A 72089-nucleotide genomic window follows, 5' to 3' on the forward strand; every position below is an offset into this window, starting at 1 on the left:
CACGAGCGTGTTTTTGTGCATTCATATGCACACACAAAAACATGCTTCTATTTGCAACAATGCATTCCCTATGGTGTGTGCACATGTCCTTGTTTTACAGGTGTGTGCCTGCAAAGATAGGACATGCGTGCACCATTGGGAATGCACGCATTGTTCTCAATGAAGGCAGCTCCATTGAAACCAATGCTCTGCCGGCACCCCTGCGTTCAGAGTCGGGGTCAGCAGCAGATGTCACACGTCAGCTGCGGTAGAGGATTCTGTTGCCGGCAATTGATTTCAGGGAAGGGCTGTAAATATAAGCAAAAGTGATTTAACCACTTCCCGCCCTATGACATAAGGGTACGTCATGGCGGGCTGGTGCTTCCCGCAAAATGACGTACCCTTACGTCATCAGGATAGCGCGAGATCATGGCTGATCTTGCGCTATCCCGCAGCGGGAGCCGGCTGTCAGTGATAGCCGGCCTCCCGTTGCAACAGCGGGGGGGCATCTAAGTAGATCGCGGCAGGGAAAGAGTTCACAGAGGGAGCTCCCTCTGCGTCTTCAGCCTGCTCTCGTGATGTTATCGCGAGAGCCCGGCCTGCCGCCATGGCAACAGGACGCCAGATACTGGCGTCCTGTAGTGCCAATGCCTATGATCACTGTATAAGCGATAAGGCATGGCAGGGCAATAGCCCTGCCATGCCTTATCACAGCGATCATAGGTACAGTGCTGCAAGTCCCTCAGAGGGACTCACATTGTGTAAAAAAAAATAAAAAAAAAGAAAGAAAAATGTAAAAAATAGAAAAACGTTTAAAAAAAAACAACTTTTGTGCTTTTTCTAATATTGGCATAAAAAAGGTTAAAAAAAATTCAAATGGCACATATTTTGTATTGACGCGTCCGTAACGACGTGTACAAAAAATTGAACACACTTATTTTGTACGGCAAAAAGCATTAAAAAACGCTATAAAACAGAGGCAAAATGCTAATTTTTAGCATTTTGCCTCCCAAAAAATGCAATAAAAGTGATCAAAAAAGCCGTATATTCCCCAAAATGGTACCAATAAAAACTACCGCTCGTCTCGCAAAAAATAAGCCCACATAGAGCTCCGTACATAGGAAAATTTAAAAGTTACAGGACTTTGAATGCAGCGATAGAGGAAAAAAAAAAAGATTTCCAAAAAAAGGGTTTTTATTGCAAAAAAGTGTAAAAACCTAAAAAAAAAATTAGAATTTTGGTATCCTAACCGTACCAACCCGCAGCAGAAAAAAAGTATTGTCATTTATGCTGCATGATTAACGCTGTAGAAAAAAAAAATCTATGGCAGAATTAATGCGTTTTCTCTCCCTGTTATCATAAAAAAAAAATAATTAAAGTTTTACGATATAGTCTATGTACCCAAAAGTGGCACCGATAAAAACTACAGCTCTCCATGCAAAAAACAAGCCCTTATACGGCTGCGTCGATGGGAAAATAAAAAAGTTATGGCTTTTGAAAAATGGAGATGAAAATTCGCCAAAAATCGTTGCGTCCTTAAGCCCAAAATAGGCCATGTCATTAAGGGGTTAAAAAACAAAAAATATACTCACCTCCCTTCAGCTGCGGGGGCACAGCCACATCTTCTCCTGCTGTCCCCTGCACTGTGGTGCTGGTCTATCCCCGCCTGCTGAAAGAGCTGTATGTAATTGGCTGAGGTGCTCAGAAAATCACAGCCAGCTCTTGCCCGTCATTCATTCGGGGAATTATATTTAAAGCCCTTCCCTGAAATCAATTGCCGGCAGCAGAATCCTCTACCACAGCTGACATGTGTGACAGCTGCGGTAGGGAATTGAAGAATTCCTCTGCTGCATCTGCCACAGATGTGGCAGATCTAGCAGCAAGGAATTCTTTTAACCAGTAGGGATGAAGGAAACATCTGCTGCATGCGGCAGATGTGTTCTTCATCCCCGCGGGGGAAACAGCAGCGGCGGACAGGTAAGTAATATTTATTTATTTTTTACACATTTTTTTTTTTTTTTTTGCCAGTGAGAAGCTTATAAAGCTCTTCCCTGAAAAACCATTCAGTGGTGCCGGCAGACCATTGTCTTCAATGGAGCCGCCGGCAGCAGCAGCTCCATTGGAGAGAATGCCTGCATTTTTTTACACTTATATGTTTTTTTTTAGGGAAGGGATTATATGTAAAGCCCTTCCCTGAAAAAAGAATGCAGGGGTACCGGCAGAGCATTGTTTTCAATGGAGCCGCCGGCAGCAGCTGCGGCTCCATTGACAACAAGCACGCAGCTGTGTTCACGCGTGTTTTTGCTCATACTTGGGTGCACACAAAAACATGCTCGTGTGAACCCACCCTCAGGAAGGAATTTTTTCCTCCATAGGAGCTAATTGGCTCGCTGTTTTTTTTTCTCTTCCTCCTCCGGACCAAAAAGCGGGAGGTTAAAACAGGCTGAACTAGATGGACATTATCTTCATTCAGCCTAACATACTATGTTACTAGAGATGAGCGAATATACTCGTTTCGAGTAATTACTCGATCGAGCACCGCGATTTTCGAGTACTTCCGTACTCTGGTGAAAAGATTCGGGGGGAGGCGTGGCAGAGCGGGGGGTAGCAGCGGGGAACAGCGGGGGAGCCCTCTCTCTCTCCCTCTCCCCCCCACTCCCCGCTGCAACCCCCCGAATCTTTTCGCCCGAGTACGGAAGTACTCAAAAATCGCGGCGCTCGGGTGAAAAAGGGGCGTGGCCGAGTAGGTTCGCTCATCTCTGTTACTATATAATATTTGCGTACACAATGTGTGTGTATGTATAGATATATATATATATATATATACACACACACGCATATTTTTATTTATATATATATATGCATATTTTTATATATTTGATTCATTCAGTTGCTTTTGACCCCTCGTGACCTCATGGACTAGCCCACGCCAGAGCTTCCTGTCGGCCGTTGCCACCCCCAACTCCACCGAGGTCCAGTCCGTCGCCTGGAGAATATCATCCTTTCATCTTGACCTTGGTTGGCCCCTCTTCTTTTTGCCTCCCACTTTTCCCAACATCAGCATCTTCTCCAAGGTATCCTGTCTTTTCATTATATGGCCAAAGTACTTCAGTTTTGCCTTTAATATCATTCCCTGCAATGAGCAGTCTGGCTTTATTTCCTGGACTGGTTTGATCTTCATCCAAGGGTTCTAAGTGATGGGATAGCTAGACCGCTATTTCTTATATTTATGGACACTATTGAGACCTGGGTTGTACCGCAGGATTGGGGCATTGCCAATGTGGTTCTAATATACAAAAAGGGGTCTAAAAGAGAGCCTGGTAACTAGAGGCCAGTAAGTCTCACTTCAATAATTGGAAAAATATTCAAGGGGTTTCTGAGAGACGCCATCCTAGAATAGCTCAAGAAAAACAACAGTATAACCCCTCACCAGCACGGGTTCATGAGGGGTCGTTCATGTCAGACCAATTTCATCAGCTTCTATGATGAAGTAAGTTCTAGGTTCGACCAGGGAGAGTCTATTGATCTCGTATATCTAGATTTCTCTAAAGCATTTGACACTGTGCCGCATAATAAATTGATATATAAAATGAGGCAGCTTGGTCTGGGCAAAAACGTGTGCATTTGGGTAAAGAACTGCCTCAGAGACAGAAAGCAGAGGGTAGTAATAAATGGTTCGTACTCTGATTGGGCCACCGTTGCTAGCAGGGTGCCACAGGGCTCAGTATTAGGCCCCATTCTGTTCAATATATTTATCAATAACCTGATAGAGGGGCTGCATAGTAAAATATCAATATTTGCAGATGATACAAAATTATACAAGACAATTAATACAACAGAATACTGTGTACAGTTCTGGTCACCGGTGCTCAGAAAAGACGGTGCAGTGTTTGAGAGGGTTCAAAGAAGGGCAACTAAATTAATAAATGGAATGGGAGGACTAGAATACCCCATCATTGAATGGCTGTAATTGGCTAACGCAGCGCCAACTTTCATTGGCTGACGCCGTCTGAGTTAGCCAATCACAGCCATTCAATGATGTAATTGAATGGCTGCGATTGGCTAATGCCGCCTGAGTTAACCAATCAGAACATTAGCTTTCTGGAGGCGGGGATTTCAAGCCCCGCATCCAGAAAGCAATGCTCTGTCGGCGAGGAGGAGGGAGCGACAGCCTGCAGCAGAGCCGCAGGAGGTATTGTTTTTTTTTCTACAGCTTATACCCGGTGTATAAGACGACCCCCGACTTTGGAGAAGATTCTCCGGGGTTAAAAGGTCGTCTTATACACCGGTATTTATAATCATAGAATGGTAGAGTTGGAAGGGACCTCCAGGGTCACCTGGTACAAACCCCTGCTCAGTGCAGGATTCATTAAGTCATCCTAGACAGATATTTGTTTGAACATTTTAATTGAAGAACTCACCATCTCGGTAGTAACCTGTTGCACTCATTGATCACCCTCACTGTCAAAGTTTTTTCTAATGTCTAATTTGTGTCTCCTCCCTTTCAGTTTCATCCCATTGCTTGTGGTCTTTCCTCGTGGAAATAAGAATAGGGCTGATCCCTCTGCACTATGACAGCCCTTCAAATATTTGTAGACAGCTATTAAGTCTCCTCTCAGCCTTCTTTTTTGCAAGCTTTGCAGACCGCTCACTATCTTGTCTACACACACACACACATAAATATGGTGCATTCCACGGACAGGACAAGCACACGCAAATTTTTTTAAAATATTTTTGTCTGAAACTTTAAAAATAGCTATAGGTAGTTAAACTATGCACTGAGACAAATGTATCGATGTCATACCTGCCTCCTAACTCTCTATCAACTCTTAGTAAATGACATGTGACTTTTAGTAACAGACAGGACATGCAAATGAATAGCAAATGCTTGGTTTTTCCAAAATTTCTGTTCTCCTAGTTAATATATAATCAAGACTCTTTCGCATTATTTTCAGTATACTCTTAAAAGATTTCCTGTTTTGTACGTGTTCTGATCTGTTAGTTATAAACACTCCTAATTTATTTTTTCATAAGGTAACAGACAGGACGCGTTTGAATGTAAACTTACTAAAAATAAGAATAATCATTTTTTTTTGAGAGAGGGAGAGAGAGACACTTGGCACCCGGTGTCCCACATACAAAAATGCTCGAGTCTCCCATTGTAGTCCATGAGGTTCGTTACTTGAGTAGAGCTCTCGAATTTTACGAAAAACTCGACTCGAATAACGTGGACTCGAGCATTTGGGTGCTCGCTCATCTCTACTTATAAGACAGATTAAGAACCTTTGTTGTAAATTATAATAACCATTAACTAACAGAACGATTAATTACACTTTCTTGTTAACAGACCGGACATCTAGTTGGTGGGCTATTGATTCTACTATAAATTACATTTAATAACAAATATAATAAGTTACATTACCTCACTGGCTTATTTTTGATCACATGTATTAGTTAAAAACATCTATTCACTTCTATACTGAAATGCAGACTGAATAAATGTTTCTCTTTAATCTGTCAAAACTTGTAGAAACACATGGAAACTTCCATGGTCAAGTTTCAGTGCAGTATTAGATATGATTTTGTTAGAAGAAATGTTTGAGAATAGTAAAATATAAGGCCTCATATTCACGAGTAAAACAACATTTAAAATCCGGAGCGGATCACCCACACATAGGGATGCATTGGACACCTGCAGGTAAATACCTGCGGATGTCATTTTCCGCTGAGGCGTGGACTGCGTGTGCGGGAAAACACCTGCAGCATGCTCCATTTTAGTGCGGGACTCCCGTAGGCTTCTATTGAAGCTTATGGAAGCCGTCCGGATCCGCGGCACACAAGCAGCTGAATTCCTGCTCTGCGGTGTGGAAGCGCGGGAGAGCAGGAGTTTTAAAAAAAAAATTAGAGTGCACGGCGCATGCGCGCGGCACGCTGCCGGCGTGCCGAGCACATCCGCTGGGCCGAAGTAAGAAGATCCGGACGCGACGGAGGGCAGATCCGTAGCGTCCGGACAGGTAATTCTTCTTTTTAGGCCTCATATTCACGGAAAAGGAGGGACCCGCTGCGGGATTCTGCATAAAAAATCAGTGGCGGGCCTGATTTTCCCCGTGGACATGAGGCCTAAGAGTCATAAAAACATGAATCATCAAAAAATATTAACATATATATATTTTTTCCTCTTCAAATGGAATGAGATATATATATATATATATATAAAAACACACACATATACATACACTTATAGTACCAGTGTTTCTCTGCTATATGCACGTCACACACAGCTCTGCTACATGTGCCGTCACACACACCACAAACAGCTCTGCAAAATGTGCATCACACACACCACACACAGCTCTGCTACTTGTGCGTGTCACACATACCACACAACTCTGCTATATGCATGTCACACACACCACACAGCTCTGCTATATGCATGTCACACACCACACACAGCTCTGCTACATGCGCTTGTGACACACACAGATCTCTGCTACTTGTGCATCTCACACACACACACACACACACACACACACACACACACACACACACACACACACACCTCTGTTACATTATATGCATATCTCAGACACAGCTCTACTACATTTTATGTATGTCACACACAGCTCTGCTACATTACATGTGCATTACACACCACACACAGCTCTGCTACGTTACATGTGCGTCACACACACAGCACAAAGCTCTGCTACATTACATACGCGTCACACACACAGCACATAGCTCTGCTACATTACATGCGTGTCACATACACAGCACATAGCTCTGCAAATGTCATACACACACACACAGCTTTGCTATATGCAAATGTCAAACACACACACAGCTAGCACTGCTACATGCGCGTGTCACACACAACTCTGCTAGATGCACATGTCACACACAGAGCTCTGCTACATGCGTGTGTCACGCACACAGCTCTGCCAGATGCAGGTATCACACACACCACACACAGCTGTACTATATACATTCTTCATCGGCCTCTGCTTGTTTAGGATCACTGTCATGCGATCAGGGGCGGAGCTAAGAGATGTGAATGATTACATGGCGGTGACATCATCACAGGTCGTGTCAGCACACGGCTGCTGTCCGGCTCTGCAGAGTTTTAATAAAGTGAAGCACCTGTGATGACGTCAGCATCATGTGATCAGGGGCGGAACTCAGAGCCCAGGTGATTGATCACATCACCACGGGGCACTCACCTGCTGTCAGGCTCTGCATGTTTTATGCTTTAGGACCTGCAATGACGTCAATGCATGTGATCAGGGGGGAGATAAGATGCACTCACTCATGGACAAGTGGTCATTAGCACTTTGACATATATACATATGCAGTAAAAGAAAAAAAGTAATAAACCAAGTGAAGCTCATGACAAAAGAGGCCTATAGCAATCCAGTTGTGTCAATCACACCACTGCAGACGGAGGTGAAGGTGGGTGTCAAAGACAAAACCCTCTTTGTTCAATTGCCTAGAACGAGCTATTGTTTTGCTGCAAAACTCGGCACACAGTTACGGCCTTTTGAAAACTCCCAGTGCTGCTATTGCAGATTGAAGCCATCCCTATAGTGTGGCTTGACATTATGGTATTACATTTTACTCTAGGAGTGATCGAAGGAACTAAAAATTTGTAAAAAAAATAAAAATATTAATTAAAAAAAGGTTATTAAAATAAAAAAAAAACTTTTCCATATTTTTTGATAGAACCCCCCACCCCCCCCCGAGTATATTTGGTATCGCTGCGTCTATAAAAATCTGACATATCAAAGTAATGCATTATTTATCTTACACAGTGAATATCCTCAGAAAAAAAACCATCATAAATGCCCTTTTTAGTCACCCAGTCTACAAGAAAAGAATGGAATAAAAAGTGATCAAAAAATCATATGTACCCCAAAATGGTACCAATACAAACTGCAGGGTGTCCCTCCAAGAAGGAACCCTCACACAACTGAAGTCGACAGAAAAATAAAAAAGAGTAATGGCTGGCAGAAGCAAATAAAATAACTTTGGTAAAAAATAATTTTAAGTAGTACGGCAAAAAAAAAAAAAACTATATAAATTTTGTATCTTTGCAAGCGTACTGACCAATAGAATAAAGTTGTCATTTTTGCTGCAGTGTTTACGCCGTGGAAACAAGAATCCCCCAAGATGTCAGAAATGTGTTTTTTTCCCCATTTCACTCCACTTAGAATTTTTTAGTACATTATACGGTACATTAAAGGAGATGTCTCGAGGCAGGAGTGGATTTTTTTTTATTGCCCAGTCCCCCTAATTAAGCACACATTACTAAGCCCCCCTGTAAATGAGTTTTCTAGCTGGTTTGTACTTAACGTTCCAGCGTTTCAGCAACTTATAAAAAGTTTCCCCAAGATGGCCGCCGGCTCTTTTCCCATCGCTTGCTGTAGCCCGACGTGCGCGCTCCCGAGACGCTACCAGCTGTGTCTCCCTGACAACCAGACGCCCCGCAGCCGCCGACCGGACCCCTGGAGTGAACACAGCCGACCAGTCACGCACCGCCAGGCAGCAGGTAACCGGCGCAGCCCCCCCCCCCCCCATCGCAGCGACAGCCCCCCCATCACAGCGGCAGCCCCCCCCCCCATCGCAGCGGCAGCCCCCCCCCCATCGCAGCGGCAGCCCCCCCCCCATCGCAGCGGCAGCCCCCCCCCCATCGCAGCGGCAGCCCCCCCCATCGCAGCGGCAGCCCCCCCGGCCCATCACTTACCAGGACGGCGGGACAGCTGGGCGGCTTCTCGGGACAGCTGGGCGGCTCTGCACCTTCCTCTAACAGAGGATGGTACAGAATGGCTGCTCCAGCGCGCTCCCGAGCAGTGACAGCTCGTCTGCGCATGCGCAGAAGAGCTGTAGCGGGGAGCACACTGAAGCGGCTCGTGCTGAAAGGAGAAGACCGGACTGCGCAAGCGCGTCTAAAAAAGCAAGCTGCCAGCGAATTTAGACGGAACCATGGAGACGGGGACGCTAGCAACGGAGCAGGTAAGTGAATAACTTCTGTATGGCTCATATTTAATGCACAATGTATATTACAAAGTGCATTAATATGGCCATACAGAAGTGCTTAACACCACTTGCTGCCGCGGGACAACCCCTTTAAGTAGTACCATTGAAAAATACATCTCGTCCGGCAAAAAGCACACCGTCAGACAGCGACATTGATAGATAAAGGCCACATGCACACTGGCGGGCCGGATTCCACATGCGGAATCCGGCCCTCTCAACAGTGGCGTCCGTGCGTACCTGACCTTCTGTATCTTCATCCGTATTGCAGGTTGTCCGCACGGCTCGCCGTTGGACCTGCACGGTACAGACACAATGACACAGAATCCACGACCTATCCGCAATGTCAATGGTGGAAGGGCCGTGGATCGGACGGCTTCCGTTGACTTCAATGGAAGCCGTCCGCACGGAATCCATGCAAAAATTGAGCAGGTTTCGATTTTTCATCCGCAAACCGAAAAGGCGATAAGATACTGCCGTCGCTAGGCGATGACACGGATCCTGAAACCTTTCCGCAATGATGATTGCGGGAGGGCCGCAGGTCGGATGGCTTCCACTGACACCAATGGAAGCCGTCCGCACGGAATCCGCTCAGAAATAGGACAAGCTGCCATTTTCCCTCCGCCAGCGTAAAATCACAATTGCTTTTCGCTCGTGGACACGAAAAAAAAAAGCAGTTTTGCGTAGCAGGTCGATGGGTGGTAGTTGCTGCGGAATCTATACGCCGCCGGTATGCATTGGGCCTTACTACATGGAAGCCCTGCTATGCTGACAGGAAGAAATAAACAAGTTTTGGCTTTTGAAAAGCAGAAATGATCAAAAACAAAAAATAACTAGTTTGGTAATCAGAAGCACAACCGTCCGCTGACTGCGTCAGGGCAGGAGCAGCGCTATGGCGGTCCGTGAGGTTACCTCAGCACTGCGCGCTTATCACACTCCATCAAGGCGACCTGACCGCAAACTACAGCCAGCTTATCTCTTCCTGCCGTGCTCGGCATCACAGCCCCTTCCTACTTCACACTCCTCCCTCACCCACAGCCTTCTCCGATGGTAGCACCTGCGGGAAGGACCCGACTGAGGTAACGGACAAGACGAGGGGTCGCTGTGGGCGGGAAAACCAGAGCGGGGCGAGGGAGAACTACGTGACTGAGCGCCGCTCGTGAGGAGAACTGCTGCTCCGGAGCTCTAGATGAGGTCGCGGGGTTATGTCTCCTATGCAGGAGGCTAGGAGGGATGGAAACTGGTGGCCATGGGGAGTGCTGAGGACAAGTGAGGTGGACCTGTTATAATGGGGACTATCGATATGTTTACGTGAGCGTCTGTGAGAAAGTCGCACAAGTTGTACATGTGAAGTTCTGAGGGACCTTTCAGACGCGAATTACGCCGCCAAATCCGCAGCTGTGGAATTCCGCGCCAGAATCCGCAGGTCCCACTGTGCGTTGTGGTGAAGAATGTACCGCAGCGCATTGTGCGGCCTATTCCGCCTTCTGTGCCGCAGAGTGTTCAGGCTGCAGAAATGCAGTCCTAAGCTCTTGCTCACGACCTGAAGGTTGCGGGTTCAATCCCCGCATTGTCCGGCTCAAGGTGGACCCAGTCTGCCATTGTTCCATGGTCGGTAAAATGAGCACTGCCGAATAAGTTGGAGTTCTACAAATAACACCGCTTGCGTTCGTTTTTACAGAATGGACGTTGCATGTTTGCTCACGCGGATTGTACTGTACAATCATGTTTGCTCACGCGGATGCTCCTGTCCATTGGAATGGCCAATCGTTCCGTCAGTTCAAAATGCGCAGGAAAATAGAGCATGCTGCATATTTTTTGCTCAACAGAATTGCGCACACCAAATACATGTGAACGAACCCATTGATAATCAGTGGGCTCTATTTGCTGTGTATTGCGGCAAAAAATTTTCACGTGCAAATACGTTTGTGTGAATTCGGCCTAAGAGCAAAAACACGTGAGCGCATGCGCTAATACGCTTGCCACTACGGAGCGTATTAGCACATGGACCAGTTTTTGTACTACTCAAGCTTCGCCTGAGTTTGGGGGAAAAAACATAACGAGAAGATAAGATCCTGTCCTGTAGTAAAAATGAAACCATTGAAATCGATGGTAACGTTTCGTCCCGTTATTGGGCCGTGATTTTCACGGGCACTTAGCGGGACTGAAATGCCCAGCTGCCTTAAGGAGATGTCTCGAGGAAGCAGTGAATTTTTTTTTGCCCAGTCCCCCTTATTAAGCACACATTACTAAGCCCCCCTGTAAATGACTTTTCTAGCTGGTTTGTACTTACCGTTCCAGCGTTTCAGCAACTTATAAAAATTTTCCCAAGATGGCCGCCGGCTCTTTTCCCATCGTTTGCTGTAGCCCGACGTGCGCGCTCCCGAGACGCTACCAGCTGTGTCTCCATGACAACCAGACGCCCCGCAGCCGCCGACCAGACCCCGGGATTGAACACGGCCGACCAGTCACCCACCGCCAGGCAGCAGGTAACCGGCGCAGCCCCCCCCATCGCAGCGACAGCCCCCCCGGCGCAGCGGCAGCCCCCCCCCGGCGCAGCGGCAGCCCCCCCGGCCCATCACTTACCTGGGCGGCAGGACGGCGAGACAGCTGGGCGGCTTCTTGGGACAGCTCGGCGGCGCTGCACCTTCCTCTAACAGAGGATGGTACAGAATGGCCGCTCCAGCGCGCTCCCGAGCAGTGACAGCTCGTCTGCGCATGCGCAGAAGAGCTGTAGCGGGGAGCACACTGAAGCGGCTCGTGCTGAAAGGAGAAGAACGGACTGCGCAAGCGCGTCTAAAAAAGCAAGCTGTCAGCGAATTTAGACGGAACCATGGAGACGAGGACGCTAGCAACGGAGCAGGTAAGTGGAATAACTTCTGTATGGCTCATATTTAATGCACAATGTATATTACAAAGTGCATTAATATGGCCATATAGAAGTGCTTAACCCCACTTGGTTTCGCGAGACAACCCCTTTAAGGACTAGACAATGTTGTATGATTTTAGGCACTTGGTAGTTTTAGACATTTTTGTGGTTCCTGTAGCGGACTCTGGCTCCTACCCCGGCCGGCAACCCCACGTATCTGCTTTTGCTGTACTGCAGATGACTATGGACGCTCGCAGGCTGTCATGCTGAGTACAGTTTTTTGTTTTTTATTTTTAGGTTTTTTTTCTGCACCGTCGCTAAGTGATGACGCGGGCCGGACAGCTTCCATTGACTTCAATGGAAGCCATTCACAACAAAATAGAGCATGCTGAACTAGATGGACATTGTCTTCATTCGGCCTTACATACTATGTTACTAGGCTGCAATTTTATTTAGTTTTTCCTCCACTCGTGAAAATTGCAATTTGTTTCCGCGTGTGTGAAGGAAAAAGCGAATTTACATATCTTTCAAAGCATACTATTTGCTGCGGATCCTCCGTGCAGATGCCCGCCGCAAATTCCGTAGTGACAATCCGGTCGTGTTAAGCCCGCCTTATGGCCCTACTTTTTGTTTTTATGGCCTGCCACCTGATTGAAGCCCAGGACCAAGCACTGTACAGCGCTTAGTCCTTAAAGAGTTAACAGGTATGACTAAGCTGTGTTCCCACAGTTCGGAGGCTGCGTGCAAAGCCTCTGTGGTTAATTTCGTCAGAGGTGACGAAAGAGTTCAATGTGGGTCACATTTTCCCTGACCTACGTCACACTGATCTGTGTGAATTAGAGATGAGCGAATGTGCTTGGCCACGCCCCTTTTTCGCCCGAATACCGCGAATTCCGAGTACTTCCGTACTCTGGCGAAAAAATTCGAGGGGCGCCGTGGCGGCACAGGGGGTAGGAGTGGGGGGGAGAGGGAGAGAGAGAGGGCTCCCCCCTGTTCCCCGCTGCTCCCCCCCGCACCGCCACGCCTCTCCCCGCCCCCCGAATCTTTTCACCCGAGTACTGAAGTACTCGAAAATGGCGGTACTCGGGTGCGTAAGTACTCGAAACGAGTACGTTCGCTCATCTCTAGTGTGAATACAGACTAAGGGCTCCTACGCACTTGCGTTTTTTTAACACTCCGTTAACGTTGTGGTTTTTTTTTAACGCGAATGTCAATGGGACTTTCTAATGTTAAAAAACGCATCGCGCAAAAATCGCAAAGCACGAACTTGCGATACGTTTTTAACATTAAAAAAGTCCCATTGAGATTCGCGTTAAAAGAATGCAAGTGGGTAGGAGCCCTAAATGTGCCTCTTTTTGAGCTGGGGAAAAAAAATGTGCATTACAGTGACCCTCCATGTTTCAGGACAAAATCCTGTTCCGGGATCGGAGGGTGGAGGGGTTACATTGCTATAGTCAATTTTTGTCCGTTGTTTTTTGGTTCACGGGTTCCTGGTGCTGTTTTCAGGTGGTGAAGACTACCTAATAGTATATTGGTAATGTTAGGACCATCAATGCAGTCTACATGCTCGGTGATTGGCCAATGCTGCATGATCAGCGCTATCCAATTACAGAACAGTGCATTGTGTAATTAGTAAACACTGGTGGCTGAAAACTGGATCAGCACTGGCGGAACGTAACAGCCGACAATCAACTGAAAGTAATATACCCTCTCCACCATCCGGTCTGCGGATAGAATTTTGTCCCAAAGCTAGAGCGTTGCTTTAATAAACTGCACTGTTTACTTACTATACTGCTCTGAAAACTACCCGGATTCTAACTGTATATTAGACCACAAATTACATATCTATTTTATCATTTGGTGCAGCTTGGACCTTAAGATATCTGTACTTAGATGATCTTTGTGCTAATATTTAAATTAAAAAACTCATATTATATAGATATATATGTGAACAATGGATTCGTTATACTATGTACTGTAAGTATCTCTTTGGGTGCTTACACACATGGTGGGAAACTCAGCCATGGACAAATTTACACAAAAATCCGCTGTCTTAGGCCCAATGTCCACAGGCAGATTTTAATTATAAAATCTGCGTTTGTGATTCGCAGATCTAGAAGCCCATAGGGATGCATTAGCATCTGCAGGGCAATTAAATGCATGCGGATGTAATTTTTTTTTTCTTTTCCCCAGATCGCACGCTCCACTTTTCTGCAGATTCCGCAGGGACGGCTTCCATTAAAGTCAATGGAAGCCGCCATATCCCCGTCACAGCCACAGGTGTCATTGTGGCTGAGCCACAGGTGTCATTGTGGCTGTGCCGCAGATCCGCAGGAGAGTCAATAAAAAAAGTTAGCACGGCGCATGCGTGCAGCATGCCGCTGGTATGCAGAGCGCATCCACCGGGCAGAAGAAAGAAGATCCCTCCGCGACACACTTGGAAAACCGTGCGTGCCCGTGGACATGAGGCCTTAAATGTGGAATTTGCTGCAGATTTGCAAAGGGCGAAATATGCATCAGAAGTCACATGTAAGTCATTGGGATTTTAGTGTGGATTTGTCTGTACTGGAATTCCCCTTACTCCTATGACAGCACCTTTAAGAGACCACCTCCCATCGGACAGGAAACGGGGACCTCCGAGGTCGCTTTAAAGGCAGGAACACCCTCTTCATCCTCAGTTTCCTGTTCATGGGACAGGTAGTGTTCTTTTGGATGTTCCCAGAAAACAGCTTCTCACATCACTAACAGGTTCCGCAGGGCCTTCCTTCCCATATAAAAGAATTAGGCCCCCTGTCCATGGGCGAGGCGGAATATCACTAGCGATATTCCACCGCTGGGGAGCAGATGAGAGAACTGACAGTTCTCTGCGGTGAGTCTATCTGACAGGAGAATTGCGGTATGCCGCAAATCGCTATGATTCTCCGCTCGTGGACAGGGAGCTGCGATTTCCATAGCAACGCACATCGTCTATGGACAGGAGCCCTTAGTGAAGCCTTTGCATGGAGCCGCTGAGAAGTCTGTTTTATTTTTTTCCCTCCTTTCCTGTATTGCATACTGCCCTTCTGCCTTACTTCCAGGAAGCAGTTGGTTCTTGTATGCAGGGCTTTGTTGATTCGCGGCAGATGGGAGGCTGCCCCGAGCTGCCAAGGGAGTCTTGTTGTTGCAAAGATACCTGATATAATTTGGTGCTGGCACTGTCCTAGAGCTGCGGTATTCTCTGCAGCTACCTATTCTCCCTCTCTTTCACGAAGGCTGTGGCTTCAATGTTCCGGTCTGGAAGTTCCAGTCATGTGACCTTCTTGACTTCAGGTCCGCCTGGGTAACGTGGCTTCCGGGGGTGGAGCATAATAAGGACACAATGTCGGTTGCATGGTGGAGCCATCCTTACCTGGCGTTATTGGTGCAGGCACTGATAGAAGGGGGGGATTAGGGATATAAGGAGCACCTCTTTTCAGAGAAGGTACAAGCACTATGCAGAACAATGGGGATGGTCATCAGCGCTCTGAAAACCTTGCTCCAGTTCAAGAAATAAGCATCGTAATCCGGTGGGGTATGAGAGAATGTCCCCCAAGAAAATTTCCTTGCCTATAATTCCCTACGTTTGTTGAAATCTCTCATTTTATTATCTTATTGTTTTATGTTCTATTATCTAGGGATATTCTGAAGAAAGCTTTGAACAAATCTAAGAATAGAGAATGTGCTTTGTGTAAAAGGAAACTCCCTTCTGTTCATACTAAAGCCCTGTGTTAGCTGTGTTTGGCTAAAATTGTAGCTGATGAATGTCCTTCTTTGGTTAAGAATGTTGCGGAGATTGTAAAGGCGGAATAGTCATAGTTCTATGAAGGTTTTTAAAAGATGTCTTCCTACTACAGTAGAACCTCAACTAACGTCACTAATCCGTCCGGAAGCAATGGACTTTAGTAGAAATCAATGTTAGTTGAGGACATTATTTCCATAGGAATTATTGTAAATCCAATTAATTGGTTCTAGATGTTCCAAAAACACACCAAACCCCATTTAATAGAGAATAACTCTGGTCTTTAATACCAAAAACAATAACAATGCTGAATGAATATAAAACACAACTGTAAAGAATAAATTAAAGGGGTTGTCTCGCAGCAAGCATCAAAATTTAACATTGCCCCATTCCCCCCCCCCCCCCCCCCCCTGGCATAAAATAGCAAATTAAAGCGGTGCTACTCACGGATCCGACGAAATAAGGCGTTTAAAAAATCTCCCTAAGATGGCCGCCGGTCCTTTCCCAGGGATGCACTGCGGTTTTCTCCCATGGTGCACCGCGGGTCTTCTCCCATGGTGCACCATGAGCTCTGTGCGTTCCATTGCCGATTCCAGCCTCCTGATTGGCTAGAATCGGCACACGTGACGGGGCGGAGCTACGATGACGCGATGACCAGCTCTCCGGCACGAGCGGCCCCATTCACCAGGCAAAAGACCGCACATCGCAAGCGCGTCTAAAAAAGCAAGAAGCCAGCGAAATTAGACGGCACCATGGAGACGTGGACGCCAGCAACGGAGCAGGTAAGTGAATAACTTCTGTATGGCTCATATTTAATGCACGATGTACATTACAAAGTGCATTAATATGGCCATACAGAAGTGCTTAACCCCACTTGCTTTCGCGAGACAACCCCTTTAACATTGCAGAGACATCATTATAGCAGCATGTATCGCTGTGTTATCTGTGGTTTGACATAGGACTGCAGGGACATCATTATAGCAGTACGTATTACTGTGTTATCTCTGCTTTGACATAGGACTGCAGGGACATCATTATAGCAGTACATATTTATAACATTCTTAACCAAAGAAGGACTACAATTGGGGATTCAGGAGGCAGGCAGCGTTCAGCCGGCACTTTGGGGATTCAGTTGCTGTACTGGGTCAGGAGGCAGGCAGACACAGTAACGTTCAGCCAGCACTATGGAGAGGGGAGGGGGAGGAGTAGGCGCGCGCTGATGCAGGAGAAGCAGGAAGTGACCGGCATCAGCTGCGCGCCACCTCACTGAGTGGCGCCCGGGGTCATGGAGCGGTCGGCACCCTTATCTGAGGAATGCAACTTTATTTGAGGGCCCGCCACTGCCCTGACACATCGACTTAAGTTGAAAACAGCTTTACTTAAGAGTAATGCTACTCAAGGGTTTACTGTATTTATGGGATTAAATTTCCTCACCTTAAATCTCTCCATATAAATACTTTGGATTCTAGTGCATCAGAGGTATTTGCGAAAGGAGAAATCTTTATCCTATGATTCCTCTTCTGAAGATGAACTAGCTGCTTAACAATTCTTTTAATCAGAGAATACAGGTCTCCTGCAGTGGTAGATCTACAGTGAACATAGAGAAAGTTAGAAAGTCCTGTTCTGTTCAAAATCAAATATTTGACCTTTTAAAGTGTTTCCTTTTCCGGAAGATTTAAAAAATTCCTAACCGGTAGAAACAACCTGATAGAAGTTTCTATGTTACCAAGGCTGTTAAAAGAAAATTGACCTTTAATGAGGTGGTTACAGATTGGGGCTCCAAAAATTGATGCATCTATTGCAAAGATTTCAAAGAAATCAGCTCTTTCATTTGAAGATCCAGGATGTTTGAAAGATCCTTTAGCGAGAAGGGAGGAAGTTTGCCTTAAAAAAGAACTGAGAGGCATTTACAACCTCTTCTAAGCCCTGTATTGCAGCCACCTCAGTAGCGCGATCCTTTAAAATATCGTTAGATTAGCTGGAGTCTCAAATTATAAATAAAACCCCATGAAAACCAATTTTGGAATCTTTACCTACCATGTCCAAAGCAATTGACTTTATTTCAGATGCATTGAGATTTGGAGTTTATAGGTCATCAATAGTTGATTGGCTGAGGTCCGCCGTTTGGGACTGATCAGCTTAGCTGGCGCATGCTGTCCGCTCAGCAAATACATAGAGGTCAGAGCAGAAGCAGCGGAAGTCTCCGGGCCGATCTTTGTGTAACTGCAGGCGGAACTCTCATTGAAATCCATTTAGTAAAGCTTTATTTTCTCATAAACAAAAAAGTCTTAGTTCCCATTCTAGGAGTAGAGAAAAACATTTTTAATCCATTCTCTTTTTAGTTAAAAAAAAAAAAAAGAACCTTTCAGACAATAATAAACTTAAAAGACCTAAACCGTTATCTAGTATATCAGAAATTCTGAATTGAAGCTATTTTGATGACGGTTAGTTATCTGTTCAAAAAGTGTGTAATGGCATCGAAAGACATCAAGGAAGCCTATTATTTTATTCCGATATATGGTAGTGATAACAGAACAATCAATATTGCATCTTCAGTTTCAGGCCTTACCATTTGGAATATCTCAGGCCTGAGACTTTTTACAAAGTTGGTAGCAGAGATGATGGCTCATGTAAGAGAGCAGGATATAGTCATCCCATACGTGGACGATTTTCTCCTTAAATGGAAATTCTGAAGGTTCAGATTTAGAGGGTTGTATCAATAATGTCCAATTTAGGTTGGAACATAAATTGGGAAAAATCTTCCCTAGTACCAAACTCGAGATGGTTTCTGGGAATCCTCCTGGATACCAAGTTCTAGTTATGTCTTCTAGCTCTGGAGAAAGATCAATTCATAAGTCAAAAATGTGTAAGTCTTGTGGATTTTGGGAAAATTTCCTGCACACGGGCCGTGTGTGTCCTGGTTTGACTAACTTCATGCATTTCTGTGGTAAGTTGGGCACAATTGCATACCAGACAACTCCGGCCTGAAATTTTGGATCTTTGGAACTGGACGGGTCTCCTTCCTTCTTGAACCAGCTTGTCATCTCCAAATCAGTAAAAACCTATCTTTGCTGGTGGTCAATGCGTGTAAATCTATAAAAAGGGGTGCATTGGCTAAAGGAGAGTTCTCCTATCATTACTGCAGATGCAATCCCATGGGGGTGAAGTGCCCATCTAGAGGGTTATCTACTTCAGGATCAGTGGGATCCATCATGGCAAAAAAAAATCCCAGAATACAAGGGAAATAAGTCATCCTGTCCCAATCAATTCACATGATTGCAGGGAAGCATGTAAAGACTTTTTTGGACAATGCAACTGTGGTTGCGTATGTAAACCCAGTCCCAAAAATTGATGAGCATAGCTTTGCAACTTTTAGGATTAACGGAGATCAACACTCTTTCTTTGACACCAGTAACCCCTTCAGTTGCCACAGAGACCATCGTCTTGTCAGAAGCCGTTCGATGATTCCCCCATGGCAGGGAGAGCTGGTGCTCGGCTTTCAGAGGATAGCCGGGCACCAGCTCTTACAGCTGAGAACAGAGAAAACCTCCGATCTCTGCTGGTTTAGCCCTTTACATCCTACGGTCTATGTGACCGCAGCATGTAAGGGGCTGACAGAGGGAGGGGGCTTCCTCTGTCAGATGATAGCCAGGCACCAGCTCTTAAAGCAGAGAATGGAGAAAACCTCTGATCTCTGTTGTTTAACCCTTTACATGCCACGGTCTATGCGACCTAAGCATGTAAAGGGCTGTCACCATCGGATCCCCGCAATGTGATCAGAGGTCCTGATGGGTCTCTGTGGCACCCGGAGGCTTGAATATAGCCTCTGGGGCTGCCAGCTTAGGTTATGACTCTCAAACTCTATCTGAGTGTCATAGCCTGTCTAATACCCTGCTGTGCCTCACCATAGCAGGGTATTAAAATAATAATTTTAAAAAAGTACTATTCAAGTCCCCTAAAGGTACAACATTTTTTAAAAAGTTAAAAAAGTTAAAAAACATATAGTATGAAAAAATAAACGCCCAAACCCCACCTTTCTCCCTTTACTTTGTAAAAAATTAAAAACAAAATTACACATGTGGTATCCCTGTGTTCGTAATGACCCAGAGAAGGAAGTTAGTACATTATTTAACCCCTTAATGACGTGGCCCCCCCCCCTTTTTTTTTCTTTTGCCCCTCTTTGTCTTTCCCTTCCCCCTTTTAAAAAATCGTAACACCTTTATTCATTCATCGGCATCGCTGCATGAGGGCTTGTTTTTTGCGGGACGAGTTGTATTTTTCAATGGTTCTATCTAAAGTACCATATAATGTACTGAAAAACTTTTTTAAAAGTCGAGTAAAATGAAAAAAACGACATTCCACCATCTTTCAGTGCGTTTTGTTTTTACGGCGCACAGACTGCAACAAAAATGACATAGCTGTACTCTATGGGTCAGTATGATTACTATGATACTAAACTTGTACAGTGTTTTTGTTTTTTTTTTGTCTTTTGCTGTAGTACTTTTATTTTTTTCAGACATTTTAATTTTTTACAATTATTTTCTCCATCTTTTGCACACAATAACTTTTTTTTATTTTTCCGTCAACGTAAATATGCGAGGGCTCGTTTTTTGCGGGATGTCCTGTAGTTTACATTAGTACCAATTCAGAATACATACGACTTTTCGATCGCCTTTTATTGTATTTTTTTCTGAGAGACAGGGTGACAGAAAAAGTGAATTTCTGGCGTTCTTCTTTTTTTTTTTTTCTTTTCAGACGACGTTCACCGTGTAAATAATGCGCTACTTTTTTTTTTTTTATTGTAATAATTTTTTTATTGAGATTCTTAATACATTACAAAAATTAGCGTAGATACAAAAACAGCAGTACAGTACAATATGTCATTTACGTTGCGAACATCTTAGCAATAGGGTAAGTAATAAAGAAAGGTTTAACGCAACTCCGATTAATCATGCTGGATTTTTCCATGGAAGATTATAATAAAAGACAAATTATCTTATTCATACATAAGAACCGTATAAGGAAAATTTGAGGTGAACATTCTGTACTGAAATGTATACTCAAATTTATATCTTTAAGGTGTGAACAATAAACCTTAAACAGTAAACAATAAGCAATAAACATGGCATCTATGAGTAAATTGTATTGTCAATTATCGTATTTAGATCTCCACAACTCCCATTGTGCGTCAAACTGTTTAGTCGTATTGTTGCGGAATGCTAGCCATTTTTCACTAGCATATTGTTCTGCCAAACGGTGTTTGAACTCCTCAATTTCTGGGGGTACCAGATTCCTCCAGTATTTTGCGATTATGGTTTTGGCTGTCATTAGGGAATGCGCCAACAGGGGTCTTATCTGTCTAGGGAAGTCTTCGGAACCCACCAATAGCAGAGCTAGAGATGCTCTTCGAGGTATAGTGTAAGCGAGTGTGTGTTCCAAGAAGATGAAAATTTTATCCCAATACGGTTTTAGTTTGGGGCAAGACCAAAATATATGGGCAAGCGTTCCCTTTTGACCGCACTCCCTCCAACACAGTCCATCGCCTATCTTCGATCTGTTGTAGATTAATGAAGGCGTATAGTACCATCTTAATGTTAATTTGGTTTGGGTCTCTAATATACCCAGACCTTTTGTAGATTTGGAGGCCAACGACAGTGCTCTAGACCATGAGTTTTCTGGTATGATGGCCCTCAATTCTTTTTCCCAGCTCAACATAAATGATTTTTTCTTCAAAGATGTATTGTTAGTCATAATGTCGTAAAACAATTTTGTTTCAGACTTTCTTTTTAAGCCCGATAGGTTAATTATATTTATTAGTGTCGCCGGGAGCGCGATCAAATGTAAAGATGTGTCCTTCAGGAAGGAGCTTATTTTTAAGTGGTTGAAAAGTTCGCCCATTGGGAGGTCGTGTTTAAGCTGTAATTCATTGAAACTTTTGATTTTATCCGCGACCGCCAGATCTCCGATTCTTTTAACCCCTCTGGCTATCCAAGGCCTTAAGTCCATGTCTGGGAGGTAAAGGTTCAGTATTTCTATGGGCAGAGGAGGTCTGGACATGATAACCTCCGACCCAATCTTGTTCGAAAGTTCACCCCACATGTCGATTGAGGTGCGCAAAGTCGCGGGTGATGCAGTGACTTGTGGCTTCAATTTTTTTGGGTATAAATGTTTTTCAACTGAGATGGCATATATCAAAGCCTGACCTGAGATGTTTTTTAGAAAACCTCTCTCCATGGTGGGCCAGCCCAAGTCGCCACTAGTAGGCAGCAACTGTCTAGATTGGTTTAAAACCGTAGCTTTATGATATGCGGTTATGTTGGGTATATCCGCGCCTCCATTTCTTCTGTGCAAAGACAGAACCGATAAAGCTATGCGGGGCTTCTTCCCACTCCATATGAACGCGTTCAGTTGTCTTTGGAGTTTGTTTAAGGTAGTGTTGGATATAGAAATAGGAAGAACTCTGAAGTAGTATAATATTAGGGGTAGGATTTTCATCTTATAAGCCATGATCTTTCCAAACCATGTCAAGTTTAATTTAGCAAGGTGATCTATCTCTTTTTGAGTAGTGATTAAAAGTTTGGGATAGTTCTCACTTTCTATGTTCTTAAGCAGTGGTGTTAAAGCTATTCCCAAATATGGGATACTTTCTTCTCTCCACACAAATGGGAACTCCGCTTGGATCTCCTTTCTCAGATCCCTCGGCAGGTTCAGGCCTAGTATGAGAGACTTCTCGACATTTAACTTGTACATGGAGACCCTGCTGAAGTGCTCCAGTATCGCACAGGCAGACCGCAATGATCCCAGGGGATGGGTCAATGACAAAATTACATCATCAGCGAACAGTCCCAATTTGTACTGCCTGTGGTTCACCGGGACACCCCTCACATTTGGGTCAACTCGAATCAGCTCCGCCAGAGGCTCTATAGCCATTACATATAAAAGTGGGGAAAGCGGACACCCCTGCCTTGTACCATTTGTAATTGACAACGGATCAGATAGCACACCATCCACCAGGACTCTTGCTGTTGGGGAAGAGTATAAAGCCCGGACAGCCCCCGTAATTTTTTCTCCAAAACCAAATTTTTCTAACGTTTTAAAAATGTACCCCCAATGAACCCTATCAAACGCCTTTTCGGCATCTAATGTTAGCAAGATAGTTGGGGTCTGTGTTTTCTCTATCAAGTGTAATAGATTTAGAATTTTTCGGGTGCTGTCCGAGGCCTGTCTACCTTTTACAAAACCCATCTGATCAGAGTGGATTATATATGGGAGAACGTGGAGTATGCGTTGTGCAAGAGTTTTAGCATAAATCTTAATGTCAGTATTTAACAAGGAAATGGGTCTAAAGTTTTTTGGTGAGTTCGGTTCTCTTCCGGGTTTTGGTAGAACTACAATTGTAGCCTGTAACATTTCTTGGGGAAAAGTGCCCTCCTTCATGGCCTCTATGAACATATCGGTCATATATTTTGTTAACGGCTTTGAGAAGTTTTTAAAGTATTCTGCAGAATACCCGTCTGGGCCAGGTGCTTTATTATTTTTCAGAGAGTTTAATACCTTGGAGACTTCAGCAATGGTGATTGGTTCGTCCATCATCTCCGCCTGTTTTTGGCTTAGGGATGGTAGGTTCACCATTTTGAGAAAGTTTTGAATTGAGGTGTTGTTAGGCTGGGTCGTTTGGGCGTCCTCTTTCAAATTGTATAGGCTGCTATAGTACGACGAGAATGCATTTGCTATGTGCGTTGGGTGTGTCAATTTAGTTTTATTGTTTTGGTGACTCCAAATATAAGGAATATTAGCTTTTATCGTTTTTTTCTTTAATAAGTTGGCCATCCATCGCGAGGGTCTGTTTATTGATGTGTATACATTAGCTCTTTGAGCATTTACTTCCTTTTCAAAGTCGCCCAGCAGGTGTTTACGGAGGTCTAGTCTAATTTTATGCATATCATCGTGCGTTTTTTTTGAGGGATTAGTTTGGAGTTCACTCTCTTTAAGGTGAAGGTTTGCAAGCAGCTCATCTATTTTTTTTGATTTTTCTTTTTTATAGTTGGACCCCAATTTTATCAGAATGCCTCTTATGAACGCTTTATGGGCATTCCATAGGATAATCGGGTCTGTCTGTGGGGTGTCATTGAATTCGAAATATTCCGATATAGCTTCCTGAATTTCTTTTTTGTACTTTGGGATGGTCATCAGGTAAACATTATTCCCCAAGTTTTGTTGGGTTTGTTGGGACAGTCTATATTAAGATGTATGGCTAGTGGGGCGTGATCTGTCCATACAGCGGTACCAATTTCTACTTTTGTAATTAGTGAAAGTAGAGGTTTTTCCACCAAGCATAGGTCTATTCTGGAGAAGGTCCTATGTCTTGGCGAGTAGTACGAGTATTCTCTCGCCGAAGCATTAAAGCATCTGAAAGAATCGTACAACGCGTTTTTGTATATCCAGGTATTCAGTGTGGCAGTTCTTTTAATTGCGGGGTTAGTAGTGTCCATGTCCTTATCTGGGATTAAGTTAAAGTCTCCTATCGTTAGTATTGGGCCTTGCGCAATTTTGTTTATTTTTTTCATGAGTTTGTTGAGGAAACTAATCTGTTTCGTGTTGGGTACATATGTGTTAACCAAGGTTACTTTTCGGTTTTTAAGGGTTCCTGTTAAAATTATAAAGCGACCCCTTGGGTCACAAATTTGTTTTTCTATAGTGAACGATGTGCCCTCTTTAAATGCTAACATCACTCCCGCATGTTTTTTCTTGGCACACGCAAAGATAACCTGCGGGTAGGACCTATGTGACATTCTACTACAATCCCTGTCTAACAGGTGCGTCTCCTGTATACATACAATTTCTACGTTATGCGTAGTTGCTTCCTTCCAGACGCTTCTTCTCTTGAAGGGCGAGTTCAGGCCGTTGACATTTAACGATAATAATTTCACAGTCATGATGTTGAAGACTTGAGAGATTGTTGTGGGTGTGGGAGATCCAGAAGATTGTAGATGCCTATAAGAACAAAACAAAAGAACAAAACAGAGTCCTCCAGGTTTGAAGATCTGCTGAGCAGCCACGGACGTTGGCTGAATGCTGCAAATCGGAAGACCCAAAACAATAACAGAACAAACTGGTTATGGCAAGATTGAACTTGCATATTTCGTGGGGGATAAAGTCCAGCTTCAATAGGCAGGCACTACAATGAATAGTAATCTGTAATTACCGGCGGATCCTTGGGAACGCTTCATTTCAGAACGTGGGAATCTTGTTTGTCAACTTGTTGATATGCTTTAGGGTCCCGTTTGGGCAGTGGGTTTGGTGGTGCTTGGAGGGGTATTCCCCATGATGTTAAGGTGTCTGCAGCGGCTTTGGGGTTGAGGAAAATGTAGTATTTACCTTCTTTATTTGTAATTATTTTGGTTGGAAAACCCCACTTATAAGGTATTTTTGCTTTTCTCATAGCTGAGGTTATTTCTGCGTATTTTCTTCTTTCATCTAGAGTAGCCTGTGATAGATCTATGAACAGCCGCAGATCAGAGTACGGATGTGGAAATGGTTGGAGTTTTCTTGCTGCGTTCATAAGCTCCTCCTTTGTTTTGAAATAATGGATACGAGCTATCGCATCCCTGGGGACATTCTCATCCAGGAATTTCGGACGCGGCAATCTGTGGGCCCTGTCAATTTTTAGATTGTGCTCTGGCGTATTGGGGAGGAGAGCTTGCATGAAATGCATAATATAGTTTGTTAACTCTGCATTGGAAATTTTTTCTGGTATTCCTCTTATCTTTACGTTATTGCGCCTATTGCGATCTTCTACATCTGTCAATTTGAGCTGAAGCTTGTTAACTTTGTCTTCCAAATCGTTGTGCGCATCAATTAAGGAGTTGTGTGAAACGACAATCTCCTCCATCTTTTTGTCACTTTTTTCTATTTTGTTGTTGATAGCTTGAACTGAGGAATTGACTTTTGTTGTCAACATGAGTATGTCTGTTTGTATAGTGTCCCTGAGAGCCATTATTGCCTCTTTGATATAGATCTCAGAGGCTGGTTTGTTGGTTGCCACAAGGCTAGTTAACCCTCCTTCTGCTACACTTTCATTGGTGATGATCAGATCCTCCACTACCTCCGTTACAGCAGACTTTCTCTGCTTTTGTTTGGCAGAGCTACTGGTTGGTGGTCTGGTACTGGGAAGCGGCATGGCCAGCGCCATTTTAGGTGAGGACATATTTTCATTATTTTCTCCCCCCCGGACTGACCCTGCAGCATCTGAGGAGTTAATGCTGTGCTGGGAACTGTCGCTTGCATTATCAGATAAATCAGCAGACATCCTCTGCTTCTGCTTAGCAGGGCTGCTAGTAGGAGATCTAGTGTTGGGGAGCGGCATGGCCGGCGCCATTTTAGGTGGGGACCTCTTTTCATTATTTTTCCCCCCCTGAACTGACCTTACAGCATCCGAGGTGCTGGTGTTATGCTGGGAGCTGGCGCTTGCATTAGCAGAAGATTTCAGCTGTCGCCCGGCTGCTACATCCTCCGCTGGGGCTCCGCTGCTCTCTTTCAGCTCCGGCTCCGATATCACAGGGAGCGATGCTGCCTCGGCGGCCATTTCAGGAGCGGAGCCGCGCGCTACAAAAAAAGACTCCAGTCTCACCGGAGCTTGCTTGGAGTCTCTCCTTCTGGGCATCTCCGGTGTCTTGGGTCCTTCCTGCTGCTCTGGGAGTATAATAAATCCTCCGGTAAGTGCTTGAAGTCGGTGGAAATGCCTTAGCCGGACGGAGCCTAGGGTTTTGCTGCCGTTCCGGTGCCTTGTTAAGCCACGCCCCAATAATGCGCTACTTTGATAAGACTATTACGGACATGGCGATACCAAATATGTATTTTTCTTTTATGATTCAGATTTTTTTATTATAGATATGGCAAAAGGGGGTGATTTAAACTTCTATTACTTTTTTTTTAACAATTAATAAAACTTTATTGATCTAATTTTTACATTTTTTAAGCCCCCCTGGGTGAGCACAACTAGCGATGCTTTGATTGCTCCTGCAGTATGACGTAGTGCTGTACGATTCCAGTTATTGCCCGCGGGTGTCAGCTGTAATGAACAGCTGATGCCTGTGCTGTATGAAGAGAGCTCCCGCCGCGATCTCTCTTTATACATACCCCCCGACGCTGCAGGACGTAAATGTGTGTCCTGGAGCAGGAAGGGGTTAATCTGCAGGGTGCACAGCATGGAAAAAAAAACTTTTAAACAGGCTAAATTAGTTATATTTTTTTTTTGCCATATCTTAAAAAAACAGAATAGAAAGTGATCAAAATGCTGCACGGATCAACAAATGGTACTAATAAAAAGTGCAACTCATCCCGCAAAATAAAAAACCTTACACAGCTCCGTTGAAAAAATTAAAATGTTAGGGATCTTTGAATGCATCGATTAAAAAAAACCCTTTTTTATTTAACTGTAAAAAAGTAGCGAAAAAGAAAAAAAACGTTTACAATTTGGTATTGGCATAATCATACCGGCCTGTAGAATTACTTTAATATATTATTTATACTGCTCAGAGAATGCAGTGAAAAATAAAAATAAAAAACATGCCAGAATTACAGATTTTGTTACTCTTGCGACTAGAAAAAAATGGAATAAATAGTGATCAAAATTTTACATGTTCCTAAAAATTAGATAAATGAAGACTAGAGTTCATCCTGCAAAAACCAAGGCCTTCTAGAGCTCTGGTAATGGAAAAATAAAATCAATACGGCTCTTGGAATGTGGCAACACAAAAGCAAACCTTTAGGGTTCCTTCCCACGGACGGATTTTCGCCGCGTTGCCCGCAGCTATTAGGTTCTATTGAACCTAATAGCTCAATGCTCACAATGCGGAATTCCATCGCGGAATTCTGCACCGTGAAATCACCTGACCTCACCCGCGGCATGCTCTGTTTGCCGCGGGTGTACGCGCGGCCGGCTTCCATTGCAGTCAATGGAAGCCATCCGTCACTCTATCTTCCGCTGTAGCACAGCGGAAGATAGCGTGAAACCGCTTCCCCGCCAGCCGCGTCATATGTTGCGGGCGGCGCGTCATGTGACGCTGTGGGCGTGTCATATGTCGCGGGCGGCGCGTCATGTGACGCTGTGGGCGTGTCATATAATGCGGCCGGCACTTCACATGGCGCTGCGGCGCGTGATGCGCTTTATTGCGCATGCGCACCGAAGCGTCGTGCGGGACGGAAGACGCCAGACCCGGAGGTAAGTATTGGGGTCCCTGGGGGGCGCCGTGACGGGCTCCGCCGCGGAATTCCTCGGCGGAGCCCATCACGGCCGTGGGAAGCCGGCCTTAAGAAAAAAAAATGTTTTAAACATACAAAAAAAGCAAAACATAAAAAAACTGTATAAACTCGGTATCGCCGGAATCGTATTGACTCAAAAATGATGCCATCAAAAATACAACTTGCCCCGCAAAAAACAAGCCCTCATATGGCTGTGTCAATGGAAAGATTAAAACGTTATGACAGGGTGGTAAGAAACCCGCCACTGAAGGGGTTAGAGGGGTTGTCCTGTGATAGCAAGTGGGGGTATACACTTCTGTATGGCCACATTAATGCACTTTGTAATATACATCGTGCATTAAATATTGACCATACAGAAGTCATACACTTACCCCTCCGGTGCTGGCGTCCCCGTCTCCATGGTGCCGACTAAAGCTGCCTTCTCCCTGGATTAGACGCGCTTGCGCTGTCTGCCCTCTTCTGTCCGGCTCCGGCGTGCATGCGCAGAAGACCTCTGCAGCGCGAGGGAGAAGGCAGCTTTAGTCGGCACCATGGAGACGGGGACGCCAGCACCGGAGGGGTAAGTGTATGACTTCTGTATGGTCAATATTTAATGCACGATGTATATTACAAAGTGCATTAATATGGCCATACAGAAGTGCTTAACACCACTTGCTATCACGGGACAACCCCTTTAATTTGAATAGCCAAGCAGATTTTCTCAGTCGCCATAGATTTCCTTTTTGGAGAGGCCTAGATATTTTCAAGTCCAGATAAAGAATATAAATATATTCAATATTTATAAAAATGTTTAAAAAAAATTATATAAGTAACAGAAAAAAAAAAAGGTTTGGAATATTCTCACATGGACTGCAAACTGAGGATGAGGAGGGTGCACCTGCCTTTTAAAGTGATCTGGGAGGTCCCTATTTCCTGTCCGGATGGGAGACGATCACTCACAGGTGCTGTCATGGGCTCATGGAAAACCGATTACTGGTAAGTAATCTCAGTGTTTCCTGCCATGTGTGAAATCACCTTTTCATCATCCAAAACTTTAGGATGTATGCCAACCCTCATCCACAGAATCTAAAATGAAATAGCCGATAGAAGGGACATGCTACAGTGCGCTACGTTTGAAACGTCCGGATATTCATAAAAAGATTTCCTGCCACAGTAAGGAAATTTGTAAGCTTGAAAATACACATTTCTTAGTGAATGAGCATATCCTGTTGTGCTGAGATATGGTTAATGGAGTAAAGGTCCTTTTACATGAACAGATGATTGACAGAACAAACGTTCGTTCCTGATCTTTGCCCTATGTAATGAGATGCCCAGCGATCAATGGCAAGTGTGCAAACAATTGTTTGTCCTTGATCGCATCTTTTGTGTAGGCATAAAAATGACCATTTGTCAGTAGCCTGTCCCTTACCTAAACAATGGACGACAATAATGCAAGCTGTATGGGGGCGAACAGTTGATATAACGGTTATTCCCCATGCAGTTTGCATACTCATGATGATCGCCCTATGTGTCGATTGACACAGGATATTGTCAAACAGAGTTTTTTTATGCACAGATAATCTGTCTGTGTCAAAGGCCCCTAAGGTAAAGGCCCTGAATGACTAAGGCCTCCTGCACATGGGCGTATTTGCAGTGAGGAATCCAAGGCGGGCGTCCGCTCCGGACTCTGTAGCAAATGCTGCCCATAGCGTTCAATGGCAAAACGCCATTTTATCTCTACAAGCAGAAATTGATTTTCTGCTCTCAGAGAAGAAATCTCAACATTCTGCGATTTTGTGCGGGTTGCGCACGGCCAGCTTCCATTGAAGTCAATGGAAGCCGTCCATCCCGCGGCACTTGCTCAGTGAATACTGCAGAAGTATCACGGGATTTAACTCCTTCAAATGGTGCAGATTTTCCACTGCGAACACACCATCTATTTGTTTGCTGTGAGGGTGTGTGGCAACCAGGCAATAGTGCTTTTTATCTATCAAAAACTAATATTTTGTACAGAAATGACTTAGAATTATTCTCACTTTATCAGATCTACAAACTTGTCTTTATTTCACTAATTCTGTTTACTTTTTCCACATACAGTACTGTATGATAAATGGAGCTTATTTCTAATAAGTGTTCTGAGTCCGTTTTGTGCGTGACATACAACATAATGGCAATGTTTGGGGGTACGTTCACACATGGCATGAGTGGTGCAGATTTTCCACTGCACAAAATCTGTGTCATTTCCATATCAAAAACCACATTAAAATTCATACTATTGGTGTAGATCCACAGCAGACTTTACCTCTTCGGCCGTGGATCCGCAAAGATTTTCTCAGTCGACATAGACTTCATGGAGAGGCCTAGATATTTTCAAATGTAGATAAAAAATATAAATATATTTAACATATTTATAAAAATGTAAAGACAAATTATATGGTGTGTTTTGTGACGCGGATATCGGTGTGGATTTTCCGCTGCAGAAAAAGTACCCATTTAGTCCAGACCAGTTTAAGACTTTCTTCTCACACACTGACAGCAAATTCTAATTGATTCCCAGTGAAGTTCTTTGTATACATTATGATACATTTTAGGCCACTTTCACTCAAACGAGAAAATTGTGTGAGATTTTTGCGTTGCAAGATGCACAAATCTTGCATAAATATGAACCCCATTGTTTCGAATCGAGTCAAGAAGTGATATGAGGCAGTTTTAAAAAAAATAACCGCCTCGCGTCTGCGGGTACATTTCTCGTTCATGAGCGAGATATCTGGCCAAGTTTCACAGCACGATATTGTACTCGGCCGTGTGTAGCTAGCATTAAGCACATTTAATAACACAAAGAATCCTCAGAATGTTCCCTCCACCTAAGTACACTGTGCTGTAGCCACTCCCTATAGTTGTCAGCAATGTCCTATCTACTATACCGCAAAAGGGAAAACCTCTCTAGTTATATATTGGCCCTAGATCTGGCCTTTGTTCTCAGAAGTTGCTGGCCTTATAATCAGTAGTTTCTACCCTAAGTGATAATTAATCACAGTTCATCTGTTGAGAATGTATGATTGCGAAATACTGATTCACAGTTTCCTGGGAGTACATACTGACCTCACAGTCAACATGAATTTTATACAGAATTTAGAATCTATAAATCAGGATAGTTTATTAACAAAAGTAAAAATAATTGCTTGAGTCTTGATGCATACATTTCTGCCTTTGAAAATGAAAGGTATGTAGACCTGCTGACAATCTGTTAATACAGGGGGAGCATCATGACTGGTTGCATCTAGTGAATTAGGGGACCCTCATTAGCCCCACCTCCAAATAATTTAGCTATGTCTTCATTCCTTATGAGCAATATTTTTATGATATACTAGCTTACCCGTCGCGCGTTGCTGCGAAGACAGACAGACATACATACATTTGTTTTTATATATCTAGATAACAACCAATCACAGCGCAGCTTTTTTATTTTATCTCAGTGGTATAATATATAACAACCAATCGCAGCGCAGCTTACATGTTACCTCAGCTTTATAATATATAACACCCAATCACAGCGCAGCTTTCATGTTACCTCAGCAGTATAAAATATAACAACCAATCACAGTGCAGCTTTCATGTTACCTCAGCAGTAAGAGAAATAACAACCAATCACAGCGCAACTTTTATTCTGCCTCAGCAATATAAAAAATAGCAACCAATCACAGCTCAGCATTCATTTTACCTCAGCGGTATAATATATAGCAACCAATCACAGCACAGCTTTCATGTTGCCTCAGCAGTATAAGAAATAGCAACCAATCACAGCACAGCTTTTATTTTACCTCAGCATTCTCAATATGCAGCAATTGTCTTGCGAAACGTTCGGCGGATGCATCATTTTGTAGTTGAACACTCATCTCGTTGGTCGTAATGCCTTTTGTTTTTGTGCTTGAGATGGAAATCAAATGATCTTTGTCTGGGGGGCATAACTGTCCACGATGGATAGTTGTACTATGCCATTAATCTTTCCAGGAGTGTACTCAACAACTTCCCAGAGTTTCATGGTGATTAGATGAATGGTATACTAATGCATAAAGGACATACATACATACATACATTCATTTTTATATATATAGATGACATCAGGAAGTGAGAGAATTAGATTCCATACATAAAATTTGGACGCTAATTCTTTTGCGCTTAGAATTGAATAATCGAGTTGGACCCATTAACTTTTCCTATCTATGATATAATCAATGCTGGTGCCAAATTTCAAGTTTCTATTACATTGTGAAGTGAGAGAATTAGATTCCGTACGTAAAATTTGGACGCTAATTCTTTTGCGCTTAGAATTGAATAATCGAGTTGGACCCATTAACTTTTCCTATCTATGATATAATCAATGCTCGTGCCAAATTTCAAGTTTCTATTACATTGTGAAGTGAGAGAATTAGATTCCGTACGTAAAATTTGGACGCTAATTCTTTGGCGCTTAGAATTGAATAATCGAGTTGGGACCTATAAACTTTTCCTATTTATGACATAATCAATGCTCGTGCCAAATTTCACGTTTCTATTGCATTGGGAAGCGAGAAAATTAGATTCTGTACGTAAAATTTGGACGCTGATTCTTTTGCGCTTAGAATTAATTAACCGAGTTGGGACCCATTAGCTTTTTCTATTTATGGCATAATCAATGCTCGTGCCAAATTTCATGTTTCTACAACATCGGGAAGTGAGAGAATTAGTGGCAATGATGGAAATCGAACGATCTACGTGGGGGGGGGCATAACTGTCGACAACGGTCGCACGCGCGCCATTTATCGTAGCATAAATGTACTATGCCTATAATCTTCCCAGGAGTGTACTCAACAACTTCCCAAAGTTTCATGGCGATCGGATGAATGGTGTAGTAGCGCATAAAGGACAAACAGACAGACACACACACACACAGACATACATTCAATTTTATATATATAGATAGACTAGCTTACCCGTCGCGCGTTGCTGCGAAGACAGACAGACATACATACATACATACATTCGTTTTTATATATCTAGTGTAGTAATGCATAAAGGACAGACAGACACATTCATTTTTATATATATAGATGACATCAGGAATATCAATAATCAATGCTCGTGCTAAATTTCAAGTTTCTATGACATTGGGAAGTAAGAGAATTAGATTCTGTACGTAAAATTTGGATGCTAATTCTTTTGCGCTTAGAATTGAATAATCGAGTTGGGACTCTTGAACTTTTCCTATTTATAATATAATCAATGCTTGTGCCAAATTACATTGGGAAGTGAAAAAATTAGATTCCTTACGTAAAATTTGGACGCTAATTCTTTGGCGCTTAGAATTCAATAATCAAGTTGGGACCAATTAACTTTTCCTATGTATGACATAATCAATGCTCGTGCCAAATTTCAAGTTTCTATGACATTGGGAAGTGAGAGAATTAGATTCCGTACGTAAAATTTGGACGCTAATTCTTTGGTGCTTAGAATTGAATAATTGAGTTGGGACCTATAAACTTTTTTCTATTTATGACATAATCAATGCTCATGCCTAATTTCACGTTTCTATGACATTGGGAAGTGAGAAAATTAGATTCCGTACGTAAAATTTGGACGCTAATTCTTTTGTGCTTACGATTGAATAATCGAGTTGGGACCCATTAACTTTTCCTATTTATGACATAATCAATGCTCGTGGCAAATGTCATGTTTCTACGATATCGGGAAGTGAGAAAATTAGTGGCAATGATGGAAATCGAACGATCTACGTGGGGGGGAACATAACTGTCGACGACGCTCGCACGCGCGCCATTTATCATAGCATAAATGTACTATGCCTATAATCTTTCCAGGAATGTACTCAACAACTTCCCAAAGTTTCATGGTGATCGGATGAATGGTGTAGTAGCGCATAAAGGACAAACAGACACGCATACAGACAGACAGACGCACATACATTCAATTTTTATATATATATATATATAGACTAGCTTACCCGTCGCGCGTTGCTGCGAAGATAGACAGACATACATACATACATACATTTGTTTTTATATATCTAGTGTAGTAATGCATAAAAGACAGACAGACATACATTCATTTTTATATATATATATAGATGACATCAGGAAGTGAGAGAATTAGATTCTGTACGTAAAATTTGGACGCTAATTCTTTGGCGCTTAGAATTGAATAATTGAGTTGGGACTCTTGAACTTTTCCTATTTATGACATAATCCATGCTCGTGCCAAATTTCAAGTTTCTATGACATTAGGAAGTGAGAGAATTAGATTCCGTACGTAAAATTTGGAAGCTAATTCTTTTGCGCTTAGAATTGAATAATCAAGTTGGGACCCATTAGCTTTTCCTATTTATGACATCAATGCTCGTGCCAAATTTCAAGTTTCTATGACATTGGGAAGTGAGAGAATTAGATTCCGTACGTAAAATTTGGACGCTAATTCTTTGGCGCTTAGAATTGAATAATTGGGTTGGGATCCATTAGCTTTTCCTATGTATGACATAATCCATGCTCGTGCCAAATTACATTGGGAAGTGAGAAAATTAGATTCCGTACGTAAAATTTGGACGCTAATTCTTTTGCGCTTAGAATCGAATAATCGAGTTGGGACCCATTATCTTTTCCTAATTATGACAGAATCAATGCTCGTGCCAAATTTCAAGTTTCTATGACATTGGAAGGTGAGAGAATTAGATTCCGTACGTAAAATTTGGACGCTAATTCTTAGGCGCTTAGAATTGAATAATCGAGTTGGGACCTATTAACTTTTCCTATTTATGACATAATCAATGCTCGTGCCAAATTTCATGTTTCTACAACATCGCGAAGTGAGAGAATTAGTGGCAGTGATGGAAATCAAACGATGTACGTGGGGGGGGGGGGGGGGCGTAACTGTCGACGACGCTCGCATGCACGCCATTTATCGTAGGATAGTTTTACTATGCCTATAATCTTCCCAGGAGTGTACTCAACAACTTCCCAAAGTTTCATACAATTTTATATATATAGACTAGCTTACCCGTCGCGCGTTCCTGCGAAGACAGACAGACATACATTCATTCGTTTTTATATATCTAGATAACAACCAATCACAGCGCAGCTTTCATGTTACCTCAGTGGTATAATATAGAACAACCAATCACAGCGCAGCTTTCATGTTACCTTAACAATATAAAATATAACAACCAATCACAGCGCAGCTTTCATGTTACCTCAGCTGTAAGAGAAATAACAACCAATCACAGCGCAACATTTATTCTGCCTCAGCAATATAAAAAATAGCAACCAATCACAGCGCAGCTTTCATGTTACCTCTGCAGTATTATATATAGCAACCAATCACAGCGCAGCTTTCATGTTACCTCAGTGGTATAATATATAACAACGAATCGCAGCGCAGCTTTCATGCAACCTCAGTAGTATAAGAAGTAGCCACCAATCACAGTACAGCTTTCATGTTACCTCAGCAGTATAAGAAATAGCAACCAATCACAGCACAGCTTTCATTTTACCTCAGCATTCTCAATATCCAGCAATTGTCTTGTGAAACGTTCAGCGGATGCATCATTTTGTAGTTGAACACTCATCCCGTTGCTCATAATGCCTTTTGCTTTTGTGCTTGAGATGGAAATCAAACGATCTTTGTCTGGGGGGCATAACTGTCGACGATGCTCGCACGCGCGTCACCTATCATAGGATAGTTGTACTATGCCAGTAATCTTCCCAGAAGTGTACTCAGCAACTTCCCAAAGTCTCATGGCAATTGGATGAATAGTGTAGTAGCGCAAAAAGGACAGACATACATTCATTTATATATATCAGGAAGTGAGAGAATTAGATTCCGTACGTAAAATTTGGACGCTAATTGTTTTGCGCTTAGAATTGAATAATCGAGTTGGGACCCATTAACTTTTCCTATTTATGACATAATCAATGCTCCTGCCCAATTTTGAAGTTTCTATGACATTGGGAAGCGAGAAAATTAGATTCCGTTCGTAAAATTGTGACGCTAATTCTTTGGCACTTATAATTGAATAATCAAGTTGGGACCCATTAGCTTTTCCTATTTATGACATATTCAATGCTCATGCCAAATTTCACGTTTCTATGTGAGAAAATTACATTCCGTACGTAAAATTTGGACGCTAATTCTTTGGCGCATAGAATTGAATAATCAAGTTGGGACCCATTAGCTTTTCCTATTTATGACATATTCAATGCCTGTGCCAAATTTCAAGTTTCTATGAGAAAATTACATTCCGTATGTAAAAAAAAGTCCCAACTCGATTATTCAATTCTAAGCGCAAAAGAATTGGCGTCCAAATTTTACGTACGGAATCTAATTCTCTCACTTCCCAATGTCATAGAAACGTGAAATTTGGCACGAGCATTGATTATATCATAAATAGGAAAAGTTAATGGGTCCCAACTCGATTATTCAGTTCTAAGCTCAAAAGAATTAGCGTCCAAATTTTACGTATGGAATCTAATTCTCTCACTTCCTGATGTCATCTATGTATATATAAATGAATGTCTGTCTGTCTGTCCTTTATGCATTACTACACCATTCATAGGTGGCGCGCGTGCGAGCATCGTCGACAGTTATGCCCCCCAGACAAAGATCGTTTGATTTCCATCTCAAGCACGAAAGCAAAAGGCATTACGACCAACGAGATGAGTGTTCAACCACAAAATGATGCATCCGCCGAACCTTTCGCAAGACAATTGCTGCATATTGAGAATGCTGAGGTAACATGAAAGCTGTGCTGTGATTGGTTGCTACTTATACTGCTGAGGTAACATGAAAGCTGTGCCGTGATTGGTTGCTATATATTATACCGCTGAGGTAACTTGAAAGCTGCGCTGTGATTGGTTGTTATCTAGATATATAAAAACGAATGTATGCATGTATGTCTGTCTTCGCAGCAACGCGCGATGGGTAAGCTAGTATCAAATAAAAACCAAAGTGTACATTCTTCAGCTATACCATTTAACCTTCCGTCACCCATGCTAAAACTAGATAGCAAATCACACGAACATCCTCAGCGACTGTTCCATTGGAACGGGGATGTGGAAATCTTGCTCTTGTGATCACTGGAGATCTCAGTGGTTAGACTGTCAGCAATCAGACAATTATCCCCTATCGTCACAGGTCAAGTGTCTTCAATGGAGTTCCAAACAGGCGCATCGCTAGCCCTGGCTCTAATTTGGAAAGGCTAAGTTTTGTCGCATAAGGGAGGGGTTTAAACTAATTTAAAAGATAGAGGGGGGGGGGGGGGGGAGCACATGTATAATAATAGGGTTATCCGGTCCTAAAAAAAAACACACTTAGGTCAGCTTCAGACGGCTTCATTTTTTTTAATGGGGTCATAACCATGAACGATGTTTTCCTGCATCGCACTATGTGCAAAGTGAAAGCGATGCGAGATCTCCCATTGAAAACAATGGGAGAAACTCCTTGATCCCTAAATTCCTTGATTTAGAATCCCTGGATTTCCTTCACCCCTGAAATGATGCGAGGCTGTTTTCACATGAAAACGCCTCGCATCCTCAGGGCTTTTACATGGCTAGTAGCACAATATGGGGGCAGGATTCACAGCCCCATATCGTGCTCGCCCTTGTGGAGTTGGCCCTAAAGCGGGCCAATTAAAGAAAAAAGACAATCGTGTGCTCCAGCAGTTCCCCATCTAGCGCTGAAGCCCGTTCCCCACCGCTTGGAACCTGGAAGGTAGGTATTGTGCATGCAACCGTAAGTTTCAGCAATCCTTTTACAATGGTTGCTGAAGCCTGTCACTTACTGCACGTGACCGCTAAATGTACAGCACGTGACCACTAGTGGGCTGCTTCTGGGCGGTGGGCATTGGGCACCAGTGATGAAGGATGTGCCGCTAGAGTAGGTGTACATTCTAAGCCTGTGATTTATTTATTTATTTTTTTTGTAATTCTTGGGAAATCCCTTTATTAGCCAATCCTCAGGTTTAGTTATCTACGTCAGATTGGCAGGGGTCTAGTGCCAAGGATTCCCGTTGATTAGCTGTTCATCGGTAAGGCTACAGCTGTGTACACAGTGCACTGCAGTCTCAGTACTTCTCATTGGGGCTAGGTCATCGATCTCATACTCCCAGAAAACCCCTTTAAGTCTTGGTGTGTCTCATGTAGATAAGAATTGGGGTCACTTCTTTATTTTTCTGTCCCTCGATATCTACTTTCACATTCATTTTTATTGTAGCAGCTTAAAGGGGTTGTCCCGAGGCAGCAAGTGGGTCTATACACTTCTGTATGGCCATAATAATGCACTTTGTAATATACATTGTGCATTAATTATGAGCCATACAGAAGTTATAAAAAGTTTTTTACTTACCTGCTCCGTTGCTGGCGTCCTCGTTCCCATGGTGCCGACTAATTTTCGCCCTCCGATGGCCAAATTAGCCGCGCTTGCGCAGTCCGGGTCTTCTGTAGTCTTCTATGGAGCCGCTCGTGCCAGAGAGCGGCTCCGTGTAGCTCCGCCCCGTCACGTGCCGATTCCAGCCAATCAGGAGGCTGGAATCGGCAGTGGACCGCACAGAAGAGCTGCGGTCCACGAAGACAGAGGATCCCGGCGGCCATCTTCAGCGGTAAGTATTGAAGTCACCGGAGCGCGGGGATTAAGGTAAGCGCTCCGGTAAACTTCCTTTACTTCCCTGCATCGGGGTTGTCTCGCGCCGAACGGGGGGGGGGTTGAAAAAAAAAAAACCCGTTTCGGCGCGGGACAACCCCTTTAAGCAAAACGGGGTCATCCTGTTACATTTGTCAGTTGATATTCTTTTTGTACTCTGCGTCTTTCACATTTGCATAGGACTATGTGGCAATACAGTAACATGTACTTTCTAAATGAACTTTTCATAAACCATTTTTAACTGTATTTAGAGAAGCAACTCATTGTTTTTCTGTTTCTTTATTTTCTTTATTTTTTTTTATTGCTGTGAAGAATGCCGTTCTGCAGCTCGTCCCTTCCAACCTGTGTAATCGGCACATCATAAAGTAATGCCTCATGTCCATGGGCACGCATGGATTCTCAGTGTTGAATGGTGCATCGGTTTCCAGCCGTGCCTCCAGCAATGAGGCCAAAAATGACATTTTCTTACCTGTCCAGATGTGGCGGGGGTCTCCTCCGTCGCAGCCGGATCTTCTTACTTCTGTACAGCAGATGTGTCCAGGCGCGCTGCCACCGTGCGCTTTTTTTTTATAAATCACCTGTTTTCCCGCCGATCCGCAGCCGTACCGTGGATCGGACAGCTGCCATAAACTTCAGTGGAAGCCATCCGTGCGGGAAACCGCAGAAAATAGAGCATGCTGCGATTTTTATCCCGCGCGTGCGATCTGCATGCCGGGATAAAATGACATCTGCAGGTATTTAATTACCTGCGGATGCCCAATGAATCTTTGTGGGCATATTGAACTGCGGATCATCCGTGCAGATTCCACAATTCAATTTTGCCTATCTGTCTTTCTTGCCTATAGCGACCAATCACCGTGCAGATTTCATTCTGCTCTTTAAAATGATGTTTTGTGATTGATCACTGTGGACAAAGTGTGTTTTTTTTTATTTTTTGGCCGTTAGCACATATCTGCTGGTCATGTGACCTAGACGCTGGAAGAAAAGTACAGAATATATCATCTGGAGGGGGTGAGCTACAGAACTTGATTCTTCTTGGCAGAGGTCACTGATATTGTGAAGCATTTCTCAAGGAATAAAATGCTTCTTTAAGTAGTTGTCAGTTTATTTTTCCCCTCTTCTCTTTCCTTTTCCCTGCTGTGACTGTACTGAAGTAGGGATAGCTGCTGCTTACTGAGGCAATGTGTTGTAAGGTCTACTGTGACTACTAAAGACACTCCCTCTTCAATTGAAGCAGGTCCAGGGATCTCCACCGTCCCACTTGCCTCTGTGTTCTCCATCTTTTGGAATACATTAGTTGTCTATATGTATGACAGCTATCAGTTGGCAAAAGGAAGAAAGAATTGTCCATTGCACCATTTTATCTGTCATTTGAAATTGCCACAACTTGAGCCATTTTCGCCAACTCATAAATTATGAAGTGATATATGAACCCCGCTCACTAAAGTTGAGTGATGGCTGCTGCAGTCATCATAGTCTTTAATCTGGAGAGCCTTCTACTTTGGTTATTTCTGCTTCGTCTTCAGCTCTTGTGAAATTCTCTTACTTTATAGTACTGAAACAAAAACAGGATCCAGATGAGGGTTCTTTCACCAGATGGAACCCATTGGCTATAACGGGTTCCATCCCGCTGCCGTTCTGCACTCGTTTTCTCTGTCATTTTCTCCAACGGAATTGCGCTGTACCAGTCTAACCGAAATTACAATGGAGCCTCCGACACAGATGTGAACGAAGCCGAACATTATTTCTCCTCTCACTTTCTCCCTAACAATGTTCTATCACAGCTCAATCAAAAAACATGTTGATCTATTTATATTAGAATTTGCAGTCATTCCAGATGGACACGACACAACCAGTTTTTCAAGTAGTACAAACTCCTCCTTTAAAGAAAAGCTTGACTATCACTCATCCTGATGAGTGTTACCTGTGAAGCAAGTCGGGTTGGGGATTGTATATGATCTCAGGAAGCAGACACGTTCTTTTCTTCTCTAAGGAATAACCGTAAAATGTAAGTAAGCAAGCTGAAAGTACAGTAAGAAGGACATGATTTTACAGGATTTATCCTTGATGTTCATATATACTTATGGATTGTATTTGTGTTTAAATCTTAGTAGTCACTTCTAGCCAGAAGTGTGGTTTACAACAATGTGCGGCTGGTACGCTAACTTAACTATCTGTGCTTGACACGTGTGTGTGTGTATAGATAGATAGATAGATAGATTTTTTTTTTTGTAAACCGAAGGGGAAGGACATTCTCACACAATCTGCTTTGGGGATTGTTGGATTCCACCATTATACTTTAGTAGAATTTTTTTTTTCATGTGTAATTTTTTTTTTTCGTTCTATTTCGTCACTATTAATACATGACAGACTAAATTAAAGAGAGCAACATCAGCATAGTTTTATAGACTTTGAACTGATATCTCCTTTTCAAATCTTTTGCTTACGTATTTTTTTTTTTGTACTTGCTATAAATTTGCCTTTCAGACCTCTGGCACACTTGTAATAGGAAATGCAATTAAAGATAGTCAATTTGCCACAGCACTCACAACACCTTAACTTGAAAGGAAGGATGATCTCAAATGTAAGGTGCACGCTCAACACGATCCTGGTCGTTTGGCTGATGTAATAGGAAATGCGATGCATTTTATCACACTATAAAGTATCTGTAGCCCCATAGGCTGTGATGGGTTATTGCACACACATTGGTGTATTTTACTGTACTTTTTCTGTGCACAAAGCATGTGCAATTGCCCTTGGGAAAAAAACCAAAAAAAAAACGTACTGATTGAAATGACTAAGGCCGGCTTCAAACGAGCGTGACGGGCTCCGCAGCGGAATATTCCGCAGTGAAGCCCGTCACGGCGCCCCCCAGAGACCCTATACTTACCAGTGGAAGATAGCGTGAAGACGCTTCCCCGCCCACCGCCGTCGCGTCATGTGACACGCCCACCGTGTCACGTGACGCCCGGCCGCGTCATATGACGCGGCGGCGGTAGGCGGGAAAGCGTTTTCACGCTATCTTCCGCTGTGTTACAGCGGGAGATAGCGTGAACGGACGGCTTCCATTGACTGCAATGGAAGCCGTCAGCGCGTACACCCGCGGCAAATAGAGCATGCCGCGGGTGAGGACGGGAGATTTCACGGTGCGAAATTCCGCGGTGGAATTCCGCATCGTGAGCATTGTGCTATTAGGTTCAATAGAACCTAATAGGGGGCAACGCAGTGGATTTTTGCCGCGAATTTACGCGGCGTAAATCCGTTCGTGGGAAGGAGGAGTCTGTGTTCTTTTTCCTGAGCTATTATGCAATGTTTCACCTAGTGTCCCTCCTGCCGTATTTTGTGCACATTTGCCCATCCCCTTTAACTTCTATAGGGACTTCTGGTGCGCAAATGCGCAGGAAAAGAAAGCATGGTTTGTTTGTTTTTTTGCACCGAAAAATACTTGCATGTAAATGAACCCATTAAAATCAATGGCTTCTATTCTCTGTGTATTGCGTGTGCAAATACGCCCATATGACGCCAGCTTGAGACTACTTCTGCAAGTAACAGCCTGGCGACCTTCCAGCAAAGCCTAGAACCCATCACAGCCTATGGGGCTATAGATACTTTACTTTCAGTGTGATTAAAAACTTATGTTTTGTGTTTGGATAAATACGCTAGTGTGTCGGGGGCCGTAAGACTGACAAAATACGAAGCGTCCTTAATGGTGGAACATATGACATTACCGAATTCATAAACTGTAATGCCTGGTATGCAGTATATTGCACTCAATGTGTACACTGTAATTTAATCTATTTGAACTGAAAAACAGATTAAGGTTACGTCTAAATGGTTCTGTAAATGATATCACATAATTTTTCTAATATGCATCGGGGGGATTTGTCTGGCGTCCTTTTTCATGACCTAGCAAAAAAAATAGACAAGCAATGGGAGAAAACTGGAGTCTTTTTTAATAGGAAATGTTATTGGATTTTGATTCTCGAATTCTCTTATCCTAAGGGATTTCATCATAGGACCGGTCTTATTTTACAATATTGATGTTTTCAAGGTAACCTGTCAACGGGTTCATGCTGCCCAAATCATGAGCTAAGAAAGATGATGAAGCAGTTTGGTTCCACCTTTTCTGAAAGCCTCATCAGTAGTTTGTGTGTTCTCCTGGTTTGCTGAGTTCTCAATCCGTTACCTCTGCTATGTTTATTGGACTACTTCCTATGCTAGCCGCTTGTCCTAACTCGGTATTTATTTTATTGCACCTGTCTTGTCATCATTACTTCCTGCCAGATTCCTGTACTGAGTTATACGATGCCTGTCCTGACCTCAGCCAAGTCTCCCGATTACGTCAGTGTTCACACCTACAAGTATCATGTCTTGGTCTTGAGTAGCACCTGATGGCACACTGAGGCCAGTGTCACACGAGCGTATGCGTATTTGCACATGCATGAGCACAACGTTTTTGTAGAACGAACAATGCGTTTTTGCACACAGATTGGTGTATTTTACTGTACTTTTTCCGTGCACAAAGCATGTGCAATTGCCCTTGGCAAGAAAAAAAAAACCGCACTGATTGAAATGACTACTTAGTCTGTGTTCTTTTTCCTGAACTATTATGCAATGTTTCACCTAGTGTCCCTCCTAGCATATTTTGAGCACATTTGCGCATCCCCTTTAACTTCTCTAGGGACTTTTGGTGTGCAAATGCGCAGGAAAAGAAAGCATGGGTTTTTTTGGGGGGGGGGGGGGGGGGGTTTGCACCGAAAAATACTCGCATGTGAATGAACCCATTGAAATCAATGGCTTCTATTCTCTGCAAAGCCTAGATCCCAATTGGAGGGGGTAAAGAGTGATTACTGGGGTACCCCAGATGTTGCCTCCAAAGTTGGCCCAAACACAATTGAGTGTGTGGTAAATTGGATCCACATCCATGTGCTGACATAATAAGCATTTTTGACTTTGTGTTTGCATTTAGGCTTTGTTGACTGACATTTTCAATACTGTACGATAATCTCCAACAATGCACTTGTTTTTGGGATAAATCCTTTCCATCGTTTGTCATATTTTAAAATAAATGTTTTGAGCTTTCAAGAAATATACAATTTCAGGTTCGCTCACATCCACATTGGAGGTTCTTCTGTCTGGAATCTTTGTTGCTGGTTTCTGCAAAAAAATTAAAAACAGGACAAAAGATTGCAGCACGCTGCTCTGTCCTCCTGTTAAATGTCAGAAGGCCAAATGGAAACTCAACAGATGGCATTATTGTCGATAGGGTTCGTTTGACACCATTTGGTTCTGCCAAAAGATGGATCCGTTTGGCTAGGGTTTGCTACTTTCCTGTTCTCCGAACGGAGTTGGAAAATGGAAATCCCAATACTAGTTTGAATAAGTCCTTTTTTTAAATAATGCAGTATACTTTTTCTTAGTGCTTTGACACCTCTTAATGATTTATGCACATTGTAATATCCTGTTGTGTGACTTCGATTTTGTTTTTTTTCTTGCAGAGTGTCACTATGAGACCATCTGTTATTAAGTTAGAACGTCTTCTTCTTCTAAGTGTGGGTTTTGCTGGACTTTTGTTTATCATATATCATGGTGAAAATAAACCACCCACTTTGGACAAAGAACAACCTAGCCTTCCAATACCATCCCGCCTTACAGTTGCCCCGAATACATTTGAAAAAATTGAGTGGCTTCCTGGATGCCAGGAGAACAAATCTATGGAAAGTATTCATGGTTTTCTAAAACTGCCTGCACATATTCAGGATTTCCTGCGGTATAGGCATTGCAAGAGCTTTCCACAGATCCTAAACTCGCCAAATAAGTGTGGAGGTGCAGCAGCCTCAAGAAACGTTGTACTTCTACTTGCCATAAAATCTTCTCCAGGTAACTATGAAAGAAGAGCCATCATTCGTCAGACATGGGGGGAGGAAACCAGTTATAAAGGAGCTCAGGTGAAAAGGATCTTTCTCTCTGGAACTGCAAAGAATGAGCGTGAGGACCAACGTTTCAAATGGCTTCTTAAAATTGAGAGCCAGAAGTATGGAGATATCCTGCAGTGGGACTTTCATGACACATTTTTTAACCTCACCCTAAAACAGTTCCTGTTCCACGAATGGCTAGATGAATACTGTCCAGGGGCAAACTTCATTTTTAATGGAGATGATGATGTATTTGTCAACACCTTTAATGTAGTCGCCTACGTACGTGGTCATGAAGCAGATAAGCACCTTTTTGTAGGTCAGCTAATAGCCAACGTAGGGCCTATTCGTGAACCTGGAAGCAAATATTATGTACCTGTACAAGTTACTGCTTCTGATTCCTACCCAATGTACTGCGGAGGTGGAGGAATTCTCATGTCCAAATATACTGCCCATGTCATCTACAATAAATCTCAGGACATCCAGCTGTTTCCTATTGATGATGTTTATCTAGGCATGTGTCTGAAAAAGGCCGGACTTGTCCCGGCCTCTCACATGGCCATGAGTACGGTGGGTGTGCATGTACCCTCTGACAAAATGGACTCATTCAATCCTTGTTATTACAGAGAACTTTTAATGGTGCATCGTTTTATACCATATGAGATGTTAGTTATGTGGAATGCGATTCAAGATCCTCACCTTAATTGTGGCCAAAAAGTATCCGTTTATTTAGGTGCATAATAGAAATGAACTGATGTTGATGGAAAACTAAGAGCCATTTAAAGGTGTTTTGCCAGAATCTCACCTCGCTGATCAGTGGGAGTCACAGCGCTCAGACTCCCACTGATCTTGAGAACTAAACTCCTGTGTCCCGTTCTCATGTCATTCCGGGAGTCTCTCTTTTCCCCCACGGTGATGTCACTCAGAGAATGGAGCACTGGTCTCACGTGCGCAGTTAGCGATCCATTCATTTCAATGGGGCTGACGAAAACACCCAATTGGATGGCAGTAAAGCTGTAAAGCCAGGGATACGTACAGGACGTCAGAAGGGCACACCCTGAAATACCCAGCGCTTGGGTATTTCAGCAGTCCCAATGAAAGTAAATGGAGTGCTAGTGTGCTTCTGCAACTAACGCTTCATTCAGTCTCCTCTTCCCTACCAAGGGTTCTATAACCCTGCAGTGAGGAGAATAGGCTACATGGGAAAACCATTCTTGAGATTGGCAGAGGTCTGGGCAATGAGAACCCCATCGATCAGTAAGTTATTTCTTGTCCTGTCAATAGCTGATAACTTGAAATTCTGGTACAATCCCTTTAATTTACTGTTGCTAAGTTGATGATGTATACTTTACTCAGTGGAGAAACTGCTGTAAAAGGTGTATTTATGTAATACGTTGTTTTTGTTTTTTTTATGAAAAGCAAAAAATAAATTATTAAACAAAACTTGACCTTTTGGTCATAAATATTGCTATTTATTACCCTCTTATGACATATTTGTCTATGAATCAAAGGAAGAGAATCTCTCACATATGCACAATTAGACATTTAAATTGCATGAGTTTTGCTGAATGCTAAATTTCTGTGTAGTGTTGCTAGAATTATTTGTTCATTGAATGTTTTATAATGCATTAAATTACACCAACTATTAAACCATAAAACAATGTCAGGAAATAATGTAGTACAATATTGAACTAAGGTACTCATTGAAGCATGTTTATTCAACAGGCTACAGTTTCCATACTTCCTGCTCTGAAGAACCTCATTTGTAATTAGACTTTTAAAGCCAAGTTGCCTTTAAAATGGCTTTTCCACTAAAGACATTTATCCCCTATCCACAGAATAAGGAGTTCCAAAAGTCGGACCCCTAGCGATCCCCAAAATGGTGCACACTGAATGCCCCTGTTAATGTAGCTCTGGTGCACATATGTGAGCACTAGAGATGAGCGAGTATACTCGCTAAAGGAAATTGCTCGAGCGAGCATTGCCTTTAGCGAGTACCTGCCCGCTCGAGACTGCAGGTTCGGGTGCCGGCGCGGGGGAGCGGTGAGTAGCGGCTGTCAGCAGGAGGGAGCGGGGGGAGAGAGATCTCCCCTCCGTTCCGCCCCGCAGCTCCGTGCCCGCTGCCGGCACCCGAACCTGCAGTCTCGAGCGGGGGAGATACTCGCTAAAGGTAATGCTCGCTCGAGCAATTGCGTTTAGTGAGTATACTCGCTCATCTATAGTGAGCACCTTTCCATTCACTAGTATGGGATGGAGGAAGACTGACACGCTTTGCTGTTTTACTCTGTCCCATAGCAGTGAATAAAGCGTTAGTCATGCCTGAGCATCACCGCTCCGTTCATATGGAACATTCAGGATTAGTCAGAAAAGATATTTTCACCCACTGTCACCATAAATGATCATTTTTACATTAGTTTAGGGGTTTGCATGGTTACAATTTGTATAGGTATGTAACATTCAACTAAATTTTCATTCAAACTTTGGTGCATTCCTGCATTTGTCATTTAACACATGCACCTGTGATTGTAGATGTGTGGTATGCAGTTGCAATCAAAATTATTCAACCCTCATTGTAAATTAGGTTTATTTGCCAAATTTACAACCTTAGGCCGGCTGCACACGTCTGTGACGGGCTCCGCCGTGGAATTCCGCGGCGGAGCCCGTCATGGCGCCCCCTAGAGACCCCCAAACTTACCTGCGGATCCGGCGTCCTCGCTCCTGCATGACGCTACAGCGTGACGCGCCGCAGCATCATGTGACACGCCGGCCACGTCATATGACGCGGCGGCGGTAGGCGAAGAGGCGATTTCATGCTATCTTCCGCTGTGCTACAGCGGAAGATAGCGTGAACGGACGGCTTCTATTGACTGCAATGGAAGCCGTCCGCTCGTACACCCACAGCAAATAGAGCATGTCACGGGTGAGGACGGTGATTTCACGGTGCGGAATTCCGCACTGTGAGCCCTGAGCTATTAGGTTCAATAGAACCTAATAGCTGCGGGCAACGCGGCGAATTTCCGCTGCGAATTACGTGGCGGAAATCCGTCTGTGGGAAGGAGGCCTTAAGGACTAATGCCCACGACCGGATTTTTTTGCCGCTTAAAATCCGCGGCGTTGCCCCGCAGCTATTAGGTTCTATTGAACATAATAGCTTAATGTTCACGCTGCGGAATTCTGCAGCATGAAATAAACTGCGGCATGTTCTAAATGCCGTGGGAATACGCACGTCCGGCTTCCATTGTAGTCAATTAAAGCTGGCTGTCATGCTATACTTCAGCTGTAGCACACCTGAATAAAAGCTTTCATGAGACCACTCACTAGCAAACCAGGTGTTGTATTAAGCAAACTTGGTGCAACTAGTCAAGGGTTTTGTTATTTCCACCAGGTGTGCTTGAGATAGCTCATCAAATACATGGATGAGTTTCTTTCTTTTTAACTACTGCGATCTATGCTTGTATGTTAAAAATATGGCTAAGGGTCTTTTTAAACCGAGAATTTTATCATGGGAATGTATTAACGATATTTGGGATCCATATATCGAAGAAGGTGGTTTCTACAGTGTTCTGGTTCATTATATAGATGAAACGGATTATTTGATACATAAGCACTGTAGTTTATAGGAGGGGAACATATACTGTCATTGTAGTGGTTTGAAGTAATAAATAGTGCGATGTTTATAAATAAATGACATATTGTGTCTGTTTGACCTGCATGGACGAATGCATCGTTGCCCCTAAATAAGGAAACGCTACTTTATCTCCTAAATCCCAAGTCTATCCGCTTGTTTAAAATCTATGTATACCAGTGGTAATTATAAATCTATATCGCTATAGCAGACTTTGATGACGCATGAATAGCAATGCAACCTTGGAAAATACAAAATGCGGTAGAACTACCAGAGTATTTACATTAGATGTTGTGGGAAATATTAGACCCCTGACTGGCCTCCCATCCAGTGGTAGAAATGTCCTGTCCTTTACATTTCTGTGAAATCCTTAGGTTATATTACTAGTAATTTTTAGGAAATTATAGTACTATTACGCAACATACTGATATAATATAGTGAAAGGGATTGGAGTTGTAAGCACACGACTGCTGTTTTTAGGACCTGCTGGTTTAGGACCTGTGATGACGTCACCGTCATTGCTCCTCTATGGTGGTTGATAAATAATGGATAGCTCTGCTACGTGCACGCGTCTCGCTCACACAGCTCTGCTGCATACATTGTTCATCCCATACAACAGGGATCAGAAACAGCACAGCAGTGGAGATGACCTCAGCGTGATGCTCCGCCTTTAATCACATGACGTTGACGATCATTCCAAGTGAATGACATATGCTCTGCCTATGATCACATGACTGTAAGGTCATCAAAGAGCCTGCAAACTTGTGCAGATTATGGGCGGACTACAAACCCCCTGCAGCCTCAGTTGCTATGGAATACTAACAAACACCTAGCCAGACAGGACCTGTGATGATGTCACCACCATGTGATCAGGGGTGGCGCATGTAACTCCCTCACTGGGAATGAAAGACCTTTTTTTTAAACTCGTTTTATTAAAGATTAGGTAGCATAATGAACATACAGTCATAGACAGGTGCAGCACCTAAATAATACATAACCTTGTATAATTAGATTGGTAGGGAGGTTCAGTCACCCTGATACATTAAAAATAACGAATTAATGCTTTAATGTCAGATCAGATAAGCAGGCCAAATCCCAGAGGCCACAGGTCCCGCTCCAGAACATGTATCCACTAGTGAGTATGTCTGAAGCTCCAGAATAGATGAAGTCATTAATTGTGGTGAATATAACGTGAGGGGGATTCACACCACAGACCCCACACTTTATCAAATTTCCCAGGACACTTGTGTCCCTTGTAGACTATATAATTATGTTCCACCACTTGACCAGCTTCCTCCACATTGAGAGTGAGGAGTTCTTACGATTCATCCACCGCAGTGCAATCGTTTTTCTAGCAAGGAACAAAGATTCCTGCAGAAAAATGTTTATATGGTGTTGCCAGCTTTCTTCATCTAATATTCCAAATAGACAAATCTCTGGGCTCGGTGGAACAGGAACTCTCACAAGTTCAGAGAGGAAACCCGTGACCTCCCCTGAGAAACTTTCAATAACAGGACACTCCCACATCATGTGCCAAAAATCGGAATACTTGCAGGAACACTTAATGCAGTTTGTAGACTGTATTCTGCCCATTTTATACAATCTTGCTGGAGTGAGATAGCACTGATACACTATATATAACTGGATCATTTTATTATTGGCTGCTGGGGATACATATAGAGGAGAGTCCAAGAGCTCTTGGAACATATCGTCTGTTAGAGTCAGTATCTGTATCCTCCATTTTACTAGGATAGGGGGTATATCCTGAGAGGCTCCTATTGAGATACGGTGGGAGTACAGCGCCGATATGAGGCCCTGGGGGCCTTGGGAGCAAAGGATGCCTATTATCATGTAAAATAGCTTGTCTGGGCGGTGGGAACTGCGCCTGCAAAGATTGTCTGATCTGGAGAAATCCATAGAAATGGGAGCGGGGTAGCTCGTATTTATTCTGTAACTGCGCAAATGAGGCCAGGGTGTTCTGTGGATAGAGATTTACCAGGGTCCAGATGCCATATTGTTCCCAAACCTGGGCGTCTTCCAATCGGAGCACTTTAGGGAGCCCAGGATTATGCCAAAGGGGAGTGCCAGCTTTTATGTCCATGAAACGGCCAATTGACTTGGCCTGCCGCCAGACCTGAGAGGCTAACCTATGAATTGGTAACATTTTGCCTGTTAGAATAGAAGGAGATTCCAGCAGGGGCCACAATCTAGGGATTTTTAGGTAATGTGCTAGATGCGCCTCAGAGTTGGGGAGAGGGTCATCACTCAGCCAGCTTCTCAAGTGAATTAGCTAACTAGCCACATCGTAGAGGCACAGATCTGGCAGGGCAGCACCCGCATCTTGCTTCGGCCTTTGAAGCGTCGAGATTCGTAATTTGGGGCGGGAGTTTCCCCATATAAAGGAAGACATCAGGGACTGCATGGATTTAAAGAAGCGGGTCGGGATATGTACCGACACATGCTGCATTATATATAGGCACTTTGGTAATACCCTCAGTTTGATAAGGTTAATGCGCCCCGCCACTGAAAGCGGCAAGGAGACATATATTTTAAACTTAGACCTGAATAGATTTATCGGGTATACATTTAGCTCTAGAGATCTTCCCAGATCATTGGTTATCTGTAACCCCAGGTGGAAATCTGGAGGCCACAGAGTGAGTCGATAGCTCCCAAGCGACTCCCCCCAGAAACAGGCATCAGGGCAGATTTAGCCCAGTTGATTTGAAGGCCCGACAAATCACCAAATATATTGAGATTTATCATGTGGGGGAGGGTTGACTCAGGGTCCGCCAAGAAAAGCAAGAGATTGTCGGCGTATAAAGCCACCTGATCTTCCCTGTCCCCTACTGCGACACTCCTGTATAGCTGGGTTTATCGTAGCAACATAGCTAGCAGTTCAGTGGCCAGAGCAAATAATATGGGGGATAGGGGACACCCCTGTCTAGTTCCTCTATGTAATTGGAAATGAGGAGAGCGGGACCCATTAATGGAAATAGCTGATAAGGGGGGATTTGTACAGAAGAGTGATCCAATGAATGAAAGTCTCACCGAAACCGAATCTCTGTAAAACCTGAAAAAGAAAGGGCCTTTTAATTGAATCGAATGCCTTTGCCGCATCTAAGGAGGCCAAGGCCCAGTCCTCTCCTCCGGCTGCCCCTACGTGCGTCACCACTTGGGCCCTCCATAAATTGTCTCTGGATGAAGGACCTTTGACGTCACTGTCGTGATCAGGGGCAGAGCATGTAAGTCACTCACAAACCCACTTATTCACGCACGCACGGACAGACTGACAGGTCGTCGTTAGTTTGGTTACATGGGCACACAAGGATTGTAATGCATTATGATAAAATGACTGTTGTATTATCCTAAATTTATTTTTATGTATATTTAACCGTAGCTTTAAAGAGATTCCATCATCAGATTCACGTTGCCTAAATCACTGGCAGCATAAATCAGGGGGATGCCAGTTGCTCCATGGGCATTTTATTCTGAAACGCAGCAGCATTTCAGAAGTACACTTTTTGAAGTTTGACTCAGAGCTGAGCTGCAAGTCCTAGGGATGGCGATGTCGATCTCTCCCTGACCTCTGCATGAAGACTGACAGCTCCTCTTTCTGCTTGTGTACAGCGGAAGTGCTGTCGGACATCATGCAGCGTGCGGCGAGCGACCTACCAACATAACTCGGACCTCTGCTCTGAGTCAAACTTCAAAATGTATTTAGTTTGAAACGCTATAGCGTTTCAGAATGCAAAACACCCATGGGGGCAACAGGCATCCCTGTCCCTGGTTCATGCTGGTTGTGGTTTGGGCAGCATGAACCGAATGACAGAATCACTTCAAGGACAGAATGTTCTATGGAAAAGTAATAAAGTTTATGATAATGATTTCCCGTTTGAGGTTTTTATTAGTGACTCATAGAATGAGTTTTAGAGAATAAGTACGTAATGAAAATTGAGGAACTGATAGGCAGACACTTTTTTTTTTTTGTTAAGAAATGTCTACAGACCATGAAAAATATACAGTCACGGCGTGCATCAGGAGTAACCCTGGCCCTTCAAGCAAAGAGTGAAGAGGCTACAGGGGCCACAATTAACACCATTGAAGATGGTCTAATGAAACGCATATACAAGGTGTGTCATACCCATTCTGAGGCAAGACAGGTCTTTCCAGTATTACACAAACTACATGTAAGGAGAATGTGCTTGTGCCAGCACTAAAATAACCTAAGGGAATCAATTAATTTCTGACTGGAAATGATAAAGCCAAATGCAGAACTTGAAACCAAAAATTCTATACGAAGATGTACGCGGTTGAGCGGGGTGCACGTAGTAGCATTTCTGGGGGCACAATTTCACTAGCCACTTGTAAATAGTCTCTCTACTTCTCCAACATGAAAAGATGCTGCAGGGTATCCACTATAGGCAGCTGCCTTACGGTGACTCTATAGGGAGAAATCCTGAGCGGTCAAGTCTGGGAACGAGGCAGCCAAGAAACAGGACATGTGGCCACAGGAATACCTATCCAGGGGTAAAAGAGGTTTTTCCTTATTTCACTGATTGTATTATTTTTTTCTGACTATGAGCCTCAGCACAACATATTTGTGCAATGAACAAGGGTGATTTACATGTGCATTGGCATATAGTACTGTACTTTTTTCGAACGCAGGGTCTGTTCACGTGTGTGCGTGACACCCCCCCCCCCACCACCACCACCACCACCACGATTTAAAAAGCAATTTAGCTTAATGAGGTCCATATGTTTCCTTTTGTTCCATGAAAATGCACAGCGTATTGCGCACCTCCCATACACTTTTATGGGGTCCTTGGTACACAAATACACAAGCAAATAGAGCAGGTCCTATTTCTTTGCACGCACACAAAACATTCATGAAAACAAACCCCACCATCAATGAGTTCTATTCTTTGCATATTGTGATTGTTCTCTGTAAGAGAAACCAAGTAATCTTGTAGATATGATACCTTTTTAATGGCTACAATACATTGTTATAGAGAGCTTTCAGGTCTTCTACCCTTCCTCAGGCACCAAACCTCTTTTTTTGTATTCACTGCATATTGTGCACACAAATACATCCATCTGAAGGAGCCCTAAGATGCAGTTTTGAGTAAGAGAAAATCTTGCTGAAAAGCGTTTCTGCCTTGTTGGCCAGAGGCAGTGGGGTCTAATGGATGCAGTCACCCCTGACTGCTGCTTTAATGATCCGGCAGTGCGCTGATCGATCATTGGGAGGATGCTGCAGCCCAACATACTGCGGCTGCACAGACCTCCCTCTTCCTGCCCAATCAGTCCAGGTCCTCCTCTGCACACATGGTACAATATGTCTGATGGTACCAGTGCGAGCTCTGTTGAACCATCAGCCAAAGTTTAATGGAACAAATTTGCTTGCTAGAAGACCAGCGAGAGAGAGCATTGTGGAGCAGACTGAACGTGCATTCACACAGGTGAGCGCTCATAAAATTGTGATGTTCACTACGAGTGCTTTGCGATTTGCAAAAAAATCATTTCACATCGCTGAACTGCTTCAGTTCACAAATGGCTTACACGAATTCAGGACCATGTTGCCAGGGAAGAGGCTTTCATGAAAGCTGGAGTTGTGCCGCGGGACCAGTTTATGCTGGGCCATAGAAATCAGCTGTTGTGGCAAATTCTGCATGAGAAGCTAAGGTGGAAACCTGAATTGTCTATACACCAGACTCTGGAGGAGGCTGTCACCAGGCCTAGACTGGCCATTCTTAGTTAGCTGAGCTGCGGCCCCCAGGACCAGTGAGGCCCAAACTACTCGCATATCTCTTTTGTATCTTTGGAATTTGTATATGGAGTCATGATTCGGAATCCTTTGTGGCTGTGCATTGAATGTTTCTATGTCTGTGCTCCTGGCAAACATTTTTTTTTTCTGGCCCAAACTACTTATGTGATTCCTCTTCCTGACGCTACCCAGCATCAGGACTTACCAGGCAGATCCAAGACTGCCTGTGCCTGGCAGTAGCACTGGAATTGTTGGCTCTGCCTTCACCCCAACATCCGCCAGCCACCACTTGAGTGGCCCGGGGGTCCTACAGGGTATTGATCCAGTCACCTGTCCTGTAACACCTAGCTACGTGCTCCTAGAAGACATAGAAGGTGCCGTACGTTGGACAACCCGTTCTCCCCTTCTCAAGCTGCGGCTAAACTGCTTGCCATTGTCTGGCTCCTCATTCATTGCTTGTCATTCAAACTCTGATTGGTAGAGGTGGATGGTGAGAGCCAAGAGCAGGAAAAAATAGCTGCAGAGCGAGACAGGATGTGGGAGAAAGTGTGGGAAACAGACAGGAAGAGAAGGCAGTTGGAGGGAGGAGTTTGTAGTGAGCAGTTGGAGGAGGAGAAGGATGTGAAAGGAGGTGCAGTAGCATGGAGTGGATTTGGCAAGCTCCAGCAGAAAAAGCAAGGACTCTAACAAGCTGCAGTGAGGAGGATAAACTGTGGGATCTAACAACAGTGAGTTGCATGAGCCCCTGTTAACATTGAAGCCAGAGAAGTGTAAAGTGGCCCATAGCTAAATCTATCTTCACTAGCTGCATAACAAGTGCCAGAGCCTCCTTACAGATAACTGGGACTGTAGGAATTTCTCTGACTAACCTGTAAGAGAGAGAGCATTGAAGTTTTTATTTCTCTTTGTATCATAAATGAAAATGTGGAGCATTGTTATCTACTCTAAAGTGAACCTACTGCCAATTACTGCAAGACTGCAAGTAAAACTGCACTTCCAGCTTATATAAATCAAAGCTACCAGGACTCGTGTCAGTTACTTCACCATTAACTCTAGGAGTCCCGGATGAAGTTCTGCCGTCACGTGACAAACCACCATTTTAATATCCAGAGACTGTAAAACTCTTTTGACACTGTGCGGCGATCAAGTAAAGCTGCCTGCAGATGGCCCGAGTTGGATCCCGCTGCGAGAATTCTCCATTGACTTCAGCTCTTGGACGTGCCTGTTGCAGGCCAGCCGGCACATGCGCAGAGTGGAGTGAGCAGCCGGGGGGTTGACATTTCTGTGTGGGGCTCTGCGAGCCCCGCACAGAAATAGAGCATGCCACCTTTTGTTTTCCGCAAGTGATTTCGTGCGGACAAATCGCGGCCGTCTGCATTTTCTAACACAATCATATGGCAGCTTCCATGGGCAGAATTTCTGCGGGAAATCCCATCGCGGAATTTTCGCCCATGTGCAGGGGGTCTAAGGCACCTTTGCCACCATTGCTGGGAGAGATCGCAGAGCCACCCGTGTGGTTCGTACTCTGATTGGACCACAGTCGCTAGCAGGGTGCCACAGGGTTCAGTATTAGGCCCCACTCTGTTCAACATATTTATCAATGACCTGATAGAGGGGCTGCACAGCAAAATATCAATATTTGCAGATGACACAAAATTATACAATATAATTAATGCAACGGAGGACAATGTGCGGCTACAAACGGACCTGGATAAGCTGGGGGCTTGGGCAGGAAAATGGCAAATGAAGTTCAATGTTGAAAAATGTAAGACTATGCACATGGGCAGGAGAAACGGATGTCACCAATATTCACTTAATGGGGTACCGCTGGGGAAAAGTGATATGGAAAAGGATCTGGGGGTATTAGTGGATAATAGACTGAACTGGAGTAACCAATGCCAGTCAGCTGCTACAAAGGCAAATAAAGTCTTGGGGTGCATTAAAAGATGTATAGGGTCGAAGGATGAGAACATTATCCCCCCACTATATAAGGCACTTGTCAGGCCTCACATGGAATACTGCGCACAGTTCTGGTCACCGGTGCTCAGGAAAGATGTCACAGTGCTTGAGGGAATTCAAAGAAGGGCAACTAAACTAATACATGGAATTAAGGTACTGGAATAACCAGAGAGGCTATCAAAATTGGGATTATTTACTCTAGAAAAAAGACGGCTAAGGGGTGATCAAATAACTATGTATAAATACATGAGGGGACAATACAAGGATCTCTCCCATGATCTGTTTACACCCAGGACCGCGACGGTAACAAGAGGACATCAGCTACGATTACAGGAAAGTAGGTTTCATCCCCAACACAGAAAGGGGATTCTTTACTGTAAGAGCAGTTAGACTGTGGAACTCTCTGCCGGAGGAAGTGGTGATGGCAAAATCCATAGAGGAGTTTAAAAGGGGACTTGATGTCTTTCTGGAGAGGAAGGACATTATGGGTTATAAATATTAGGTTAATTGTCAATCCGGGTATATAGGAAGGTAGGAACTATTAGGGGTTGATCCAGGGAACAGTCTGATTGCCATTAGGGAGTCGGGAAGGAATTTTTTCACCAAAAGGGCTAATTGGCTTCTGCCCTTGGGGTTTTTTTGCCTTCCTCTGGATCAACACAGGAGAATAGACAGACTGGACTAGATGGACATTGTCTTCATTCAGCCTTACATACTATGTTACTATGTATGTATGTGACATCCATCTTGCTTCTCCGTGGTCTCCCCTACTTTGACGTGCCCTGCTTGGACACTGCACCACCATTCCTAAGGGCATACTTCAGACCTTTTCTCCTTCTCGCTCTCTCCTTTCTGAGCTGGCTCCTGCCCACAGCGCTGTCTGCAGTGAAGTGACTGGGCAAGTGACTTAGTCAGTGAAAGTCCGGAAAAAGAATTTTACTGACTGAGGCCTCATTCACATGAGTGTGAAAATTGCGCAGAAGTTAGGCATTCAAAAAATTGTGGTTTAGGGCGCCCACCCACTGGCGATTTTTTTCCCTGCGAAATTCGCAGCATTTTTTTCTCTGCAGTGGTCTATGGGACTTGTAATGTTAAAATCGCAATCGCGCAAAATCGCAATTTACCGCGAAATCGCGATTTTGCGCGATCGCGATTTTAACATTACAAGTCCCATAGACCCCTGCAGAGAAAAAAATGCTGCGAATTTCGCAGGGAAAAAAATCGCCAGTGGGTGGGCGTCCTAAGGGTGCAAAAAATAGCGTGAACAGGTGATTTCCCATAATCACACAAGCCACAAGCTTAATTAGCAATGAAATTGCCCATTCCCCCATAGCAAGAAGAGAGAGGGTGGGGTTAGAGAGCGCTTCCTTCTGCCCCCCCACCTCTGCTCTTGGGGAAGCCCTGTAGCCCTGCCCCCTCTCTCTACCCATTCCCACTATTGGGAGCTGCGTGTTGCTTTAAAAAAGTACTGCTGCTCTGGGAGGAAAGAGAGGGATATGAAGGAAAGCCCCAGGGAACCCCCTTCTCTGCGAGGCTTCTCTTCATCTGAGAGGGGCTAGAGGAATATCCCCAGCAGCAGTGAGGCCAGGATTTGCCTGCAGGGAAGAATAAGGAAATCCCCAGCAGCGTGATGCCGGGGTTCGGCTGCAGGGGAAAATAAGGGATTTCTCTGCTGCTGGAGATATCCCTCCAGCCCTGCTGAGATAAAGGGAAGCCCAGCAGAGAAGGGGGGTACCCCTGGGGCTTTGCTTTATCTCTCTCTCTCTCCCTGCTATGGGGGAATTCCCCTGTAGCGGGGAGATAGAGGGTAGGGCTAGAGGGGCAGGGCTAGAGAGTGCTTCCTTTGGCCCCGTGCTCTCTCCCCCCACTCTTGGGAAAGCCCTGTAGACCCCCCCTCTCTCTCCTTGCTCTCAGACAAGCCTTGTAGCCTTGATGCCCTCTCTCTTCCTGCTACAAGGATTCCCTCATTGTCCCCTGCAGGGAAATTCCTTTTCTCCGCTGCTGCTGCCGCTCATATTTCAGGGACAGCTGCACAGCACATTTTAAATGTCCCACTTTAAACGCCTGTTAGTCCTGGGAATAGGAGAAGCCCCCTTGGGGACTGACAGGAGGTTACAGTGGGACATTTAAAATATGCTACTGTGTTTAGCAACGGGGCAGCACTCTCTCCCCACTTATCTCCCTTCCTCTCCCATTCCCATTGTTTAGATGTTTTATAGGAGTCTACGGAAACTCCTGCACATCACGCACCAAAGATAGGTCAGGTCTTATCTTTTCACGCAGCAGGGAACTTCAGTTGTGGGATTTCATGCAATGTGTGAACACACTCTTAGGGTATGTTCACATGGTGGTATTCACTGCAGAATTTTCCCAGCATTTTTGCTTTGGAATTCCACTTGTGGATTTTGCCCATTGCCAAAGCAATTTCTGCACGTGCAGATGCATTTTTTTAGGCAGAATTCACCCAGAAAATTCTGCGTGTGTACATACCCTTAGGCTAACTTCACAATGGCGGTTGAGATATGGGGCCATGAATATCGCCCTCATATCACACTCTTGACCATGTGAAAACAGCCGTGCGTCACTGCAAAGAAGAAGGGATTCCCCTGCCGCGGCTGTCATAGCTACGGGAGAGGATCCTGGAGTTCTACCATTGCTGCCAGCTCCATTGAAATTAATGGGATTGCGAGGCTTCCGCAGCTAGATAGAACATGCTGCAATTTGTTTCCTTCATAGCATCACTTTGTGGTGCCATACAGGGAAACAGATACAACTAAATGGTTTACGTGTTCAATGTTATACACTAGAATGTACAGATAGTCCCCGAACTAGAATGTACAGATAGTCCCCAACTTGCGAACAGGTTCCGTTCCAGGAACCTGTTCGCTAGTAGATTTGTTCGCAAGTCGAACAAATGCTTGTATGGAGGGGATCGCGGGTGGATCCCGCTCCATACAACGTCGGGTGCCAGCTGTTCTTACGGCGGGCACCCGGCGGCAGCAGTTCCGACGAGCCGCGCCGCTCGTCAGAACTGTTAACACTTTAAATACCGCACTGACAGCGGTATTTAAAGTGTTAACAGTTCTGACGAGCGGCGCGGCTCGTCGGAACTGCTGCCGCCGGGTGCCCGCTGTAAGAAATAGCCTGCACCCGACGTTCAGGGGGCCCGTACAGCGTCCCACGATGAGATCGCGGGATGCTGTGTGGTTGCTAGGCAGCCGGGGACCTCCTGAAAGGCCGCAGGGCTGCTTATGCAGAGTGCCCATCAAGTGCACGGCTTGATAGGCGTTCTGCATAGACAGCCCTAGGGCCTTTCAGAAGGCCCCCGGCTGCCTGGCAACTGCGATCTGACCGGATAGGCTTCTATCAGGCTTGATAGAAGCTTGTCCGGTCCCTGCACAGTATGATGTAAGACAGATAGTTCGTATCTTGCGAAATCGAATGTTCACAAGTAGGGGACTATCTGTATGAGATTCTTGTATTTACCTCCCGCAGGCCTTTCTCTTGAGAGAGACCTACATTCTAATAAGAGAAGCTGCTCATCCCTCCCTTTGCATTCCTTAAGCCAAGCAGAGATAGTTTATTCTCCGTTAAGTTTTGTTTCTCTTGTTTCTTGGAAATCGGGTGTTTTAGTAGTAACACACACTTATTTCCTGCTGCTCATGAATGAGACAAAGTATACTCATTGTTTGTGTTGGAATAGAATGAAACTTTCTCGGTGTGATTATAACTTTGACATCAGTAAATTATTTATTGTGAAGAACTGACCCCTTGAAGGCAGATTCTAGTACCCTGTTGGGCTACCCCTAGCTTGGATGTAAGATGGACATAAACAGGCATGGAGGCTCTAGTACCCCTGTTGTATCGCCTCTAACCTGGATACAACACGTGATACGGGTGGGCATGCGACCTCTAGTACCCTGTTGTACCGCCTCTAGCTTGGATACAAGATGTGATACGGGCAGGAATTAAGGCTATAGTACCCTGTTGTACTGCCTCTAGCTTAAAGATGTGATATAGGGGACATGGAGGTCTAGTACTCTGTTGTACCGCCTCTAGCTTGGATACAAGATGTAATATGGGTGGACATGAGGGCTCTAGTACCCTGTCGTACCACCTCTAGCTTTGATACAATATGTGATATGAGTGGGCACGGAGGCTCTAGTACCCTGTTGGGAGTCTCCAGTTTGGATATAAGATGTGATATGGGTGGAAATGGAAGTTCTAGTACCCTGTTGTATTACCTCTAGCTTAGATACAAGATGTGATACGAGTGGGCATGGAGGCTCTAGTACCCTGTTTTACCACCTCTAGCTTGGATAAAGGATGTGATACTGGCAGGCATGGAGGCTATAGTACCCTGTTAGGAGTCTCTAAGGTTGGATACAAAATGTGATATGGGCGGGCATGTAAGCTCTAGTATTGCCTCTAGCTTGGATATAAGATGTGATACAAGTAGGTATAGACGCTCTAGTACCCTGTTGGGACAACCTTAGCTTGGATATACTATTTGATACAGGCAGGCATGGAGGCTCTAGTAGCCTGTTGTACTGTCTCTAGCTTGGACACAAGATGTGATATGGCGGGCATGGAGGCTCTAGTACCCTGTTGTACGCCTCTAGCATAAATACAAGATGTGATACAGGAGACATGGAGGCTCTAGTACCCTGTTGGGAGTGTCTAGCTTGGATACAAGATGTAATATGGGTGGGCATAAAAGCTCTAGTACTCTGTTGGGACACCTTTAGCTTGGATACAAGATCTGATACAGACAGGCATGGAGGCTCTAGTATGCTGCTCTAGTACGCTGTTGTACTGCCTCTGGCTTGGAAATGACGTGATACGGGTGGGCATGGAGGCTCTAGTACCCTGTTGGGAGTGTCTAGCTTGGATACAAGATGTAATATGGGTGGGCATAAAAGCTCTAGTACTCTGTTGGGACACCTTTAGCTTGGATACAAGATCTGATACAGACAGGCATGGAGGCTCTAGTATGCTGCTCTAGTACGCTGTTGTACTGCCTCTGGCTCGGAAATGACGTGATACGGGTGGGCATGGAGGCATACAGGTTTCGTATGGTATTCTGCCGCATATCGCTTTACGTTTGCTTTAAATGAGCCTCTAAATCATGTAAACTCGTAAGCTGTCGAAGTTGGTGCTCCAGATGGTTCCATACATGTTCTATTGGTGATAAATCTTGCAACTGTGCCGCCAAGGAAGTGTGACAGTGTTGTGGGGACTTCCTGTGACCCTCTTGTGTGCGGCCCAGCATTATCCTGCTGGACAATACGTCTTGGAAGCCGCCATGAGAGGAACACATGTGGCTGCAAGATGTCCTGAACATATTGCTGAGCTGTCATTGTCCCTTGTACCACTACCAGGGGTGACAAACTGTTATATGCGATGGCCCCCAGACCATCACACCAGTAGGGGGCAGTGTGCCGCTCCACAGCAAAGGCAGGACTGAGGCGCTCACCCCGAGGTCTCCAAACACAGACACAGCCGATGCCAGTCGTTCACAACAGCACTGCAAATACAGGCGACTGTGAGTGTGTGTCAAAGCCAGTATATGTAATGTACACCAGGAGATGAAATGTCATTCAGCCAAACACCTGGAAATGGTTCCGACAGACAAAGGGAGCCTGTAGCAATGGTGCCAACTGTCTGGATGGTGGACAATGAAACAGATGAAGCTGCTGGTGCTTGATCAGACTGGTGGTCAGTTGGGGGTCCTGAGCCCGGTCACCTTGTGTGCCCTCTCACATCCACTGGTCCCAACACCTCCTAACAATCTGGTCAGAACGGTCCAGATGGCAGTAATTCGTGGATACGACCATCCAGCTTCTCACATTCCAATAATGCGCCCTCTCGGACTCTGGTAACTGGAAAAAATTCTCCAGCCAGGTTATCTTAAAAACTCCTACAATAATCAACATGACAATCCCTAGCTTATACAGCAATACTCAAAATTGGTTCGTGACTAAAGGTTGTTTCCGATTGCCCAATCAGGATGTGCTCTGTGCTCTTTATTAAAACAAACCACAACATTTTCTTCTTCAACATCCCAGACTTTTTGTGGGAATTCATTTATACGTTGTTACACCACTCCTGTCATTTATGTTACTGAATATACTATCTCTTGTCAGCAATACAGCAGATGGACATCACGTAAATTAAGGCCTCATGTCCACGGGGAAAATCAGATCCGCTGCAGATTCTACATGTAGAATCTGCAGCGGGTCCCTCCTGCCCCGCGGACATGAGCGCTGAAAATAGCAATTTAAAAGCATTTACCTATCCGTAGCGGGCGGCGAAGCTCTGCTCTTCCTCACGGCCGGATCTTCATTTTCGGCCGGCGGATGAATTCCTGACGCCGGCGGCACGTCGCCGGCACGTCTTCGACGTGCCGCGCGCATGCGCCGGGCACATCCGCCGAGCCGAAGCAAGGGAGATGCGGCCGTGAGGAAGAGAAGAGCTTCGCGGTCCGCTGCGGGTGAGTAAATGCTTTAAATTCCTATTTTAGGTCTCCCGCGGATCCGGACGGCTTCCATAGGCTTCAATAGAAGCCCGCGGGAGACCCGCATGAAAATGGAGCATGGTCCAGATTTTTTCATGCTCCATTTTTTTTTAAATCACTTTTATTGACGATCCGCGGGTATTTATCTACCCGCGGGTGGTCAATGCATCCCTATGGGGTGCGGATCCGCGCGCGGGAGATCCGCTGCGGATTTTAAATCTAATTTTGCCCGTGGACATGAGCCCTAAAACTATATATTGCTGAGCATATATCTGGCTCTAATCCCTTCTCATGTATACTGAGCCATTCCTTGTCTGCAGCATCCAGATATGTTTGGAAATCTACCAAGGGGATATATCCTTATTTAAAGTCACTGACATTGAAAGATGTGCTGCCCAGCAAGAGGTGGAGATCGGCTTACCAAATTGCTTTCAAGAGAGGCTTATTGGATTATGCGGTTCAAAACCAGATTTCCACATGACCTTAACCTCAGATCTGATTTTATGCTTATATACCATTGTTTTTGTATTGCTTTTTTATGCACTTCGTTTCCTCATCATTTGTTCATTAGTGGGAGTGGTCATGCTTTTGTTCGGTTATATTCTTTAATTTTTAAACAGGCTATATGCTATGATAAAGGCTTTGTTTTTTGCTGAAACACCTTTGTCCCTGTACGCACATGTGAGCAATTTTACCTTTCTATGGATTTTTACCTTTCTAAGGGCTCCTTCACATGGGCATATTTTTTATCAGTATTTTGTGAGCCAAAACCAGGAGAGAGCCCTAATAAAGATCCATTTTTTTCTGAGAAGTGCTGCAGTGATATAATATACATGGATTTTTAATATATATTACATTCCTGAGAAACCAGCTTGGCGTTGTTCTCCAGGCACTCACCTTATTGGAGGTTGGCTGTTAGGTATAACACTTTGGATCAAGACTTTTTGTGAGCAGTATTTTACCCTTTTATATATATATATATATATATATCTCAGACATGTCAATTAACAAAAGTATTCAGCAATAAACGCAGAGAGAGGAGGTATCAGCAAAGTCCAAAATCGGTGGCATATTATGGTGATGGGTGTTTTCCTACCCTGACAGAAGGGTCGACTTCCTGTTTTCCCACTTACATTTTTCCAATGATACTGTCAAAGCTTTGTATGTCGTTGAAGTTATTATCTCAAAAGTTGATGTATGTTAAAGGGGTTTTCCAGTTGTAAACTATTGATAGCTTATCCTTGGATATTCCTTCAATAGTAGATCAGTGGGGGTTCTACTACCAGGCTGATGTGCTAGTGCACTGAGCTGATTTCTGCTGGAAGCAGACAGCTTCGTTCCCATTGCAGTGGCCAGATATGGTATAAGTCCACCTGTCCACAGGTGTTGCATTTTAACACCGCAGAAGCCGCCATTGGGAGAACAGTAAAAGTCACTGGGATTTTCCATGATGAACCTATCATTATGATAAGTTCATCTCGGAAAATTGCGTCATGCCACGATTTCTATACGCGAGCAGAAAATTGCGACAGATTTCTGCTTGTGTACATCGGATTGCGCTTTCCATAGTTATCCTATGGAAAGCGTTCATTGCGTTACCCGCGTGTGGATTATTGTCGCGGATAACGCAATGCAGAATCGTCCGTGGACAGGAGGCCGGTATTAGTGTATCTTGATACCACCTGAAGCTAGGGGTTTGACAGGAGGAACGCCCCTGTCACACCCCCAGCTCCCGATAGGGTGAAGAGACGAAAGTCCTAGGAGCTAACATGAGTAGCTGTAAATGCTGCCATGTTTGGCCAGTAACATGGCAGCATTTACATTTTATAGTGTAAGGCTAATAAAGTAACCCTCAGCGGAAGCCGGGATGGGCCAGCAAAAGCCATCCACATGCTGCATCCCTCAGTGTGACTGCTGCAGCCGTCCACCCTTGGATCTGAAGGATCGGTTCCAACCGCTGCCTCTCTGCTCCGAGCTAGGTAGCGGCCGCCGGCTCAATGATTTGTGACCGCCGGTCCCCCACTGCCGTTGCATGTCCAGCCTCTGTCCTGCTCACTGCTCTGCGGTTTCTGGTCGCTCCCGACCGCCGCCTAAGTGGTGCCTATCCGCCACTTCCCTGTTGCATCTAGAGACTCCGTCACGGACTCTGGGTGTGCTCTGTCATGTCGGTTGCGTCCGGCGCTCCCTCTCTCAGAGCTCCCACAGTAGCGGCACTCCTCAGCACGGCACTTCGGCCATGAAGAGGGAATGGCAAGCTTGTCGCTGGCTGCAGCTAAAGGCACTTCTCGGCGCTTAGCAGTTCCTGGTGCCGAGGCCACATTGCGGTTCGTCCTTGTGGGACGCAAGCGGGGGAACCCCTTGCCGATGTGCCCACCACTGTATGTCTTTAGACAAAATGCTCTGTGCCTTTCCAGGACCTGCCACCCCACCGGCTCTGCAGCCAATCAGGTACAGGGGGCGTCATTCCCCTGTCAATCTTGACTCCACCAGGACTTAGTGGTGGGGTCAAGATACACTAATACCCAGGAAGCCTTACTGGCAAGGTTGCCATTCACTTCAATGAAAACGTTGCCTGTAATACCAAGCCTGGAAATGATGCGCCATCTACTTTATCCTGAAATCTTTTAAGTGCATGAGCAAACAACCAATTGGTGGAGGTTCCAGGGTGGAGACCCATACTGATTTACTGTCAATGACTTATCTTGCAGATAGCCTATCAACAGTTTACAAATGGACAATCCCTTTAAATAGATTCAGCGCTCCCGTGGAGAACTTAGTGTGCAGTCCCTGCTATCAGCACTCTGCCCGAATGATGGATTTTAAACTCAACATAAAATTATCGTTCAAAGCAAGCGAATTAAAAGCTTTGTTTCACAAATAAATACTCATTTAGACTTAGATCATGCCAAACTTAATTTTTCAATTGGCAGCATGTAAAGGGGTATTCCCATCCCACAGGAAATAACAGGATAAAAGATAACTTGCCAATCGGTGGGGGTCCCTGTGCTGGGACCAGCAGTGGTCCAGAGATATTGTGTCCCCAATGATTCCTAAAATTTTTAAAGTTGTGGTTGTGTATGTGCGCCACCACACATTATATTTAATGGAACTGCCAGACATAGCTGAGTTCAAGTGAAAGGGGCTGTCGGATTGTGAAGCACTGGAACTTGGCTATCTTCGTCATTTCCTATGGAAGTGAATGTCACAATGGCCACCCCCATTAAAATTCAGGGACACACATTAATCATTAACTGTAAATATGTGTCAATGTAGGGGCTGATATTACCATATTGCAGTCATTTACCAATAGAGAAACTGCTGGTCACATTGGGGAAATAATTAAGTGTCCAAAAATTATATGGGATGAAACTAGACCAGACAGGCAGAAGCTGTGCCAAACTTATAGAATCATAGAATGGTAAAGTTGGAAGGAACTTATAGGGTCATCTGGTCCACCCCCCTACCCAGGGAAGGATTTACTAAATCATCTTAGACAGATAATTGTCCAGCCTTTGTTTAATCACTTCTGTTAAAGGACAACTCCCCACCTCCCTTGGTAACCTGTTCCACTCATTGATCACCCTCACCGTCAGAAAGTTTTTTTCTAATAACTAATCTGTATCTCCTCCCCTTTCAGTTTAATCCCATTGCTTATAGTCTTTCCTTGTGCAAATGAGAATTGGGCTGATCCCATTGCACTGTGACAGCCCTTCAGATATTTGTAGACAGCTATTAAGTCTTCTCTTAGCCTTCTTTTTTTGCAAGCTAAATATTCCCAGATCCCTTAATCGCTCCTCATAGGACATGCATTGCAGACCGCTCACCATCTTGGTATCTCTTCTCTGAACTTGCTCCGGTTTGTCTATGTCTTTTTTAAAGTTGGGTGCCCAGAACTGGAAACAGTATTCCTGATGAAGTCTGACTAAGGAAAAGTAGAGGGGGGGTAATGACCTCACGTAATCTAGACTCTATGCTTCTCTTTATACATCCCAGAATTGTGTTTGCCTTTTTGGCTGACACTCCTCCCTGTGTCTCTGCGCTCCCGTGCTCCTGCACGAGAGCTAGCACAGCGTGCTGGTTCACAGAGCGGCCAGCAGAGGGGCGGCGCAGTGCAGGAGATTTCTCTCCTCTCCATGCCCCGCCCCCCTTCCATTGAGATGCATAGCGGGCGTTTGCTATTGAACGTCGGCTGTTTAAACAGCACAATGAGCGATGAGCTTCATCGCTCATCTTTTATGTAGCATAAAAGATGAGCGATGATAGACAGAATGATAGACACCCCTACAAATGACCCTATTTTAAAAACTACACCCCTTAATATATCCACTGAGGTGTGTCATGAGTATTTTGACCCCATAGGCTTTTTTCAGGAATTAATGCAATTTAGAGGAGAATATTTTTACAAATATGTCATTTTAAAGAGATTTTTTTTTCTATAGTGCACATAAAAAAGGGGATTGATACCCCTGTTTGTCCTGTGTGCAGAAATATACCCATTGTGGCCCTAATATTATGTCTGCATGCACAACGGGCCCCAAAATGAAAAGAGTAGTCACTGTCTTTCAGAACAGAAATTTTGCTTGAAGGCCTTTTAGGCCCCATAGCACACTTGTAGAGTTCTTGAGTGGCAAAAACCATAAAAAAAATTTTTTTAAATGACCGCATTTTGAAAATTATACGAATTTATCTAGGGGGTGTACTGCCCATTTTGACCCCACAGTTTTTGAATGAAATCAACCAAAGCAGAAGTAAAAAAGTGTTTATTTTTTTTTGGGGGGGGGGCAATACTGTCATTTTAAAAACAGATTTTTTTTGAATAGCACACACATAAATGAAGACTTGCACCCCAAAATGGATACCCCTGTTTCTCCCATGTTCAGAGACATACCTATTGTGGCCCTCATAGTATGTTTGGATGCACGAAGGGGCCCAAAATGAAAGGAGTAGTCAGTGGCTTTCCGAACAGAAATTTTGCTTGAAGGCCTTTTATGCCCCATTGCACACTTGTAGAGCTGTTGAGCGACCAAACTCATAGAAAACCCCCCACAAATGACCCCATTTTGAAAACTCGACTCCTTAACAAATTTATCCAGGGGTATACTGACCATTTTGACCCCACAGTTTTTGAATGAATTCAAGCAAAGCAGAAGAAAAAAATTATGAGTTTCGTTTTTTTTGCCATTTCTTTCATTTTAAAAACAGCTTTTTTTGTACAGCACACACATGAATGAAGACTTGCACCCCAAAATGGATAGCCCTGTTCTCCCTTGTTCAGAGACATACCCATTGTGGTCCTAATCTTATGTCTGGATGCACAATGGGGACGAAAATGAAAGGAGTAGTCGGTGGCTTTCAGAACAGGACATTTTGCTTGAAGGGGATTTAGGCCCCATTGCCCAATTGTAGAGCCCTTGAGCGGCCAAAACTGTTGAGAACTCCCACAAATAATCCCATTTTAAAAATTAGACCCCTTAACGAATTCATCTAGGGGTCTGCTGAGAATTTTCACCCTACAATTTTTAAATAAATCTAAGCAAAGCAGTAGGAAAAAAGTACGATTTTCATTTTTTTGGCAATTGTGTCAATTTAAAAACAGGTTTTTTTGTACAGCACACATATAAATTAAGACTTTCACCCCAAAATGGATACTCCTGTTTGTCCCGTGTTCAGAAACATACCCATAGTGGCCCTAATCTACCTACAGGACACATGGCTAGGCCCATAATGGAAAGAACACCTGTTGGATTTCAGGGTACAACTGAATTAATTCCAGGCACCATTGCCCACTTGTAGAGCCATTTAGCGGCCAAAACGATAAAAACCCCCCACAAATGACCCCACTTTAAAAACTAGACCCCTTAACGCATTCATCTAGGGGTGTACTGCATATATTAACCCCACAGTGTTTGAATGAATCTAAGCAAAGCAGAAGGAAAAAATTACGATTTTCATTTTTTTTGGCAATTGTGTAAATTTAAAAACACAATTTTTTTGTACAGTGTACATAGGAATGAAGACGTTCACCCCAAAATGGATACCCCCGTTTGTCCCGTGTTCAGAAATAGAGATGAGCGAGCACCAAAATGCTTAGGTGCTCGTTTCGAACTTTCCGTAATACTCGAGAGCTCGTTTCGAGTAACGAACCCCATTGAAGTCAATGGGCGACTCGAGCATTTTTGTATGGGACCAATGCTCCGCATAGCTGATGACTTGTCAAACACCAGAAAACATCAGAAAGTCATGGAAACGCCACAGAAACGGATAGGGAAGGGCAGGGGCAGCATGCATGGCTGCATCTGAGGCTCCCAGGTCCCACTATTAAGCCAAAATGGGGGCAAGAGTCTGGCGTCACCCACTTAACAATTTTTACTTCGAACAAACCCCCATTAGCAAGGCACACCTTAGCTAAGTACCACACTACCTGCAACCAAGGACTATCACTGCCTGCGGGTGACACCGCTGCCTCTTCTTCTGGGTTACATGCTAGCATTGCCGTCCAACCCCCCCCCCCCCCCCCCCCCCGGCACGATCCTGCATCCACAGCGCACCCAAAAGTTTCCCTGCCCAGCGTTCAGCTGCCCTCATGCCACACTCTCGCTTCATAGCCACACCACCCTCATGTCTATTTATAAGCACGTACTGGATGAGGAGTAACCAGAGTGCCACCTCCATCACTAAATTGTCAGGAGCCGCAAATGTGGGCATAAAGGGGACTCAGGTGCTAGCACTTCTACACATCTCCACAATGCAGCAATACTCTGTGTGGGAAGCACGTGAGCAGGCCCGGGGTCAGGCTCGGTCCCAGCCTCCACCCTGTGTGACCCAAGGTGCCGTGAGTTACATAGCAATGGGAAATCCATGTGTCCCCACACAATTCATTCTGTGTAGGTGTTAGATAGCTCAACACCGCAATGGAGAGTCTTTGAGTTTCTTGGGCTCGCCTATGCTGTCGATGCACAAAGCTGGTATTACACAGAAAAAAAATCTGAGCGCCCAAACATGGCAGAGTTTCATCCAGCCAAGGACCTCGGCCCACATTCTCCTGCTCCTGCCCTGGCTGACCCGCACCCCACAGACAAACAGATCTAATCATTAAGTTTTTTGGGACCCACCAATTGCTAGTATGTTTTAACCCCTTAGTGACGGAGCTTTTTTGCTTTTTTCCATTTTTGTTTTTTCCTACTCCCTTTTAAAAAATCGTAGCTCCTTTATTTATCCATCGACGTCGCTGTATGAGGGCTTGTTTTTTGCGGGATGAGTTGTATTTTTCAATGGCACTATTTATTGCACCATATAATTTACTGAAAAACTTTTAAAAAATTCTAAGCGGAGAGAAATGGAAAAAAAACGACATTCCACCATCTTTCGGTGCGTCCTGTTTCTACGGCACACAAACTGCAACAAAAACGACCTGATATTTTTATTCTATGGGTCAGTACGATTACTACGATACCAAACTTATATAGTATTGTTTTTGCTGTAGTACTTGTATTTTTTTTTAAGATATTTCATTTTTTTCAATTATTTTCTGCGGTCATTTTGTGCGCGCTATAACTTTTTTATTTTTCCGTTGACGTAGTTGAGCAAGGGCTCATTTTTTGCGGGATGTCCTGTAGTTTCCGATAGTATTTGGAATACATACGACTTTTTGATTGCTTTTTATTGCATTTTTTCTGGGAGACAGGGTAACTAAAAAAGTGTATTTCTGGCGTTCTTTTTTTTTTTTTTCGGACGACGTTCACCGTGCAGAAAAAATAATGCACTACTTTGATAGATTGGACTTTTACGGACGCGGCGATATCAAATACATATTTTTATTTTATGATTTAGATTTTTTAATAACAGATAGCATTACGTCATACTGCTTTTTTTACAGGCAGTCTATCAAGCCGCCCTGTGTGGATGGCTTGATAGGCAGTCTGTTAAGGCAGCCCTGGGGCCATTCATTACGCCCCCAGCTACCATGACACCTGCACAGCTCCCCCGATCTCACCGCGGGGGGGGGGGCGTGCGGGACCCTCGAACAGCGTTCGGGGGATTTAAATGCCGCTGTCAGAATTGACAGCGGCATTTAAAGGGTTAATAGCCACGATCGGCTATTGCCCGCGGGTGTCAGCTGTAATAAACAGCTGACGCCCGCGCTGTATGGAGGGAGATAGCGCCGCTACCTCCCTCCATACACGTCCTGCAACAGCAGGACATAGTTTTACGATAGCGCCGTCACTTAAGGGTTAAACACCAGCTGAACTGATGAAGGGGTTATCCCCGAAACGCGTTTTCATAAGCTGATCACGTACTTTATTAAATAAAAGGAGACGTTTCCCAAACCGTTGGTCACTTCCTATTTGCTTTAACCTGGAGTGTTGCGCCTTCTCCACTGCCAGTTTTTTTAGTTCTATTCTCTTACTAGTGCACAAAGATGGTATTACACAGGAAGAAATCAGAGTGCCCAAACATTGGAGAGATTTACCCCGCCAAGGACCTAGGCCTCGGCCCACATTTCTGCCCTAGTCAGTGTATTTGTGCCAGATAGGTAAACACCGCGATGGGAAGTCTCTGTGCACCCACAGTATAGGCAGACCCCAGTAACTTTTCTGTAGTAAAGGTATAGGCAGACCCCTGTAACATTCCTGTAGCAAAGGTATAGGCAGACCCCAGTAACACTGCTGTAGCAGAAGTATAGGCAGACCCCAGTAACATTTCTGTAGCAGAAGTATAAGCTGACCCCAGTAACATTTCTGTAGCAGAAGTATAGGCAGACCCCTGTAACATTTCTGTAGCAGAAGTATAGGCAGACCCCAGTAACATTTCTGCAGCAAAAGTATAGGCAGACCCCAGTAACATTTCTGCAACAAAAGTATAGGCAGACCCCTGTAACATTCCTGTAGCAAAGGTATAGGCAGACCCCAGTAACATTTCTGTAGCAGAAGTATAGGCAGACCCCTGTAACATTTCTGTAGCAAGAGTATATGCGAACCCCTGAAACATTAGTGTACCATGAGTGTAGGCGAAGGCCGGAAAACTTTGTTAGATAACAGTATAGGCGAGGGCCAGAAAAATTTGTGTACCAAGAGTACAAGTGTACCTCTGAAAAATTGCTCAACCGCGAGGGCAGGTGAAACCCATAAACATTTTCTAAAGATACAGCTCCCTGTTGCTTAATTTGCAACAGAGCCTGGAGGCAGCCCTGTGAAAAAATGGTTTCTGTTAAAGTATCAATACAATACTTTTGAAACTTTGAAAAATTGTAAAAAAAATTGTAAGCAGAGCTTTTTGGGCTGCAGAAAAATTGGCAGTTCAGCGTGATGACATGCTGTTTTAGGAGGAGGAGGAGTAATAATATCCGAGAGTGATTGACAAAGCTAATTCACCCTTTTTTTCCGGTGAAAGAGAATGCTTTTTTCTCCGGTTGCAGCGAAAAGAATCATTAGGTTCCGCTGCTCTCCCCCGGTGGAGAAGAGAAGTCTGGGGAAATCCAGTCTTTGTTCATTTTTATGAGTGTAAGCATGTCGGCACTGGCAGTTGACAGGCGGGTATGTTTATCCGTGATGATTCTCCCAGCTGCACTAAACACCCTCTCTGACAAGACACTAGCGGCAGGGCAGGCCAGCACCTCCAGGGTGTACAGCGCAAATTCGGGCCACGTGTCCAGCTTTGACACCCAATAGTTGTATGGAGCAGAAGCATCACGGAGGACATGCTCCCTCCAACTCAGCCTTGACTGGGGAGTGGTGACACAGTCTTGCTGGGG

At 44.2% G+C, this 72089-nt stretch overlaps 1 pseudogene; it reads left to right on the top strand.

The window, feature by feature from the left end:
- The first annotated feature begins 9948 nt into the window (after positions 1–9948).
- LOC136628584 (N-acetyllactosaminide beta-1,3-N-acetylglucosaminyltransferase 3 pseudogene) lies at positions 9949–45916 on the top strand (annotated as a pseudogene).
- Positions 45917–72089: the final 26173 nt, after the last annotated feature.

The sequence above is a fragment of the Eleutherodactylus coqui genome, chromosome 5 (assembly GCF_035609145.1).
Source record: "Eleutherodactylus coqui strain aEleCoq1 chromosome 5, aEleCoq1.hap1, whole genome shotgun sequence".
Classification (NCBI taxonomy): domain Eukaryota; kingdom Metazoa; phylum Chordata; class Amphibia; order Anura; family Eleutherodactylidae; genus Eleutherodactylus; species Eleutherodactylus coqui.